Source organism: Populus euphratica, unplaced genomic scaffold (assembly GCF_000495115.2).
Source record: "Populus euphratica unplaced genomic scaffold, PopEup_1.0 scaffold163.1, whole genome shotgun sequence".
NCBI lineage: Eukaryota > Viridiplantae > Streptophyta > Magnoliopsida > Malpighiales > Salicaceae > Populus > Populus euphratica.
Window position 1 is genome coordinate 759,011 of NW_011499948.1, and position 58,411 is coordinate 817,421.

Here is a 58,411-nt window from a genome sequence, read left to right on the forward strand (position 1 = left end):
TATTATTATTATAGTTATTGTTGTTATTGCTATTATTGTTGTTTATAATTTGTACAATTAACCTCCTTGTGGTTCGACCCCGGTCTTGCCGGGTTATTTATTACTTCGACACTCCTGCACTTGGGAGAAGACATCAATCGTTTAGTCGTGTCAAGTTTTTGGCGCCGTTGCCGGGGATTACCAACAGGCATGGTTCAATGCCTTCCTCCTACAAAATCAAAACCATAGTCATTCCATTTCTTTTCTACTTCTAAAGTACCATGAATACTATAAATCTCCCCTTCTAGTTCCTCCAATGATGGGACTACTATAGTTGTCATGTTAACTACCTTAAAGAACATCCATTGGTTGAAAATTCCATTTCAAAAATAATTTTCAACCAGCCTCATCTGAATGGAAGTTTTCTTCCCTTCTCATTTTTATACCAAATTTTTTGTTTCATAAATATGTTCATGGTTCTATGATTATATCTACAAAATGAACATCTAGTACTTGTTCGCAAATTCAAAATCAAATGGTGGGATTCCCTTGCAACTGATTCTAAAAGTTCCAAATTAGCTTTTATAGAATGGTTACAAAAACATCAAACAGCTCCCATTATTGATCATCATCCTCAATCAAAGTTTCTAGCCCGAAAGGCTTAAACGGTAGCTCTCCTTGCCTCTGCTAAAACTGAAGAGGAATACCTACAAATAGGACAAGGCATTATACAAAGCCAAGATCCAAAAGTCGTCTTATTCCCCTCTAGCTCATCTGTCTCAATATCTCTTGCCATTTCCCTTGGAGATGATAATGAAGATGACTGCTTTGGCATCTTGGCCCCTATCAAGCGACATTAAAAAAAAAAGGATTATTTCAGACTTTCTTAAGCCCATTCTCAGGCTCATTTGTTTAGAGCCCATATCTTTTCAACTCAACTATTTTGAGTCCCTTTGTTAAAAGCTCATTTGTTTTAGGCTTTTCTATAAATATTACCTGCTACTACAAATATCCAAATCAGGTGTCGGTCACAAAAAAACAACAACTAGAAGTCCCACAAAATACATGGGCATCTTTTATTTTTTCATCACCCAATAATGGAAGGCAATGCCACATGGGTTCTGAAGGAATCTTCAATAATGGCAGACAAAGTCACATGGGTTCACATGGGTTCTGAAGGAATCTTTAGACTTTTCAACAAGATGTTTTGGCCTCTTCCATGACAACTCGTCTAGAAAAGAAGAATCATAAAACTTCAAAAGGCAAACTAATTTTTTCCTCAGAAAATTGGACTCTCCCCTGTAACCCATATATATAGCCCATCTTCATTCTTCTCTGTAACCAATATCTCTTGTATTGATTTATGTTACAAATTTAAGTAAGATTCTATTTTCATTATTTAAATTCTTGTTATATTTTCCGTCATTAAATATGCTTTGTGTTTGATCAAGTATCCTGACATTGTTGGTTTTACCTTATTCATTCGCATCAGAAATCTATGTCTATTTGTTTTTATTTCTTTTTTTTATAATCAGTATATAGGCTGGAAACTAGTGACCTGATCTTTTAGATCATTCTCAGCTATAACAACGTCACATATTGAACTTCGTTTTCTATCTACACACACACACACACGTCATAAATATAATATCGTTAAGTACTTGCTTTGAAATGGAATTATTATTTGTATTGACTATGTAAAGTTAAAAAAAATATTATGGATTTGTTAATCAAAGATTTATCGATAGAGCTTGTATATACATAAAAAGAAATGAGTTTAAAACTTTTAAGAAATCGTGTAATGATTGTAACCTGATCTAGTTGACTGAAGATCTCAAGATTTAACTTGAAAGGAAAAACTAAGTCATAAAATATTTTTAATAGCACTTGAAAATTATTATTTATAAAAAAAGGTGTTAGCTATAACATAATAAAGGGTGAGCAATGTTCTTAATGATTTTCATATATTGGTGTACCAAATGGAGGATAACATAATATTTTTAATGAAAAATCACTTAAATGAGCGAAAAATATGGTTGATTTTTGAGAATTTTTAAAAGACTAAATTTTCTAAAGCACTCATGAATACAAGAATAGTTCAGAGCCAAAATGATCATAACTATGAAAATCAGAGGAAATATCTTGGTATAAAACCATGTAAATATTATTATCCTAGTTTACATAAAAGAATAAATAATTCAAGACATCACGTTTACTATTTAACCAAGTAAATCTAATAGTATTTCATTAATAAAGGTTCAAAGATAAAAGTTACCTATATTGATATTGTGATTTATCAAGTCATTATCCCTTTACAAATCTTTAAGTTTTTATACTAGTGAAACATTTTTCCCTCACGTGATAATTTGTTGGAATTGTTTTAATAAAATATAGTTAATAGATATATTTGAGGTCAAATTTAAAGTAGAATCCACTTATTTTAAACTTTGTTGAAAATTATTCTTTAACAAACATCTTTTAACATAGAATATTTACATTATTAAAATAAATTTGGTTTAATGAAAAATTAATATCAAAAAACCTTAAATTGGTGTGTTTTTGTGAAATCCAAAACTCTTCATTCTGAATAGAGAAAAAAAAAAATTAACTCTTCATTCTGAATAGAGAAAAAAAAAGATTTTCTCATAGTTTATACAAATTTATTTAGCAAGAACAACCACATCATTATATTACTCTAATTCACAGTGACCCATGTCCTCGTAATTAATAAAAGGATAAATAGTAAAACATTGATCTTCATTAGTACATTGTATAATATAACTAGTATGAGTTTAACTCACTTACAAGAGCTTGGCCTAAGCTACATGTATTTTTACTAACTTATTTGGTGATTAAATTTGGATTTATTATAAAAACAATTTTTTTACCTATAAAAAAATTATTTTTTATCAATCTATTTATTTATTGAGACCATAATAAAAAGTTTGGATAATTTGCCTTTTTCATCCTTTTTTTTTTCCAAAGGAAAAACACAGGTTTTAAGACAAAATTGTTGGGTTTTTTTTTTTCACAATGAGTAATTAAAGTAAAACAGCAGCTTGATCAATTTTGGTTCCAAAAATTAATATAAATAACCGTTGAAGGGGAAATATTTTATACCCTTTATAGATCAGCTCTTTTGCCTTCTCTATAGTTTTCTTAGTTTGTTTTGCCTCTGTCTTCTTACCTTTTTGCTCTCCTTTTGTCCTCTATTCCAGAACTCAGGTTCTATTTCAGGGACAGAGATACATGTTTTGTTTTGTAAGCTTGCATTCCATGATATGTTTAGTTATCACATGCTTTGTCTGAACAACTGTTAGCCTGCAAGAATGCAGATTCTATATCTGCCCTTGGATAAAATCGTATTGCAGAATGTGTGGGTTCTATGTTTTTTAACTTGGATCTGTTTGATTATTGTTCGAGATTTTGGATTGAGGTTGAATAAGTGTTTTCTGTATCTAACAAGCCTTTTGGGTATAAGAGCTTAGTTGGGAGTAGCCATGGAAACTTCGATTCTTCAGTTGGCAACAGCTCTAGCTGGTTCTCCAGTTGGTAGTCCCTCCACTCTCGCTCGCAAGAATGTTGTACAGTGCTGGAAGAGGAGCTGAGGGAGATGGTGAGAGGAAAGAACGATGCTCTTAAGCATGATCTTAATCATTTAAGCATCAGCAGATTCACCTAACAGATGCATGCTTGTTAATAATGCATGCTTTTACCAATCAGAAATCATAATAGACAAGACAAGGATATTATTATCATCACAGTATACCAAACATAAAGCATGACAGTTATTTGTCATGTCCCAAAACACTACCTTATGCTTGTCATGAAGTTCTACTATAAGACCTTTGTGTTAACATTTGAATTTATTTATTAGCTATCAAATCTGCTCTTGAATCTGATAGTGTCCGTTGTTGTCATGGCTAATAGTTTTGGTAATTAAAATTAGCTTCATTCACTAACCTAACATGTTTACTTCATGATTTGGAGGCTTGTTTGGTAATTAAAATTAGCTTCATTCACTGACCTAACATGTTGTTTACTTCATGATTTGGAGGCTGGGCCATGAAGCTAATATGGAATATAGTCATCTAATAATAAGAAAAAACAAAACAGTTACTTGCTACAAAATCATTGCGCGAGCAAACGAACGAACAACTTTTCAGAACAGACAACCTTATAACCCTTGCAATTATTTAACTAGCTTGTGAATTGTTAGACTGAAGACGAGCATCTGCTGCATGTAGTCTTCTGGGCACTTGTAGTTCCGGGTGCCTTGTTATTATTATTATTATTATTATTTGCACCAAAAATACATTGTTTTTCATTTAGGTGGGGAATGAATTTTCTTACAGATTTCAATGAACTACTTTTCAGACAAACAGCCCCACACACTCGAGTCCTTCCCATGGAAATGATCCATCAAGAAGAACCCGATGGGTTCCCGCCTGGGTGCTTCAGTTTATGAGCACCCCATGATTCCCATCCAGTCACCTGATCTCCAATAATCTTGTTTTTCTAGTTCAATAACAACGGGGTAAGCATTAAACTGCCAAACAAAATAAAGTATCAAATAAACAAAAACATGAAATACCTTACATACTCCGACAGCATTTTTATGCAGTTCATTAGGAAGCGAAGTCATTTTTATACCCAATGTGGTGTAACATTGAACGATAACAGAAATAATGAGTCCAAAACTGGAGCCTTGAGATTTTTCTAACGTCAAAAACTGACCTGCCTGTCTACCTAATGGAACCACAACTAATGGATGCAACCTTGCACACACCAGCAGATGTGGTTAACGGAATGTCTTTGTAGCAGGCTACCAGCTCACTGTTAGTTTGCAGATCCACCTGTAGTGTCTCCCAGACCTTCTTTTTAGGGTTTAGGACATCATCAGGTTCACCTTCAAACCCTTGAAATGTAACTCTCTCTCCAACAACAGCAGATGGGGGTGGATCAACCAATTCGACCTACCATACCACCAGCAAAGGTAAAGTTAGACCAGCAATTAAAAAAACATTTCTGCAATTAGATGCAAGGGCTGCTTTTTTGTCATAGGCGTCATAGCTCATATTACATATCCATTAGTAAGGTTAGATGACTTCACACTTGGAAATATGACCTCAGTCAAATGTATAAAAGATGCAAAGATAAATGAAAAGGTAGAGATCAGTTTACTTACCTTTGTGTGGTCACTGTTGGAAGCAGCAAGAACCATAGCCTGCGACTTAATGCCCCTCATGGATGCTGGCTTTAGGTTGCAAAGGACACAGACCTTACGATTCTGCCAAATGATCAAATTTTATGAGCAGCCTAGCAGACTGGGTGGCATTAACTAAAAACATAAAAGGTGCATCAAATTATTAGGATCTTTTGTAGCAGAGACATACCTGCATCTCCTCAAGAGGTATATATTTGACAAGCCCACTAACAACCGTTCTACAATCTCCTTCACCCAAATCGATTTCTTCCACATACAACGAATCAGCATCAGGATGCTTCTGAGCTTTCTTAATTAGGCCAACACGAATATCAAGTCTTGTGATGGAGATTTCTGGTTCAACACTGCCCTTAGATTTGGCTTCAGAAGCAGGTTTTTTGGCCTGTTGCTTCTTCCCACCACCAACTGTTACATCAATTTTGGTAAATAATAAGGAAACAAACTTTCCAACAATTATTCTTAATGGACGCCACTTGTGAAAGATTGCAGGCAGGTGCAAACAATCAAGTTATTAAGATTTTTTTTTTTTTTTACCACCGTATATGACTTGGTTCAAATTACCAACCATCAGAACTAATCAGGTGAGCACAAAGGCTGCAAGAAAAATACAACCTGAAGCTTTTTTCTTCAGTTGCTCTGCAAGCTTGGCTGCCTTTTCAGCTTCATCCCGCTCAAGTCTATCAGCCTGACTTCCAGCAAATCTCCTCCTGTAGTCCTCCACTTCTTCATCTTTCTGTATGAAAATGAAATTACTTAAATTAGTAGTAAGCACAAAGGAAAGTTAGCATCATGCTTCATCTTTCACCCCTATTCCCATCAACATCAAAGCACAAGCAGCCACATGCAAACCCCTGCAAAATCAAAACCACACTCATGACATGAACACAGGAAACTATATGTGGCATAACATATTATACCAGTTCCTTGAACAAGGGCTCTGGAGTCCCAATCTTGTGCCCAGCAGGTAGGATCTCCCAAGGTCTTTTTGCCCTATCCATATCGCCTTTCTCGTCACAAAGTGAAGCTTGTTCAAGAGGCAAATTAAGCTGCTTGAAGACCTTATATCCAATTTAAAAAATAAAGGAAAAAAACATCTCAGCACATGAAAACAATGAAAGAAATTCACATGAGTGCTGCTAATAAATAAATAAGGTAGCCAAGTCACCTCAACAGAGAAAGATGGTATGAAAGGTTCCAATAAACATGCAAGAAGATATACTAGACCCAATGAAGTCTTAATAACTATGGAACAAGAAAGTTGGTCTTCCTTGTAAAGCTTCCAAAATTGGCTTTCCTACAAGGACAGAATAGAAATCAATTCATGGCCATCTCCAAACAGCAGAGATATAATAATACACACACCTAAAGCTTTTGAATCCAAAAGATCATAAGCATTCCAGGCTTACTTGCAGATAGGCGTTCCCCTCACTAGAAATGCTCATTGCAGTTTTCAATCCTTGCTTTAACTTAACCTATAAATTTCAAACATGGCTGTCAGAATGGTGCTAGTCACATGTAACTATCCTGCGAATCAATCATTGGCTGATACCTTCTCCATGGCTTCCAGGTACTGCTCAACATATTTACCAACTTCTCCAGCCAATTTCTTTGTCAAGGGATGGGAGTCTGCACCTGGAGCATCTGGAATGATAGAACCATATCCCGAACCTGTAGATCAAAATAGCCAGTCACTATGGTCTCAGGATATGCCAGTGCCTTGTTACACCAGAAAAATGCATCAAACGTGAATGGTGGGTGGTAAGATACAAAAACCGCTACAAGAATTTATGATCCCTCAAGAGCCTAGAGGATCTGTTTAGGACTAACTTGTGTTCCTAATCCTGTCTTGGCTAGCATGCTTCTAGAAAAACTGAGTCCAGAAGGGTATTGAGCATCTTAGATGGAGAGATGGCCCTCACACAAATTCCATAAACTATCCTGCTTTTTATTCAAAGACTTTCAAAAGAAAATGAAGGAAAAACACAACTTCTAGATAGTGATCCAAGTATAGCTATTATCATGAGGAGATGGTTCTTTGAGAGAGAGAAAGGCCAATTCTTAAAGGTATGACAAAGAGAGGGAAAAACTTTCAAAACTCAAATGATAAGAAGTACCAATATTGATAATTAAAATCAAACAAATAAATAATCCTCCTCTTGGCAATAGAATTCAACAATTCATCTCTTCCAACAACATAAAATTGTCACTCTGATGCATTCATCAAGACTTAAATTTAGCTGAACAACAAAATAGTAAGAAACCTAAATATGGAATTTCACAAAGCTGATCTACCTGGTGGTTTAGCAAGAAAACTCAGAACTCGATTAATAAAGTTGCCCAAATTATTCAGCAGCTCGCTGTTAAGTTTTGCTTGCAAATCAGACCATGTAAATAGTGTGTCAGACACCTAATTAAGACAAACACATCAAAATTAGCATTTTATTATCACATGATGAAATATTCAACTGAAGAATCAAAGCATTGTGGGCAACAAGAGGATTACCTCAGGCCTATTGGTTAGCAGATAATATCTCCAAACTTCTACAGGAATATTTGTATCCTTTGCATCATTTCCAAACACTCCTACACCCTTACTCTTGGAAAACTTCCCTGCATTACCCAACTAAATTAACTTAGAAAACTCAAGATGGTCAAAAACAAAAGGCAGCATCTTAGTAAAGGATGATTATCCTATGAGTTTTCATTTGAATGCATGAAAAATCACCAAGTATTGCATATTGGCTAAATTATGTCAATAAAACATGGTTGACAAACCTGCTTCATAATTTAAGTATTCAGTTACACTTATAGTCTTCATCATGGTCCAATTTTCGCCTGTTCCAATAAGTGTCGATGGAAACATCACCTGAAATAAGAAATGCATACACATTTGAAGAAGTGAAACTTTACAGCATTACCGTAAGGAAACCATGCATAATGAGAGCAATTTTCTTGCTCAACATAAAAGTACAGTTACGAACCAAAAAGAAACATTGAAGTAAACAAATAAATGGAAAGTTCTGAGATTGCAGATGTGCCCATCAGATATCAAGTAAAACCAAACAAAAAGGAAAGAAAATATAACAATCACATCAAATGAACCCAACATCACTGAGACATAGGAAGTTTCTAAGAAAAAAGAAAATCTCATTATACAAATTTTACAAATGAAAAATTACATGAGATTAAAACACACATTTAAAAATAATAATAACTTCCATCTGCAGGTCAATAATTCTGAAGGATAGTACACTTACAGTGTGGAATGGTACATTGTCTTTCCCCATAAACTGATACAGCTCCACATTATCAGGATTCTTCCACCACTTCTCCCAATCAGGAGTGTAGCAAGAAGTAATGGATACATATCCAATAGGAGCATCAAACCAAACATAAAACACCTACCAATAACACAATATGAAGATACATCATAAAAATCTAACACCATGTTTATGTGCATATTAGTCATGACAAAAGGAAGAAAGAAGTGCCAGCAGCAGAAATTTCAGCATGGTTTGAAAAAACAAAAAAACCACATCTTTAACAGAATTTGAATGGGATAAAATGGAAAGTGATACTAAGCAAGATTTCTAACCTTGTCCTTAAATTCATCAAGTGGAACTGGAACACCCCACTTCAGATCCCTAGTAATGCATCGTGGTTTGAGTCCTTCTTTAAGCCATGCGTTTGTTGTTTGAATGGCATTTTGGCTCCAAGATCCAGCTACTGACATACTCTCAATATAGCTTACTAATTTATCCTTCAGCTGAGGAAGCTCAAGAAACAAGTGGTTCGTATCGCGGATTCTTGGTGTATTCTTACATTGCTGTTCACATATCAGATCAAAATATATACATAAATACAACATGAAATCACCAGAGTCTAGCAACATTATTGCTACATGTGTAGAAGAGGCACAAACTTTTGTGATCCCTTTTTCGCTAGGATGGTGGTAACTAGTGAGGGGTGAAAGAGGTACTGGAATATTAACCAACTCCATATTTCAGCATAGAAAATTCCTTCATTAAATACCAGAGTCAACTCAGATGTAAGATTACTGAGCAGCAGTTAAGTTATCCCAATATCAGAAGGTCCTTGTCCTTTTTCCAATACCAAAAGTATACAGTGTGATATGGCCTTTTAGATATTTTCCCTAGCACTACGTTATGCAATGCATTTCAACCCAGGATATCCAAAAACTAACAGAAAGCAAGATATAGATAGAATTCTATACAGTGGTTTTGCTAAAAAGACAGGAAAGAAAGAAAAGCAAGAGAAAGAACCAATCTCTCACCTTGCACCTGGGATTTATTAACTCAGTTGGATTCAAAAGCTTTCCACAATTTTCACACTGATCTCCTCGTGCAGAGTCATAATTACATCCTTCTGTAGGACAAGTACCTTCAACAAGCCGATCAGCCAAGAATCTTTCACATGTATCACAGTACAGCTGTATAAAGATAATAGTTACAAACATTAATCAATTAAGCACCCAAATAACAAAACATAGCTCAAATTTAGACATGGTACCATCGCACACAATAACACAAACGAACATACCAGTGAAATAAGCCTTCACTCATAAGACCATACCTGTTTCATTGTATTCTCCGAAAGCCAGTTATTATCTAACAATTTCTTAAAAATTGCTTGACAAACTTCAGTTTGCTGCGGACTCGACGTCCGCCCAAATTCATCAAAACTTATATTAAACCATTTATAAACCTCCCTATGAATCGCGTGATACCTAGAAATCCACGACCAAATTGAAACTCACTATAATAATAATAATTAAAAAAGAAAAAAACTCAGCCATACATAAAAAAGAAAAAAGAAAAAAATTACTTGTCACAAATTTGTTTAGGGGTAGAATTTTCCTCCATGGCTTTAGTCTCAGTCGCAGTCCCGTACTCATCAGTTCCACAAATATAAATCGCATTATATCCTCGGAGACGACAGTATCTAGCAAACACGTCAGCACTCAGCACGCCTAACAACCAAAACGGCACCGGAATCAGAAAAACCAAATAAGCTCCTTAATCAAACAGCACAAAATCCAAAATTACTTACAGCCGATGATGTTGCCGAGATGAGGGACGTTATTGACATAAGGCAAAGCACTAGTTATCAGTATGTTTCGCTTTCCCGGGATCGGTAGCTTCGGGACCGGCCGATCAAGATCTCCCATGATTGTGATAGCTTAGGTGCTGGCTAGGGTTTTAGTTCAGTGTTAGCGATTTGGGGTTTCTAAAAGAAGCGAGGAGACGAGTGGCAGGCGAGCGCTACAAAAGGAAGCCAGCATGGGTAGGGTAAAGCAGAAATGAGTGGGTTTCCTGTAATTTAGCTTTTTACCTTCGATTTTTTTAAGAACGTTTCTGCCTAGCAAAAACATTTTTAAAACTTTTTATTTTTATGTATTTTAAATTAATATATTTTAAGTGTTTTTAAATTATTTTAATGTGATAATATTAAAAATAATTTTAAAAAATAAAAATATTATTTAAAAAATAACCATAATTATACTACGAAATAAACTCTAAAAAACAATTATATAGTTTGACTTAAATTGAAAATGTTAAAATAAATTATCATAAGACATTAAATTAAATAAATGAAAAAAAGCTTTATTTTTATATTAAATAATTTTTAAAATAAGACATTAAATTAAATAAATGAAAAAAAGATTTATTTTTATATTAAATAATTTTTAAAACAATCAAAAAAAATAAAGCATTAGAAAACACATGTTTTAAGAAAAAATTTAGTAACACTTTTTCTTTAGTTTTCTTTTTATAAAAAAATATTTTATAAAAATTTAAATAATATTTCATAACCACACCCAAGCAAAAGGTTTGTTTTGCTATATATTATTTCTTTTGATTATAAGATTAGAGATTATTCCATGTTATCTTCAAGAACTTCAGGAGGATTTTAGAAAGTATTTATATACCAAAACAAATGTGTAACCTCAATAAAAAAAAAAGAAGAAAATATATATATATATATATATATATTTGTCCTTTAAGTTTTTTTCTTATTATCCAAAAATAATTTAATTTCACTTTTTCAAATTGTACTAATTAGATATCAAGCTTGATAACTATGTTTAAATTTATATTCTATAAAGTTAGTATGGTTCAAAAACATGTCATGATATTAGGTTGATTCTCAATCTTGCAAAAAAAACAATTTGATTTTACTTTTTGCAAAATAAAAATAAAAGGATTAAAATTGACAATAAAAAAAAATTAAATATTTTTTCATAATTACACCAAGTAAAAGATTTTGATATATATTATTTCTTTTAAGATTAGAAATTAGTCGAGGATATCTCTTCAAACTGAAATTAACGAGGCTTTTAAACAGTAGTTCAATATGAATACACCAAAATAAATGTGTAACCTCAATAAAAGGGAATAATTTTTGTTTAAATAAAAATATTATTCATTCACTTATAAAAACACATTGTTTTTTTTCCTTTAAGTTTTTTATACAATCATAAGAAAAAAATAATCTAATTTCACCCTTTTACATTTCACTAATTAGGTATTAAGCTTGATAATTATGTTTAAATTTGTTTTTTATAAAATTATTATGATGTCAAAAACATGTTATGGTATTAGGTTGATTCTTGATCTTGTAAAAAATAATTTTATTTTATTGCTTGTCAAAAACATAAGAGAATTAAAATCGATAGTGAGGAGAAAATATAGGTTTTTCCCTCCATTGTTCGTAATGTGTCTTTTTAAAACAATTTATCCACTTAATATTTTTAGTTATTTGCTTGTCAAAAACATAAGAGAATTAAAATTGATAATGAGGAGAAAATATAGGTTTTTTCCCTCCATTGTTCGTGATGTGTCTTTTAAAAACAATTTATCCACGTAATTTTTTTAGTTATTTTAGTTTTAAACTTTAACATTTTAATCCAAAATTTTATTTTATTTATATTTTAATTCATGAGTTTGAGAAAAAAAAAAGTTATTGAAAAACTTCACAAAAGATAGAAAGTGGTTTATTGGCTAGATTCTATTAATAAGATAGCTAAATTTAATGTTAATGTGTTCCTATTAATAAGCATCATTGAGGTGTTTTTTAGCTTTCAAATTGCTAAAAAAAAGTAGTTGGGGTTGATAAAGACTTTTTTTATTTAATTTTATGGCTTTAACTATTTTAGTGGTGTTTTAAGTTAAGAAATTTATCATTTATGATTCTAAAGGTGTTTATTACGTATTTTTAGGTTAAATTTGTTTTGAAAAAAAAAAAACTTAACCTGATTTTTTGTTCATTCTTCTAATGCTCAAAATTTTGGAAAGTAAATAATGCATCATTTGTTTTTTAAAAGAAAAATAAAAGGACAAACATTGTCATCTATCCTTGCACAAAAAACAAAGGGCTAGGCACATGAATTGTTTTTCTACTAAGCCAGGCATGCAAGCCTATTTTTTTAGCCCTGGCCCTTTGTAAACTCCCAACTAATATTTTCTTGAAATATTAAAATTTTAACTTAAAGATAAAATAAGTTAAATAAAAATTTAGAAAATTAAAATTTAATGTTAAGGGCAAAATTTGATAAAGAAAAAGAAGAAGAAGTGTTGTGACACTTAATAAAAGGAAGAAAATAAATTAAAAACTTTGAAACAAATTAGGATTATATATAAAAGATGAGTTACAATGTAAATAAGAAAGAAAAATACATATAAAAGCCATATCTCTCTCTCATCATAGCCGACAACAACTAGAAAAAAGGAGGGGGGAAAATTTGAGTTTTTCTTTAAAAACATTCTTAGAAAAAGAACAAAATAATTTAAGAAATTAAAGGAGGATTGAGAGAAATACCCATCACCTTATTTTTAAGTACCTAAATAAGATAGAAAAATGAAGGAAATCAATAGGAGATCAATGCACGGTCAAGGCAATTAGGGGTTTTTAAGGGGATTCAGAAATTTTGATTGGTTAAGATTTGAAGACTAGATTAACTTCTAGTAAGAGTTATAAACCCAATCTAATAACTTTATATGAAATGAATAACAATTAGGCTAGAAAATGATATAATTGATATTAAGATTCATAATGAAATTTTGAATAAAATGTAAATTGGTCATGAATTGATCAACTTAGGTTGTGTTAGGTGTTAAATATGATATAAATGATGATGAAAGTCATAGTATTTCTAAAGATTTAGCGGTCGAGTAATAAGAGATTAAATTGCAGTATTAGAATTATGTTAATTGTTGTGTAAGTTTTTTTATTATGATTAAAGTACATTTGCTTGTTTTATTCATGAGTTTATTGTTGACATGTTTAGGAATAATAGGAAAATATGAGATTATGTATGTTTAAAATTTAATGGTGCAAATTATGGAACTGATTAAGTTTTTGAGAAATTTGTATTAGAAATGGTATTATTAGTAGTCCAGTTGATGAATTTAAGACCAACCATGTATTTTTAAACCATGGAAAGTTTTGGGGATGTTTTAAATCATGAATTTAAGGCCATGTTGATGTAATTAGGGAAGTTTTGGAATTTGGATATGTTTTGATGTTTTATAGTGTGTTTGATTTTAATTATGTATAATATGATTATGATTAGTATAATTAGGTTTGGATTATGACCATTTAAGTTTAGTATTAATATATAAATTCTTGTTAGGGTGTTTGGGAGGATTACGTGAAATTCCTATGAAATTGATGAATTGAATTAGTGCTCACAAAGTGTTTGATAAAAGGCACAAAGTGTTTGATAAAAGGCTAAATATAAAATATTATTGATAAAATATTATATATTAGAAATTGTTGATGAAAAATTAAAAATTAAAAATATTGACAAAAAGGTCAGGGCCTTAAAATAAATGTGTGGGAAGCCAAAGTGGCATGATGTTTATTAATATCATATGAAAGTTTGGGTTGAAAGTAAATGAGTGCTTGTTAAGGTAAACATAACCAAATAGATGTAAATTAATCAAAATAACTAAAAAATGATTTGGATTTAATACATACCATGTATTTGAGAAATATTTGTTAAAAGCAAGATGGTAGTAAGAAAATGTGAAATTAAATGTTAAATACAAGTTGAAAATGTAAGTAAAACGATAATTTAAACTAAAATGAGAGTTAAATTGATGAAGGTAAACTTAAAATAATATTATGTAAAATGAGCATACAATGGAAGAACAATGTAATATACATGTTGATATAGGAGAGACAACGAGAGCTCTACAAAAACAAGAAGATACTACTTGAGCTCTAACAGCATGTAAGTATCATACACCGTGTCATTTATTTTCTTAGTTTATCATTATATTATGTTGGAAATGTTTTGATACATCGTACTTAAATTGTGGTTTGTAATGAAGGAATTAGTTTTTCAATGACGGGACTAATGCTCCGTAATCAACAAAAACATTTTTTCCATATGATGGGATTAATACTTGGAATGAGTGAAGAAATTAGTTTCCTAGTAACGAAATTAATGCTCGATAATAGGAGAAGAAATTAGTTTCTCGGTAATGAGACAAATGTTTGTGAAAGGTATAAGGGGTTAGTTTTTCCCAGTATTGGAACTAACACCTGATGCTAAGAGATAGGACTAGATTCCTAGATATGAAATTAATACCTGATAATGGGGGAAAGAGTTCATATTTCTGAAAGCAGGAATAATACCTGGAAATAGGTGAAGAAAAAGAATTAGCTAGTGCTGGATATTGTTTGAAAAGATTGAGCTTTAGAAAATAAATTGCTACAAAAAATATGATTTATTAAACTAATAACAAAAAGAAATTTAAATGTGGTGAGTGAACAATATAAATAAATAAAGGGATTATATTGATAAATAAATTGAAATAATTAATAATGATGTATTATAGTCCAAGGATAATATTTTTTTGTTCTATTTGTTTAAGTAATTTGCATGCCATAGAATGATAGTTATAAATTAACTACAGGTACTTCACCATCCCAAAAATAATGTTAGATTAATATAAGACAACCTTTGATAATTTTGTTTAAAGCTTATATCAAGTACCTCTTTTATATTGTAATGGGTTCTCTACATAAATATTAATTATCATAAGGTTTATATATTTTGAATTCAATTAAATCACATATATTTATGATATTGTATTAATTCTTTTATTGCGTTCAGATAATTAGTATGTATTTTTACTTCTTTAATTATTTTGAAGATTTGAACATTTTATATTTATAATTATATAAATATTAATAATCATAATAAAATGCGATGGATGTAATGTGTCAAGTTGTGATGAGATGAGTTTAGAATGATTGGATAATAAATAAAATAAGAAGTAGTTAAATATTGAAATGTTATGACTGTCATAGTCAATAACATGTAATCTCTTGAGGAGACTAGTTGAAATTTTAGTAGATTTCTATTTAAAAAAAATCATTTTAAAAGTTATAACATCAAAAAGAAACTAAGTAATGATTATATGTATTTATAGAGGATATTATATTTTTTTAAGAAGTTATTTTTTAATATTTATTGAAATGCACCATAAAAAAAATGTTGTCATTATATTTCAATTATTATTCAATTTTGTAGGTTCTTCAATAGTATTATAGGTTTTTACGGGAAAGCTAACAATTTGTTTTCAATTATTATGTACTTAATATGCAAAAAAAAAAACAAATATATATTCAATGAAAATAAGACTTATGTTCTTTAAATTTTATGATGGATTTTTTACATGATTTTAGCATATTTATTAATTCTTTTTTTCCTTCAATCACATATCAATTATTTAAACATTGTTTTAATAGTTTTCTTAAAATTTGATTTTGAGATCATGATAGATTTTTATTTAAAAAACAAAGCTTATAATAAAAAAATATTTGTGTTAAAATAATAAAGAGATTCATTGATAAGAAAATAACATTTAGATTAAAAATAAAATTTTTATTTCTAATTTTATTTATTTTTTTCTTGTAATTGTCTACTTTGTTTAATTAAATAAAAATAAATTTTAAAAAGCAAGATTATTAAACCTGATTAGAATCTTGACCTAAATCATGAGTTAAATAAATTAATCTAATTTGATATGAATTTGTACAAAATATTATTGTTCTAGTATTCTTTTATAATAAAAAAAGTTACATCAACATTAATTTTTAATCTTTCTTTTTAGAAGGCAAATTAGGTTTTGGTCAAAATAAATAAAATAAATAAGTTGTATGTATACTTATAGGTCATCAAACCTACACTAGGTCTTGTCCTACTTAATTTACCTTGAAATCTAGCCTTGTCTAAAGATTATATCAACACATTATATATTAACTTGATAAGCTAAATTGAGTTTAATAATATTGTCTAAGAATTCTTTATAATATTGCACAAATAACTAAATACTTATTTTTGAAAACTTTATGAGACTTTGAGATAGTAGTTTAACTTGAATATGTCAATACAAAAGTGTAAACTTAAAAAAAAAAAGAAGAATTTTTGTCAAAATACATGGAAATTGTTCTAATAATAGTTTGGCTTTCAATAAAAAAAGGAAAAAGAATATCCGAACAATTTTTACATGGCATGACATGATATAAATTTAGTGGAATTATTCTTTTATTTGCAAATTACAATTACATGGCAATAACAATAATAATAGCAATAACAATAATATATAAACCCAAACACTCTTTGGATATTGAGGTTGTGGTAGCCCTACCTTGAGCAGAATGTGGGGGTCTTATCCTTTCCCCTGTCAAATTAAATTTCACATTTCCTTTATCACTAGAAACTTGAAGGTGTTCTTGGAGATTTAAATCTTCGGTCTCCTCGTGATATTTCATCAAATTCAGATTTCCAAGTCAATAAATTTTCTATACGAAAAACTCCATGAGGTGAAATGGCAGAATTCAGAGAAACTACACGCATTATGTGGCCAAATTCAGCAACTCAAACCAAGGTTTTTTTTGAAGTTATTAGAGTGTGTTTGACTCACTTTTTATGTTAAAATATATATTGATAATAATTTTTTTATTTTTTAAAAGTTATTTTTAATATTAACATATTTCAAAACATATAAATCATATTAAATTTTAATAAAAATAAAAAATAAATCTTTTTTAAATTTTTTAGAAACACGTGTTTCCAAATAGCCCCTGAGTTGATGAATCTACCAGCATTTTTCTCTCCTTCTAGCTCCTCCAAATTCAATAGCAACAACAGTGTCAGATCCTTCCATTGTTTCCTCGTATCAACGACTCGTGCTATGGTTCAATCTTTGTTTCTATCTAAAAAATATAAAAGTATGTAATATTTAGGTAATTAACTCGAGTAAATATTTATTTCGATATAAAAAATGTAAAAGTATATAATATTTAGATAATTAACTTAAGTAAGTTTACTAAATTTTATTAATTTCATAAATTTTTAGAAAACAAAATTTTGACAACAAACAAAGTAAAAAAAAAAATTAATGTAAAAGATAAAAGTTTATCAATATTATAAAAATATATCTTTATAATTTTTCATAAACATCTCAATAATTTTACTTATTAACAAAATACAAATTAAATGAAGATATGGTAATTTCATAGGAAAAGAATATAAATATATAAAAATATAAGACAAAAAATTCAATTACTATTAATTACTTTTAACTTTTTAAACCATGACATATGTTATAAGAACAAAAGCATTATATATAAAACAAATTATGAGGATTAAAATCACAAAAAAACAACACAAAAAAACCCAAAAGAAAAAAAATTACAATAAAAAATGATGAGAATTAAAATTTTAATAAAAAATAAATCAAAAGGTTATAACAAATTTTAAATTTGAGAGTTAAATTAAAAAGAATAAAAGCATTAATAAGAAAATAAAAACCCAAAGAACAAAGATTAAAAAAAAAATAATACACTATAAACTTGGATTGAAAAATGAAACTAAAGATAATGAAATTTTCATAAAAGATTCGAGGAGAAAAAATAAAAATAATAAGAATAAACTTCAAATCTTAAACATCAAAACATAATAATAATAAAAATGAACATATAAAGTTTTTCAATGTGTTTTTTTATACTAAAATTTTTTTTTAAATGTAAATTGAAAAACTCATGCACACATCTAATTAAACAACTTAATAACTATTGTGTAAAGTAATAAAAAAATCATCAACAATAAATAAAAATAAAATAAAAAAATCAAGCAAAAAATAAAGATTAAAATATCTAATATTGCAATACGAGTAATTTATTTGGTTATATATAATGAATTTCTTTATCAAAATAAATTTATAATAGAAAAACACATAAAATTTATAAATTTATTGAAAAATAATTAAAAAAAATGCAAGGCTACACATACAAAAAATCTTATAAAAAATCAATATTTAAAAACAAAACAAATTTAATCTATATAAAATTTTAAAAAATCACAGATAAATCATATCTAACTCTCTAAAAATTAAATACACCTAGTATTATTTAAAAATAATCACAATCTAATTAAATTATAAACCTAAAATTTATTTAAAAAAATACACAAATAATATATTATTTTTTTAAAATGAAAAATAAAAAAATAGAATCAAATCATGCGCTGATGGGTTTGGTAAGACAAGCCCTCTGTTTGACCCAATAAAGTAATGACACATGCGCAAGCTTTTATTTTTCTTAAAAAAATTTTGTTCACCCCAAATATTTTTTTTTAAAAAAGGATGCGTCGCTTACGAAACCTAGAATCTAGCCACTATGATGGTTGAAAAAATAGGGTCTTTTGTTTTTTCACCTAAAATTTCATTTTCAACTTATTTTGATCCAAAACACCTAGAAAATACTCTAAAGATCTTGTTAAACTAATTCATAGCCATCAAAAAGCCAATAAACCTTCCCGAAACCTGAAATCCACCCAATATAAAAATTCTTCTTGAGCTCAAATTTGTTGTTGTATGTATTTTCAAGGTAAACAAACATCTAACCTTAATCCTCCTCATCGTATAAAATATTTTGACATAAAAATCAATTGTTTTAGAAGCTAAAATCTTTCCTAACAACCATTTTCTCTTTTTAAGTTAAAATTTGACAACTCCTTCTCTTTCTAACAAAAAAAAGATTAAAAAAGAAAAATAAAATTAGGTATTATAATATATTGTCTTTAAATTGAATTAATCATTTGATATCTAAAAAATATAAGAGGGAATCAGTCATTTAATATCTAAAAAATATAAAAGATTAAGATGAATATTTTAATGAAACTTGCAATCCGTCTCCATATTAACTAAGCGACTCAAACTAATGACTTTTAGTTATAGTTAATATATATTGTCGTCTGAACAACTCAATTTGAAATGTTCAAAATCCATCCAATTTAGGTTGTCGGGTGGCTTCGGTTTTGTGAGGAGATTGAGCCATATGTTTTTGGTGGCCACATATTGGAGGAAGAAGATGACAGCGTGGATCTTACAATAGTGTAGAAGACAGAAGAAAGGGATAGATGCAGTGCAAATGGTCGTTCAAGATGAGAAATGATCGGAGAGTAAGACTCTTTGGTGGCATTTTTGTTATTTTTAAGTCTAAGAGCTCTTAAGTAATTATTTCAAAAATAATGTAATGGCAGTCTTGTAATTAAATATTTTTTTTTTAGCATCAACTACTAAGGATATAAAATATTTCAGGTTACAAAGTATAATCTTAAAAAAATCTGGTTAAAAATGAAAAAATAATTAAATCATTGAATACTCTAAAAAGAGTAGACAACGCATCCTTCACTCCCAGGACAATTTTTTCCTAGAAAAAAACCAAGTTTGCATAGGCTTTTTAATTAATGTTTTTAAATCTCTTTTCATTAATTGATTTTATTGATTTTTTCTTTATATTTGTTGTAAACAATGTTTGCAATTTAAATCTTGGTTTCATGGTGTTTTTGGATCAAAATTCCCATAATAGCTCAAAAGACCTGAACTGCTGCATGGAGTGACCAGGAATATTTAGGAGAAGAAGATGACGACGACGGCCTGAAAAATTTAATTTAAGAACAAGGAACATTTGCTTATTTAATATCAACCAGCTGCTCTTTACTCCATCCAGAGCATTTATTTATCTACATAACAGCAAAAATATAAAAAGTAAAATTTTCTCCGGCATTGCCGGTAGATTGTCTGGAAAATGAAGAGAATTCAGCAGTAATATCATGCATCTGGAATCCTGTCAAGAATATAACATCCTGTTGGGCAGCTCTGTAGACCAAATTATCTACTTAGCAAGAGAGCATTTTGCAACAGCAGGAGTCGTTATCTACCTACGTTCTTGTGTTGAGAACCAAAGCTAGAAAAATGCTCCAGGAGATGGGAGTTTCAATCTTAAGGAAAAAAGGGTAAAAGGAATAAAACGATAATTTTTTCTCCAATATACAAACAGTACCATCTCACATTCCACCAGAAGATTTTGACACTTGCCTCAGAACATCAGCAATATCGCTAGCTGTTGCGTTTCCACTCAGATAAGCAATCAGGGGGCTGTCCTTAGGAACAATGTCATCTCGTAGGTCTGTGGTTCTTAGCAAGTCATCAGAACCCTTTGTCACCACGTCTTTCAATATTACTGTCTTATGAGCGCCAGATATCATTTCCTCGTAATCGGTATCTCCATTTTCACCAAGAATCACAAACATATCTGCAACATTCAATCTCCAACGAACGAAAAGGTACCTAATAATCACACAGAGTTGCAGAAATTAATGTTCTTTATGAAAAAAAAACATGTCCAGGTGCTGCAAGGTCGATTCAAGGTTCAATTAGTTAATGCATATATTGAGACATTTCTGCCATTGGAGCTGGAGAGGTATCAATTGTGCACCAAAATGGTATCACACTGGAAGTACTCAGAAGGACTATTAATGCGTTCCTGAGGTTTTACTACATGATAGTACCTGAGTGCTTGTGCACGAGATGCAAGGAGAGGAATAATTTGCAATCTCGTCGAGTTCCTGCAATACATTAGATGGCATCGGAGACCCCGCATCCTAAGCTTCTGCCTCAAATCATCCACTCTCTTGACCTGCAAAAGCAAACCAGTGTGAAAATACACCTACATATTGAAAAAATAATATATAAGAAACTGCTTCTTAAACCTTCAACAGTTGCGTGAAATATCTTAATCACCTTACTTCGATCCTTTACAAGGTATGCAATGCAATGAGCATTGCTCGATTTTTTATCTTCCTCGATGGGGCTGGAAGACTCATCAGTTTGTTTCCCACCTTCAGTTGTATTCATCAGCTTCCAAATGGTTTTTGTTAGGCCATCACAGCCCCAACGATAGTCTATATGGGCTGCATAATCTGGATCTCGAGCAAGCTTCCCGTCTTCTTCAGTATAAGTACCAGGGTAATACAATTCACCCCCGCTGCTACAAATCAATGCATCGAAGTCATTTACTTGAATCTTTGATGATGTCAAGAACTCTGTTGTTTCTGTTAATGACATAGCTGTCGATAGAGCAAGCCCTGCCACTTTTGCAAATAGTGAGTCTGACCTAACAGCTTTAATTATATCTTGCACAATCTTAATCATTTTCTTTTCAGGAACCCCATTGCTATCATAGCAGTCTAGAGCTATAACAATCAATCTGCGTCGCCGCCTCAGCATTGGGTGCTTGCTTACAACAGCCTCAGGCTTTCCACTTTCAGAAACTACTGGCCTGGGCTCTGGTTTCTTTATCTTGTTTAGGACTCGTTGTACTTGATCTGACACTGTAGGGTCCCCAGCAGCTGCAGCTGAATAGTCAAGAGATCCATTCAGTGAAGGTTTGTCACCATCAATGGACAGTCTAAGGGACATATCCTGCACATCCATGAGCGAATCATTGAGAGACGACTCTTCTGCAGCTACCTCATCCTCTGGTGTATCAGTTTGCCATTGTGGGTGCCTCATCCGGCAGGCTGCTACCCTGGTCAAGTAAGTCCGGCAGTGTTCAGGCCATGAGAATAGATGTATATTCTTCCATCCATTATTTCTGCAGTCAAACCACATGTTCTTTTCTGACACCAACTTAAGCAATGCATCAGCAATAGCTTGCTGATCATGAGGGTCAACGAGCAGACCATTGTTCAGTGCCTACCAACCAAAACATGAAGTAAGAAACAAAAACACATTGTCTATAATCACGTTACTATAGCATGATTTGCATCTGCTTAACAGCTGAGGAAACTGGTGAAGAGGAAAAGAAATTTAAATATCCATACAGAATTCCCAACTAATTGCTGCTTGTCAATTTTATATTTTTTGGTCCATTAACCCTAGCTCCTACGATATGGAATAGAATAGAAGTTTTTATTATATGACAATGAAATGGAGTCCATATTTTACCCTATGGATGTCAACTGGTCCACCATTTTTAGTAGCCACCATTGGAAGCCCATGAGCTGCTGCCTGCATCATTTCAAACAAGAGTCAATCAATTACATTTCTTTGATGAAAGAAAGGTAAGTGATGAAAGAAACTAGAAATTAGAACCAACCTCGATCAAGGTAAGCCCAAAAGGCTCTACCAATGCTGGATTTATGAAAACCCCCTGCCATGTATGCAATTGCTTAGCCAATAATCATGTAAGAACCACACAAATGTACTCTTTGAAATATTGCCAACAAACCTTTGTTTTTGCAGCTAGCCGATATATTTCTGGAACATCAGCTTGCTTGTGATGCTTTGGATAGGCCACCAGCCCATAAAGATCATACTTGTCAATCATCTTCAACACTGTCGTCAGGACACTTGCATTTCCACCAGTCATCTCATCTATATCATCTCTGTTTCCCATAATCAGCGTCTGCAAGAGGACATAATAGTTCTCAAGTGTTATTGGGTCATGGAACAGACAAATTTAGTATCTAAAAGTAATTTAACATATAAAGCTCTGACAAGATTGGCAAGCTCTCTTAATGGACGGCACTCTCCAAAGGCTTTCAAAAGAGTTGTAATATTCTTCTTTGGATCAGGCCTTGATAAGGCCAGAATCATTGGCTTATGGGGGTTTGTAAGGAACCGCATGACCTGCCAAAGGATGCTAGCCATGAGGCAATGATAGCTGTATCCATAATCGTATGAAACAATGTAAACACTAAGGTGTCACTCACTTCAGACCATATTGCTGGAATTGCTTTTGGGGAAGAGCCATCAACACTGCTAATGAGTGTTGCAAGTTCCCCATCGACCTCGGGAGCTTCTTCTTGAACCACAACACTGCTGAAGTCCATGCCAGGAGGAATAACCTGAAACGAGATTTTGCATCAGTATTTTCTTGGGATGCACTAAAGAATCATTCCTTGTGAGTTCAGGCTATATTTGTTTACTTTTGGGAATAGCATAATTGAAAGCTGAGCTAAATACAGTAGGGAACTAAATAATATTGACATTGCTTAAGCTGTAAGAGCGGTGCCTTCAAATTATGCTTGTTATCATGAATTGAAATGAAGGGTGTTTTAAACAGAGAAGCAGGAAAAGATATCGGAGTACAATTTTGAACAATTTCAATCTTGCTTCCTCTGTTTTGATTTTCTCTTGACTCATAGACAAGTGATAAGGCATGAGCTTAGCATTTAGCTATAAAATGTCAAAAAGAAAACTGAAAAAAAAAAAAACTAGAAACACTTCCTCACCACCATCCTTGGCATGTAACGGCCATGGCAATTGACCCCACGTCTAGCACGAGCACGCAAAACTTTCTCAAGCTTGACATCAAACCCATCATAAAGTCCCCATTGCTCATCAATCTCTTGTCTGGTACTCGTGATTACAAGTTCTGCAGCATCAAGTGAAAGCTCTTCTCCTTCTATCCTCCTCATTATTTTATATGTTGAATTGATATCCTCCTTTGATTGCCGTCCCTGCTTAAGAAGCTGTTCCAACTTGTTTCGCCCGAGTGAGTGTCCTGTTAGAACCATAGGAACATTCAATGCTCCTGATAAAAGAGCAGCGCTATCACCCGCATCAGCATAATGGCCATGGATAACATATGGCCACACAGGTTGGCCCCCTCCAATTTGTTCACCCAAAGCTTTTGACATATTAAGAATGTGACTAAGAGCTCCATCTACAAATTCTTGAATATAAGGCCAAAGTAGTTCCTTTCGGATATACTTATCACGTGGACCAAAGGGAATTCTGACAATATATGCTCCACTGCTCTCTCCCACCTCATTGCCACCATCATCTTCAGGACCTGCTGTTAGCATCTCTGTTGGCTCCCCGTAGCTCCAATCAACTTCAGCGGAGGAGATCTGGCGAGTAAAAAGATCTACCCTGTACACCCCAGGCATCCTTGCAAGTGCACGAGCAAGTTCCACAACATATTTGACCTGAGATATTGTTTATGAAAGTGTAAGTTACAATGGTATGGAGAGAAACTCTAAGATTATATTTCATTTGTATCAAAATGCAGCACTTACCTGCCCGCCAGTGTCAGAATCCCGACCAAGCTCCATGTTGTCTCCTCGGACCAACCCATGCAAACTGTTCATAAAGATGAAACGACAATGAACTACATTGGCCAGTCAAAGAAATGCAGAAATAGAGTCTATTTGGTCTTTCAGCATGAATGGATGTAGACTTAAGAAATCATGAACAGAGAAAATCCTAGAATTATCTTTCAATGCACTGTAACAGAAAAGTTTCTACTCTTTCGAGAGTTGACTGAAAAAATAGAAATAGAATTCGTGTGCTGTATTTATCTTAAATTCATAGACTCCGACATGACTAATGAGCCAGAAAGCACCATACCTGACAAGGACAATATAGAGTTTCTTTTCCTTTTTATCATCCGACCACACTTCGAGGTTGGAAAGGTTTCTCTGAAACCTTTTCCTTGGCGTCTCGCTTTGTAACAGCTCCCCCAAACCATCTCCTTTCTCTCCTTCTGACAAGTCCTCAGACATGTCTTCAGTTGCATCCCGGCGTCCTAGTTCCCGTTCCCATCTTCGATTTGCCAACCGCTGAAGTTCCTCCCACTCCAACTATTCACATCATAAGCATGACATTTTTGTCATATTAAAACACAAATGACATCAATCTCAGGCTCAATTCAATAGCATGGCACCCGAGCTCAAGGCCCAGAACAGGACCACAGGATCACATGCAGATAGTAGGAAAAACAAAATTCGCCCCACAGGGAATTAGGTCGATTACATGGTAGGATATGGTCATGTTAGGTTGATTTAAAAAGGGAACCATATAACATGAAGCTGAGGAACCAAAACACGACTGTGCGTTTAACAAAAATAGAGTCATAACATGGTCCAGTATTCAAGAACACACACTAGGACATGCATGGACACACATTATTGATCCAATTCTCCCATCATTGAGTACGTTAACTATGTACATAGTTCTAAGGTACAACTTCATCTCTTATAAATTCTGCCTCACGTATGAAAACAGAACAAAATCAGGCTTCAAATGATGGTTAAACAAATTTCCACTAACAGTAATACATATAGTTTATACAACAACAAATTAAAGAAGAAGAAGAAGAAGAGAATCATGATGAAACAATCAATAAAAAACAAAAACAAAAACAAAAAATCATTTAAAATCACAAGACTCTTGCATTCTGTTCTGTCTTCCTCTTATCTTTTCTCTTATTAGCAAGAAGTTAACCAATTCACAAGACAGAATGATGTCATTACAAGATCGAGAAAAAGTACTATGCACACACAGTCATGTATAAACAGAAACACATGCAAAACTGAGCCAATAGGGTCTCTTCAAGAACCAGGACTTCGTGACAGTGACCCAATTCCACACTACACAAACACATGTACACGTATATAAGAGAGTAGTGACCTGCTTCTTCTTGCGAGTGAGGTGCCAAATACGCCAACACATGTTTTCGAGCCTGGAACTGCGTTCCCTGGTGTTGCGAGTGGCAACAACTTTTATCCATGTTCTATGTAAATCAGTCTCATCAACTCCTGTAACAACCTCCTCAACAAAATACTTTGTTGGATTAAAATGCCCTGTTTCTCTTAAATTCACAGTTGGTGCTGGCTTGTGTTCTTCAATTGCACCTGCCCCACCTCCACTATTCAATATCGCCTCTAAGTATCCATTTATCCACTCATTTCCTGCCATTATTTCACAGAAAGAGCACCGCTCCTCTTCTTTCCTTTGCTTCTGTTTATAATTTTAGCAAGTGCAGATTCACAAAATATGCTTTCTTGGCAATGATAACTGAAAGGTTTTGTTTTTTCACCTTGGTTTGGTGATATTGCTAGTATTCATTAGACAACTAGAAAGCAAAGGGTTTCAATATCAAATTCACGTACAGAAAGCTGAACACACACCCAGAAACAAAAAGCGTTTCTTTCTTGGTTCAAGAAAAGAAGGATCATACAGTTTTTTTATCCTGGCTTGTTTAAATTTTGTGGTATTCGAGAGGAGGGAGACTTATAGCGAAGGGAGGAATGTATGTATGCGTGACCGTGCGATCGAAAAATGGAAGAGAGAAAGGAGGAGGGAGAGGGAGGATTGAGTGGAGTGGGGCCCAAAGACAAGGGAGGAGGACATGTGTACAAAGATTGGTAGAAGTGATGTTAACACCTGTGTGAGAGGATGATGGATGGTGGGGAAGTCACCTTTTCCAAGGTTGTCCGCTTCCCAATGCGAGCTTACCGCCTTTGCTCCCTCCTTCAGCAGGTTTCCTTCATATCTGTGGCTTTCCGCTCGCTCCTGTAAATGGTGTTTCAATTTCTTCGATCATTTCTAAGGGCACTTAACGTCTCAAGGTTTGAACCTCCATGAACACTGAAGGGGTATTTTTATTTTCTAATACATACGAATATAAATGCTAAATTGTCGTTTCCATCTCGCAATAACACGCTCCTTGGCTGCTACTTTATGGACATTTCTTAGCATTACCCTTGCTTTGGCCTTCTTAATGATTTATTTTTTACCATTTATTGCAGCAGCAAATTAACCAGTTCTAGTTCATATGACTTTGTGCAATTTTTTTTTTTGGGTTTTATCACAACCACATTCCAACAAATCAATCCAGATCTTAACTATCCTTTTCATTAAATCTTAGTTAAGATTACGGATCAAAGTGTATCAGTGTTTGTTACAACTGAATTTCTTAATTTTGATATTGATAATTATATATTAAACAATGAAAATTCACTTTTTTTTATATAATTTTTACTTGTTTATTGTAATTGAAAATAACATCGACAACCTTATTTCTTGAGTTGAAAATATATAAAAATAATATTTTATTATTTTTTTAATATTATCATATTAAAATTATTTTAAAAAATTATTAATTTAATATTTTTTTAATAAAAATAACTTAAAAACATTTTAAAAACTAGATGACCATAAAAATACAAATACTGCCTAGTTCCCAATGATAAAATGGAAAAATGGCTTCCTTGTCATTACTTGACCTTTATGACACCAAACGAATAATCTCTGAAAGTCTGTCTGACCAGATTTTGTACTTGCGATTGCTTTCTAGTCATTTTGACAAAAATTCACAGCGTCGAGAACATAGAGAAAGACAGAACGAACCCAGACTGCGGGCCCCAAACTAAATTAGGAGTTTTCATCGAGCGTTTTTTATTATTAAATTGATATTTTTTAAATATTTTTTAAAGTTTTAATTTATTGATATTAAAAATTAAAAAAATATATTTTAATATATTTTTTAACAAAAAAAACTAATTTATAAAATACTATCCCTATAGTCTCAAACATCACATCGACATGGACATCATTTACGTATCTTTTTCTTCTTTAAATATCGTCCCGCAAATTAGAGTACGGATAAAAAGTTTAACCAGGAACATTTAATGTGTGTATAGGGTTGTAATAGTAGTTTTTTTAAAAAATATTTTTAATTTAAAAAAATCTAAATATTTTTTTTAAAAATTAATTTTTAATAATAACACATAAAAAAACTTAAAAATATAAAAAAATAATTTTAAATAAAAAATTAATTTTTTTTTAAAATGCAGCCAAACACTTTCCAAATGCATTTTTACTTGATAAAAAAAACAAAAAAAATTTTAATGCATTTTTACTTGATAAAAAAAACAAAGATTTTTTCATATTATATTTACCAAAAGATGTTGGAAGACATCCTATTCACGAGCCTATTCACGAGCCTATTCATAGGGTCTTGATATGGTAGAAAACAATATAAAATGATAGTCTCTTGAAATAAAAGTTATATAACCATATTTATTTTAGGAAAAATATTTTAATAAAACTAGAAAAATAATAAGAGTTTTAAATTAAATAAAAAAATTATAAATCAATTAAAAAAATATTAGAAATCTTAAATAATAACTCCCGGGTCTTATTTGAAGGCCCTCCTTATATCATATGGCTACAAAATTATAATTTTATAAAAAATAAAGCATGTATAATCTTTGAGAAAACTTTCAACCCAATTCAACAATCATATCAAAATTTATGTTACCAATATAAAATTAAGTTTTAGAAAAAAATCTCCTACATCAATTTTACTAAGTTGGAAAGAAATTTTTAACAAGTTCAAATTGCTCTTATCTCAATTCCATGAATGTTTTAAGACTCTCTATCCCTTTTTCTTTAAATATCAACTTTAATCATTTCATCTTAAAATTTGTTTAAGAAACAACAATTGATAAATTATTTATTTACTATTTGCTTTTAGAGTAATAAATTTGAAATCTCAAATTTGCTTTATGAATATGTGTTGTATCCATATAACCTTAATTAACACTTTTTTTTTTTTATTGTTGAGTATCTTACATGTTTTATTTGCACTTAACATCTAATTTATAAAAAAAAGACACTATTAATGATATTATCACTATAATTACTATCATTGTTTATGATATCATCATTAAAATAATTATTATCAAAATAAATATCATAAGTTATGGAGAACACTGATCCACATAGATTATCATAAATAAGATCACCAAAATCTCTATAATACTTAACTTGATTAAGAAGATGCCTAATTTATTTATGCCCTTGAAACGAGTTCTAAAAACTTCAACTTCGCTAATCGATAAGATAATATTTCAATTTGCCTCTACATGTCTATTATCTTCAATCAATAGGGTAATTTTTAAATTTTTCCTACATGTCTTTTATCACAATTTTCCAAATGTTTCTTTTTTTAAAGGTGAAACTTTCCATCCCTTCCTACACCAACACATTCTATTTTGTAACCACCTCTTCCGTACATGATTATTCAACAATACATAATAACTAACCACTAAGAATCATTGAATTTTGTTACCAATTATTGTAGATGAAAATAATATAAGAAAGACAATAAGCACAATAACATAAAATTTTCAAAAGAAGAGATCAAACATAAAATCTAATTCATAATTTTATTATTGAATATTTATTTTGAAGTAGTCTATTGAAACATAAGCTAACCATTACCAGAAGTTTTTGATTTCCTAATAAAATATTTTGTCAGTGGTTACACACTCAATCCGCCGACACAACTTTTATTGATGAGCTTATAGATAAAAATAATTTATAGAAAAACCTATCATTGATGATTTATGATTTATCAATAAGTTTTTCAATAACAAAATTATCGATGGATTTACATATGGATAAAGTGTATCAAATAAAAAAATCTAATGGCTTTAATTTGTCGATATTTCCATTGATGATTTTACATATCACCAACATAAAAACCTTCAATAATGCCAACAATGATTTTTTTAAATATTACTGATGGAATAAAATTATCAGTGATTAAATAATTCTTTTCCGACTCTCTGACCAACGAACTTAATCTATCAATATGACCATTAGTAATATTTTAAAAAATATGTATCCTTTTAAAATCTATTAAATAGAATTAGAAAATAATTAAAATAAATTAAAATAATATTTATTACAAATTTAAAAATTTGTTAGTTCAAATACAATAAATCTAGAACAAAGAGGATAAAGAAGGAGGAGAAGAAGAGTCTTCGTAGGGACCACGAGGCCAATAAGGAGGAGCACATGTACCACTTATTTGTGATTTCATCTTCATTACCAATCAGCGGAGATTGACCATCTCAACAATGAGTCATTTTGTCTTATTAGTAATATAGGTCATTCGAGGTTGAACTCTTGGTCTAAAATCACCTCGAACTTTGGAGTTTGAGTGCCCAGAACTAATTGTAAGCATCTAAGATTGAAACACCTTGGGCCATCCTCAGGTCCTTGGCTGTAATGCTTGAGATACTATACACTTAATTTTTATCGGGTCCATTGCACAATCCTGCCTCCAACTACAAATCTAGATCAAGTTCTAGATAGGTTGAAATATCATTCTTGTATCTCTCTTTCAACTAGGTGTTATATGTATCATAATAAAAAGTTATCAAATTAAAAAAAAAACTTCTAAAAGAAATTGTTGAAATCCAACACTCCACAAAGTGTTGAGCTTAGCTATCTACGAGATATTGCACTTCTTTTCTACGATAATCAATTTGCAAGTGCATTTCTATTAAAAGTTCCATCAAACTTAGTCCGTGTCCAAGAACTATAGCCTATAGGAGAAAACTATTATTAGTTAAACATATTCAAAGTTCCATCAAACTTAGTCCATGTCCAAGAACTATAGCCTATAGGAGAAAACTATTATTAGTTAAACATATTCACATAAAACAATAAATTAAAAAAATGGATGAAGTAAAAAAAATCTTATCATCCGCTTCGTATGCAAAACAAATGAAATGGATATGCTAGTGTGTGTAATAATGAAATCGTGAATCTTTTAATTCTGGTTCTCTATACCAGATTGTGACTGTCACATGAAATGATTAGGCATCACATGCTGAATTATTAAGTCAATCATCCTTTCTACCATGATCTTGTGAGGAACATATGGTTATCTGTGTGCAAACCAATACAAGTATCTCTCCGAGAATCTTTTTATAAAAGATGTATTATTACAACATCTGAATCGAGAAATATTTTATTCTTATATAGTTTACATAGATATCCAATACCAAATTCATTAATATTTCTCGGATTAGATGGTTCATAATTAATAAAACCCTCAATTCTATTACAATAATTCATCATATGCAACTCTTCGAGTGAATCTCAATGCATCTATGAACGATCATTCATTACTTATATCAAATATATATAGAATATGAATAACAACATTTATTAATTAATTATGTAAACTAAATAAATTAGATAACATTTAGTCAACTTAAACATATTCAATCTATTTTAATAGTACTCTTAATTCATTATCAATTATCTACATAAATTCAAATTCCTATATATTTACTAAAATTTTCAACTTAATAGTAAAATTGATAAAATATAAAACGAAACCGTTAAATAAGCCACTATTTATTTCAATACAAAACACTTAAGTCACAAATTCAAAATAAATTTCATCAATTTACAAAGAAATACAATATTTTAAAATTCAAACAAACCCTAACACGTACAAATCATATATTTATACAACAAATATTTTTGGGGAAAAATCTATAAAACAAGCAAAAACCCAACCAAAATATGTATATTATAAAAATATGCAATAGAAGTTAACATTTGAAAACTAAGTTCAAATAAAAAAAAAGGTAATTTAATGTGAGGAATTCTTAAATTTAAATTAGAACAAGGATGCTAATAGATTAAGTGTTGGGGTAACCAAATTTGTAAGGGGAGGTTGATTTGTGATAAAATTGAACGGGATGTGCTATTTGTTGTAGAGTGATTAGTACTTAAAAATACATTTTTATCAAAGTTTTATATCATCATTTTGCACTTGAAGTATTAATAACTCCTTAACTAAAACATGTTTTATAATAACATATCTAATAATATAAGATACCTTTAATTCATGGTAAATGTTCATTTTAAATGTAGGTCTATCACATAAATGAAAGGATTGACTGATGAGTTTAAGAACTAAAATTGAAAGGACAAAGAGATGACCAAACTTAGAAAAAAAAATGCCAGTGTAGTTCCTACCGGAATACTGTTTGGTAATTGGGTCATATCTGGAACTATAAATCTCAGATTTAGGTCTACTTTATATGGATGGAAAGGTAAGATATAGGCCTACAACTTTCATATGGAGCCCAAGATTTAATAAGGTCATTTTCAAGTCCAAATTATAGTAATAATGAAGAAGTCTGAATCTATCTTGTAGTCTGAATCTATCTTGTAGTCTGAATACAGAGCTGAGAGCAAGAAGAAGAAGAATTAAAGGAAAGGGAGAGGGAATCGCTGGTCAGGTCATAAATTAAATATTTTTGATGTCATTACAGATGGAATTTATCGATAAGTTAATATTTTTTTTTCTTATTTTATCACTATAATTCTATTGGTATATACCTAGATAATATTTTTGTCGATATTTAATCAATGGATACAATGAGGGATTGTTGTGTCAATAAATCATGTTCATTGCAATCCATAGACATAAAATTCTATCAGTATTTTCACTTGTATTTGCTAATTGTTTTAGTGGTGTAACATTATTTATACTAGAAAAAACATCTTAAAAAATTGAAAAAATAGTAAAAATTCTAAACCAAATAAAAAAAAATAATAATCCCAACTCTAACTAAGAAAATATTACAATTTTGAACAATAACTTTTATGTTTTATTTGAAAGCCTTTCCAATCTTGAATAACTATAAAATTTTAACCTTATAAAAAATAAGACTTTTAAAATATTTAATAAAATTTTCAATCCAATTTAATAATTAAATTAAAATTTATACCTAATAACATAAAATTATATTTTAAAAAATAAATCCTGCATTATGTTTTTTATTTATTCATCAAGCAGTTTTAACTCGAATTATTTTTCCTTCAAGTTATAAATCTAGCATGGTAATATAGAGGAAAAGTGACTTAATATATATTTTAATATGTCATTTGATATTTTTAATGGTGCACTTTTATTCGTCAAATAATTTTTTTTTTAATACATCATTCTATTTTTTTTTTTTGAAAAAGCCCCTTATTCTAGATAGGTTACTAATTAATCCTTATATTTTATATGTTGTCTTCAATAAATCTCTACATATACAATTAGACCTCTTATGTCCCTAGGTTTTAGCTTGTCTCCCTTCCTACCTCTATTCAACTCAACAAAATGATAGACATCTCCGAAATTAGCTTTAGGACAGATTGAGACCTTCATGCTTACGAAAAATTCTTTTCCAAAGGATTGCCCTAAAGTTAAAAAGATTTGCTACTTTCATCAACTTATTGCACTCAAATCTTAAGTTCAATATTAAAAAAGATTTGAATATATTAGATTGATATATCCCTTCAAAATCATTTGAAAAGAAAATTCGAACTGATTATTGATTATTATGTAAACTAGTCTTATAATATCTTTCATCATAGAGAGAGAGAGAGAGAGAGAGAGAGGGGATATTATCTTTTTTTTTTTTTTTTTATGATTTATTGCCAATTCTGGAACTGCATGAATGGGCCTGGATATCTATCTCCATTCTCATCATTTACTTCTGGTTTGATTTTCTCCATATTTCCATATCCTAAGCCTATAATGTAATAGCATCTCTTCGTCTATCTCTCGACTTGATGCAGAAGTATGTGGCAGCAGAACCATCATCCCACCATGTAGTAACCACAGTCAACCAAACATTATCTCGTCATCTTTGTCTTAAATATCGATCAAACCTTTTTCACACAAGTACCTTTCCAAGTTAGATTCTTGTTATATACAGGTTCTCCTTGCATTTATTTATAATTTTGTGATTCCATATGGCCTCAGCATCCATAAACACGAGAGTGCCACATCTGGACAGATCAACATCTGTATCACCTAAATTATTGGAAAGGGACCTTTTTTTTTGCAGGGTTCTCCTTCCACATGGAGATGTCCTTGTGAGATGATTCCACTTGGATTTTTCTCTTCTGAGTTGGTATTTCGATGCAATGGAAGAGGACCCGTTTTGCTTTTTTTTCTGCGGCCTCGACCTCTTCAATCTATTCTTGGCAAACTACTCTTGCTTTACACACGTATTATATATAGGTGTTATTACATGACCTATAACAATTCCAGTTTATACATGGTTTAGTGATGAAAATATTCTATATTGATACATATTGAGGGAATTATAATAATAAAAAAGTGAAAATAAGTAAAAGAAAATGATAATATCTCATTTTTATAAATAGAATTACTGATGGATTTAAATTCATCTTTAATATTTAATTTATGACTTGACGAGAGACCACCTTCTTTCCTCTTCAATTTTTTTTCTTCTTACTTTTCTCTGCAATAGCTAACACAACTCCTAATTTTATCACAAATTAACATTCAACTACAAATTCAGCCAACCTAGCACTACGTTTGTCATCATCCTTGTTCCAATTCAAATTTTATTGAAGATTTTTCATTTCAAGTAAGCAAACTATCCCCCTTTTTTTTTAACTCAATTTTAAAATATTAATTTTTATTGTATATTTTTTTAGTATATGTATTTAATTTATTTGTGTGTTACTTATTTTTTGGCCTTTTCCCATATAAATTTGTTATATGAATATATGATTTGTACATGTTAAGGTTTGTTTGAGATTTTATAAAATTATATTTGTTTGTAAATTGATGGAATTTAATTTGAATTTATAACTTAGGTGTTTTGTGATGAAATAAATAATGACTTATTTAACATGTTTGTTTTATATTTTATCGTTTTTATTGTTGAGTTGAAAATTTTGATAAATGTATACAAATTTGAATTTATATAAATAATTTATAATGAATTAGTTGTACTATCAAAATAGTTTGAATAAGTTCGAGTTAAACCAATGTTATGTTATTTATTTAGTTTACGTAATTAATTAATACATGTTGTTATCAATATTCTATATAGTTTTGACATAAGTAATGGATCATTCATTAATGCATCGAGATTCACTCGAAGGGTTATGTAGGATAGATTTTTGAAATGAGGTTCAGGATTTTATTAATTGAGTACTATTTAATTTAATAAATATTAGTGGTGACAATATTAGATGTCTATATAAGAGGTATATCTATTTGGTATTGTTGTTGCTTTTGTGGTTGTGGTTTTAAAAAATAGTTTAATAAAAAGTGCTTTTTGTGAGATTCGTTTTAAAGTTTGATGTGTTTGGTTAAAACTGTGGTTGAAATTGTGGTTGAAAAAAAACAGTTTCTTGTGTTTGGTTAATATGCTTTTTGTATGAGATGTGATTATAAATTGCCTAAAAGGATATATATCTCTACATATAATGACAAAAAATTGTTGTTTATATAATTATGATTACATAACAAGTTGAATAATCCTTTTATATTAATAAAAAAATTTCAGTGTCCCATCAAACTAGGAAAAAAAACATAATAAAAAATAATATTAACTAAAATAGAAACCAAAATTAAAATAAAAAAATAAGTCCATAGTCCAGGTAACACAAGTAAATATAAAAATATAAAAAAAACAAACAAGTTTGAGGGACAAAATAAAAAATTCGGTCCTAAAGGAACTCAAGCATTTTTAATGTTGATGTAAAAAGAAAAATACAACATAGCCATTGCATAATTTTTTTAAGAGGTTATTTTAGTAATACCATTATAAAAAAAAAGAGTAAAACAAAAGGATGATACTTCAATCACTTTTGACCAATAGTCTTCATTTCAGATGACTCGTATTTTTGCTCTATGAAAAAACAATGCTTCTCTCACATATAGGAAATCCTGGCATGAAATTGCTCACCCTTATATTTATGGCCATGCCATCAATTGTGTGGCCATCATTCAAGGAATGGGAACCATCATTTTGTTGGTGTAACTAATGAGAAAGTTAAGAAAGTTGATAGTCTTTGAAGCTCTTTTATCTTTTTTGAAGACATTAAATTTTGCCACTAATCAAAAGTCTAGTTTTCCTAGAACCCTATAATTTAGAAGAGCGGGGGGGGGGGGGAATGAGCGTCGAGAAAGTTTTGCTATGTTAATTAAATTTATACAATGTTGGTCAGAGAGAGGAGAACACAACAAGCTTTTCACAAACTGAGGTTGATCCTCAATTTTAGAGTGGGGCTGTGTTGATCCTCAAATTTAGAGTGGGGCTGCGTGAAAAATAAGTGTGGTTAATACTAACCAAAAGCTTGAAAATAACTTTTGATTCTAACCACAGTCGCAGCATTAGGCCCAAACACCCACGAAAAATAAAAACATTTTATATTCAAATATTATAATGATGCATCTTCAATAAAAATGATTCATGGAGAGATTTTTTTATTGGTGTATACATAGAGAACCATACGTTCCTCATGAGACAATGGTAGAAAAGATGATTATGTCAACTTCTAGTTTTAACAATATGCATAAAGTTTTAGATGAGAATTTGTAAATAATAATAGTAATCTTTATAGAAATATGGTTATGGATGCGATGAGAATTAATCAGGGTTATGTTGATCAATGTCCAATAGCAAATAAAGAACCTAATGTAGACATAGCCAATTATAATGATATTTTGAAAGACTCTGATGAGCCATTATAGGTTGGGTGCACAAATCATAGTAAATTATCAGTAATTACATAAATGTTAACTATCAATTCAGATAATTGGTTGAGTAAGGCCAGTTACGACATAATTGTTGAAAGAGTGAAAATTATTTTATGTGAAGGGAATAAGTTGAAAAAGAACTTTTATACTGTTAAATCCATGATGAAACCTTTCGGTTTAGAATACTAGGAAATTGACATGTGTTCAAACTTCTGTATATTATACTACCTTGAAAATGCAGATTTGATTGAGTGTAAAACATGTAGGCATGCTTGTTATAAACCCGGAACTAGCAGGAGAATGACTCTTATTGCATATAAAAATCTTAAATACTTCTTAATCATACCTAAACTACAAAGGTTATTTATGTCATCAAATATTACTAAGCATATAAAATGACAAGATTCACATAATACGGTGGATAGAGTGATGATGCATACTTTCAATGGTGAAGCCTCAAATCATTTTAATAGGGTGTATAATTGGTTTTCAAATGAATCAACAAATGTGCTTCTTAAGTTATGTACAAGATGAATTCAATCTATTTGGATCATTTGCTATTCATTCTTGTTGGTTGGTTCTCATGACCCAAATCCCGGATCCATAACCGGCACATAGGTAAGGTTCCCCTCCAAGGTTTCATATCTATGCAAACCCAAATTTACATACAAACTTAGGTTATGTACAAGATGAATTCAATCTATTTGGATCATTTACTAATTCTTGTTGGTTGGTTGTCACGACCCGAATCCCGGAGTCATGATCGACATATAGGTAAGGTTTCCCTTAAAGGTTCCATATCTATGCGAACCAAACTTACATACGAACTTCTCCTAACTCAATCAGAGTTCAATGCAAAATTAATTATAAAATTAACTTCATAATATAATTCGATTGTTTTAATACAAGAGTTCATATAAATTCATAGTTTTGTAGCACTAACTAAACATAAAAGAAAGGTACAAATTACAATAAAAAAAGGTTTGGAAAGTCCAACAAAATAACCTGCTAACAAGCTAAAAGCCTGAAAAGATAAATAATGAGAAAGTGAGTTCAATAATTTAGTAAGTAGATAACGTTCAATATACACACACGAGATAATATAATAATGACGAATATATATACAATTATGACTTTAGGTTTTTATAGTAAGGTTTCTCAAATAAGCCATTACAAGAATATCATAAGGTAAAGCTCATCAGAAAATAAAAATGCAATGAGTATGAGGCTCTGTAATATGGAATGATCAGTCCACACAGGTTGGTGACTCTCTCAACCAACCAGGATTCATATACAATGCGCATAAAGACTAACACTACCCTGTTAGCATGGGTATTTTGATTAGCATACTATAGGTTCATAATCATAATCAAATACAGATATACATATCTCAAGGCTCAATTTATGACATCAATCAAATGAGGAGCTATCAATTCAGAAGTTAATTCAAAATATATACTAGTTCATATCAAGAATTCAGATTCAACAATTGATAATGATTTATCATAACAAGAATAATAATCAACATAGATATTATCAAGAATCATAATCTAATTCATATTAATAAATCAAATATTTATAATATTTCTCATACATATGAAAAATTACCCACTCACCCGACTTAAAAGCAATAGCATTCAAAGCTGATACTGAAAGAAATCCTACTAACGTCCTACCGGTAGAATATCAGGATTATCTGAATACAAAAGAGACATATTCAAGAATAACTCAAAAGAACATATAACCTCTTTAATACACTTAACTAAGGGTCTATTCTACAATCCTATATGTTTTTAAACTAACTAGTTATTTTTTCTGAAGACCCAACATTAAACGGTTTTCCCGAAATCCAATCCATAATAAAACAAATAATAAAATTGATAATAATTCACTAAATAACCCTTAATTATTCATCAAAATAATATGTAAAATCTAATATTAAAGCTAGGGACTAATATGAAATTTATCATATTTTTAAGGGTCAAATTGTAACTTTTGTCAAATTAAAGGACCAAACTAAAAATATTATAAATTCATGGATATACTGAAATTCTGACAATATTTAATCATAAATTCTGTCCAGAATATCTCATTATGCTCCAGGGACCATTCTGGAATTTTTCCAAATTATTAGGGTCATATTGTAATTTTAGTCAAATTAGAGGACCAAATTGAAAGTGTTAAAATTTCATAACTATATAGGAATTCTACCCATAATTCATATTTTATTTTGTTTAGAATCCAGGAATATGCTCTAGGGACCAATCTATAAATTTCCAAATTTAGGGACTAAACTATAATTTTCATAAATTAAAGGACCAAACCAAAAATTTATCATCTTCAACCTCCAACCTAGAATTTCAATAGAAAAACTACTGTTCTTTCCATATTTCTAACTCAAAATTCATCATTTACATAAATCATAACTTAAAATTATCATTAGTACCTATAATCTCTCAAAATCAACTACTAAACCATTACCCACAACAATCAACTCTATAACATTCAAATTAATTCATCAATAAACCCAAAATATAATATTCAAAACCCTAATATTCAACCAAAATAGAAATTTAAAGCTTAAATATCATATATTTATACATAATTTTACCTTTAAACTTATTTTTTCTCTAATTCTCTTATATTTCCTTTATCTTTCCCTTTTTTCTCTTCTTTTTCTTCCCCTTTTCTTCTCTTCTCCTATTAGTTTTTCATCTTAATTTCTGATCTCTTTTTTTTATTATTTATACTTATTATGTTTATTAAATTATAGCAATACTCCTCATTCATTTATACCCACTCTTTAAGTTTTCAAGGGTTTTGTTGTCTTTTCTTATCTCTTTAATTCAAAACATTACATTAGTAATACTCAAGATTTACAACTTACCACTAGGAATATGTATGAGGCTAGAGTTCATGCTTTTTTTTTTTTTTATCTACGATCATACTCAATTCTAAGAGTCCAGGTTGAAATATAGATGTTTGTTTTCATTTGTTAATTGATGAGTTGAAGTAGTTATGGTCATCCAAGGCTTTCACATATGATATATCAAGAAAATAAAATTTTCAAATAAAAGTAGTTTTGCAGTGAACCATTAATGATTTTTCCATGTATGAAATAGTTTATGGTTAGAGCATGCAAGGAAAACTAGCATATCCATATTGTATGAAAAATAATAAGACCTTCATGTTAATAATTGATGATAAAATGTTTTTTTTTTTATTGTCATGGGCAGTTCTTGCCAACAGATTACAATTAAAAAAATAATATAAAAGACTTCTTTGTTGGTAGATTTGAAAGAGATGTTGCATTACCATTCCCATCGGGTGAAAAATTGTATGGTATAGTGTTGAAGGACGATGATATTCTTTTGATTTTTAATTTGGTAAGCAAAATTTTTCTAGTTTTGGTTTGACTAACAATTGGGTAAAACAAAGTATTTTGTGAAAGTTTATTGAAAAACCAATCCCTCCATCATAACCTTTTTTTAATGAATTAGAATGGTCCATTGATAAATTTAATTGTGGTAGACTGTGAAAAATAAAACCAAATAAAGGTTTTTTCTTTTCTATTTTTTTATAAAAAATTGATTTGAAACTTATTACAAATTACAAGATAAACATAAAGAGGACAAAGCAGGTTTTGGCCTTTTCGTCCAGGGTCTATGGTCTATTACTCTTGAACATGTCCCAAGCATGCTAACCTTTGTTGGCCAAGAAAAAGAATTTGAAACAAAAATTAAAAAACTATTCCTCTTAAAGGAATGCTTGTTGGGACACATTAGTAAAGGTAACAAAAATAACCTGGAGTTAAATAAGATACAAAACTAGGAACAAAACTAATTAAAGATTGCCCACTTTTGCTATAAATTACAATTTGAATTGATATTTGGGCCACATGAATGCCTGGCAATGGCATGAAGCCAGATCTTCAATGTTTTGAGCATAATTGTGATATTTTTTTAATACTATAACATTTAATTCTTTAGTATATTTCTATTCAATATACTAGGTAATGGCATGAAACATCATTAAAACTTATTCTGTGTGAAAACTGTAAAGTTTGTGAGAGAAATGTGTGCTTGATTGAAATAATGATAATCTTATAGGAATACTTTAGTACTTAATGGTCGGTCAAATTGGCAAGAATGTTGCTTAGTTGGAATGGCAATTTATATGGGAATACATCAGGAAATTCTCTCACTATTGAAACATCTGACAGTTAAACTTCTTCCCTTTTTATCTCTATGATATATACAAGGTAAGCTTCACACCCTTTCTTTACCATCTTTCTTATAGTCATAGCCGAGATGATATAATTTGTGATGACCTTTTTTTTTTCAAACACAATTTTCCTACCATCAGGTCTATAAAGAGTTATGATTTTTGCAAAATAGTCTATTTAAACCTTATTCATACTTAATCAGTCTATAACCAAGATAAAGTCAAATTCATGTAACTTTAATGGCAATAGATCTAATCCATAACCCAGATAACATCAAAGTCATGTAACTCTAGTGGTAATAGATCTACTTTTAATTCACACCTATTTATAACAAGTTGAACCCTTTTATACATGTTATCAATATTGACGATCTCACATAATTGAGTACTTATAATAAACTCATTATCCTTTTTACAAGGATTTTTCTCCAATTTTCCCATAAGCTTAATAACAATAAATAAGTGTATGGTTTATGGTGAAACAATACATGAACATATAAAAAAATTAACTATAATGTACTTAACACTATGTTAAAAGCAGCTTTAGTATCTTTTTGTGTCATGTAATATACTTTTCCCTAAGTTTGGGTCTCCTGTGTCTTATCACTTTGAACATGGATTCTGCCTCTACTATCACTAGCCTCAAATAACATCTGTCAAACTAGTTTGTCTATAGTGGCAGATTGTTGCTGACTCTAAGCTTGTTGTTGATAATTTTGAGTAATCTCAGTCTTGTGGGAATAATTCCTCCAAAAACATCCTTAATCACAGCAATAATAACATCCATGACCTAAACATGGACAATCCCGCCATCTATGCTCTCTTTGTAGGTATAACACCATTTAGGCATTACAAAATAGTCTCCTGAGTGTTTTTGTCCATAATAGGTACACAAAGAACAAGCAATCATTCTCTAATTGATGCTCCTTCAAAAAAACCACCTTTAGGGTTTGATTGCCTTCTTATTGACCCTGCTTCTGAAGTCTAAGTAGATGCAGTTGAGAAATGCCTTTTTTTTAAAAAAAAAACTTAAATGTCCCTTACCTCTTTTAGAATAAAAAAAAGGGGTTTACTAGAGGTATACTCTACATCCTTCTGCATACCCAAACTATATTGTACTTGGTAGCTCTCTTATAAACATTCCTCAAGGGCCTTTACTACCTCAATAAGCTCTCTAGTATTCTTGAACTTGAAGGCAATTAGTCATTGCCTTTAACTTTACCATAGTCCATCTCGCAGCCTTTTAACCCTGTGTTGTTCGCAAGGAGTATAATGTGAGGCAAACATAGAGATGTTATAGAACCTCCTCTTATAATTGAGCACTAATATGACTCTTTATCTTAAAGCTAAAAACTCTTGTTTAATTTTTTGATGATAGGAGGAGTAAAAATAATGCTTAAACTTTACTCTAAACTTTGTCCATGACCAGGACCTTGTAGGTCTCCTTAACCTTACTGTATCCCACCAAGATTACATGTTGTCTGAAAGCAAATGGATAACACAATTTACTCATAAGCCCTCTCCTACCTATATCTGATTTAGGATATCCTTAATTGTTCGAAGCCATTTGCTTGCTATCTTGACGTTTGGTTCACCCCAAAAAGGTTTACACCCTAATTCTCTCATACTCTTTACAATTTGTATTAATGTAACCACACTATCAATTGGGACTGTAACCACAAGTATCGTCTGTATTGTTAATGCTATTGGAGTTGTTGAGGTTAAGACATTAAACATCCCCTCAATCGTTGCCATTACTGTTTGAGTTATGAGTTTTGCATTGGCATGTAATGTAGGTGTTGCTGCATGCATTGGTGTTACAACTGGGGGTGCATCTCTTTATCTTTGTTGGTTTGTTCCCTAGGTTGTGATCCCATAGCCTGCCTCAAATTGATATCATCATAGAGTCCCACTTACTCCTCTAATTTTGACTTATGAGATATCAAAGACATTCTCCTATTGTTGTATTATTTCTCATGTATATCCTAATTGTAATTAGCAATTTATTAAACTTTTATTCAATTTCCTTAACCCAAAACTAGGCTATAATACCAATTGACATATACATACATACATACATACATACATACATATATATATATATATATATATATATTTCACTCGGTGCAAATATCTTTTTAATACCAAGTTATCGATTAAAAAATCACAAACTATAAATAATAACCACAAATCTCATCTCATTATATTTGACTTCATAACTCAACTAGAACATCAATTTCCACAACTTTTTTTTAAACTAATAAATATTTTTTAGAAAAATTTAAAAGTAATTAATTCATAATAAACATTAATTTCTTAGGATATAAACATATTTAATTAGACATACAATAAAACTACAATATAAACATATTTAATTGGACATACCATAAACTATATTATTGATTTAATAAGAATGATATTCTTAAGAGATAATTTAAACATTTAAATTTCTTAATACATAAGTGATATAGTAATAAAATATTAACACTTCTAAAAACAAAATTTAATTTAAATAATTTTTTTATTTATATATCCACTTTCCAGCTCGAACGTCCAAGTTACCTAGCAATATATTTATATAACATGTAAATACCGTTAAAAATTAAAAATGTACACTTTACAATAAACTAATAAAATAAAGATCATTTAAAATATACATAATAATATATTTATTTGCTTATTAGATGAAGTATTTATCATTAATATATTAATTTGATTTATGTATTATTTAGCCAATTTTTATATAACTGAAATTCATTAATTAGTATGTTATTTTTATATAAAAAATCCTTCTAATCACCTTTTTAATATTATATTATTTTTTATTAACTAGAAACTAATTTTTTAACGTGTCCAAAGTATTATTTTTATTAACTGGAAAATAATCTTTCATCTAGGATATTCCATCAACGTTGAAGTCGATGTTCAGAAGGGAATGTGCCAGCAGTCAATGATCGAAGTTTGCATGGATTGTCACTGAAAAGAAGAAACGAAAGGAAACAACGCAGCCTCCACAGTGGGCAGCCTGAAACAGTTTGGTGGGGACGAAAACATAGAGGATAAAAAAAAAGAAAAAAACAGCTTCGAGCAGTGTATAAAAAGTGAAACGACTGGAGAAACAATCAAATAGTAAACAACGCATATGCATCACACAAAGAAGATTGGCAGGTTAGGATAGGGAGAAATCAGACGTAAAAGGCAGGCATCCAAGTAAGGCAACTTTGAAGTTATCCCTGTAGCAATGCAGGTTTGTTCTTATTAAGAAAATAAAGTAATTCACGCCATCCATGTCATCTTGTTCGAGTAGCGGACGAAAAATGTTATCAGAATAAAAAACATAAAGACAAAACACGTGAAGAATGCAATGGAAGCGCATCTCAGCTAATGACCAAACAGTTAGCACTGGTAGTTTAAGCAAAGGAAAGAAAACAAATAATCAAGCAAGCAGGAATGTTGCGCAGTTGCGGCGTGAAAATAGACATCAAAGAAAGTCGCCTATCATGGGGATTGCACGCATCTTCTATACAGCAGAGGGTGGGGGGCAATATGGCTCGATGACTTAGGCTTGTCATTTAAGTGTGCTGCAGTAGGTGCGATGTCTTCCAGCTCTGACTACACCCTGTCACATGGAAGGAGTAAAAGGTCAGGATAAAAAATGATGTTGGGTTTTCTCCATTTTTTCTCTCTTAATTGATGTAATTGAATGACCCTTGGGTTTAAGGAAAAAGGGAAGATAAGCATAAGAAATTTAAGGGGAAGAAATACAATGGGCTGTAACGGAGACGCATATTTTTTTCATTCATTAGAGCATGCATGGTCAGGTAAGGAGAATGTTAAAAAGCAAGCAAATGCCCAAAAATCTGGAAAAGAATTTCAACGGCAGTTATGGGAAGAATGTCCTAAACCTGTGTTGCGTTGGCTCAGCCTGGAAATGAAGCCTTCTTCTTGTTCCAGTGAGGCTGGGTCCCTCGAGATCCTACTGAAAATCTGAGCTTGTTGTCTGGAAAGATGCTGAAGAGCTGATAGCAGGAGGAGGGATGCCTATCGGAGTTATTGGAGTGGCTGGTGAAAGCTTACTGGAGTGGTGTCAGAATGTGATGAAGGCTGAAGGGTTTTTATCTGCAGGGCTGGTCATTATATATGACTAAAAAAGATGCAGCAAGTGGAGCTGCTATGACGAGAGAAAAACGTGGCAGCCTCTCCCAAATTGAAATTGACAGGAACATGTAGGAAATAGACAGGATTGAAAGTGAATTAAAACCATAACCAAAAGAAAAAGAAAACCGCCACCTAAGCCAGTCAAAAACAAACCAACCTATAACAACGCACAGAGAGAAGAAGAAAAAGACCAAGCAAAAATCTAGTGAAAAATGAACTAACCATCTAACAAACAGGGAACAATCCATCCCAAAATAGAGGACAGACTGAGTCTTTGTTAACATGGTAGCTTCCAGATTCAGATGGCTTTTATATTGTTGATATGTTTGGTTAGCTACGAACCACACATTTTAATTATTAATACCTATAAAAACTTATATTTTATTAAAAAATCATTTTAAACTTAATAATTTAAATTGTTAAGTGAGGTTTGAAGATATGATTTGTATTATTTTCTAATACATCCTGAAAGTTTTTTGAACTTCAAACCTGCAAATACTCACACAACCTTGTACTTAATTTTTTTTTATCATTAAAATTTTGATACCATGTCAAAAAATTAATTCAATTTAATAGCTTAAGCTATTGAGTTGAGATAATTTTATGACATGATATTAGAGCCTTGATGACCAAATCTCACCATCCCTATTTATTTGATAAAAAATAAGCATAAGGTAATGTGCATTTGTGCAAGTTTCAAGTCCAAAGGACTTTCACTTAAAGGGGTGTGTTAGAGAATAATATAAATTGTATCTTGGAATCTCATCTGACAACTTAAACTATTGGATTGAAATAATTTTTTGACATGGTATTAGAGACTTGATGACCAAGAGGTTACAAGTTTGAATCTCACCACCCTCATTTATTTGATAAAAATCAAGCACAATGTGATGTGGGCATATATAAGTTTCAAGCTTAAAGAGTTTTCACTTGAGGAGGTGTATACTATTGAGTCAAAATAGTTCCTTAACCGTAGGTTATGCAAAAGTCACTCACGCTTTCTTTTGAGTGTCGTCACTGTTCAGAAAACATGGCTTTATTTTTTTTTCTCACCAAAATAGCCCTATTTGGTCTTCTCCTCTCATCTATCTTTCCCTACTCTCTCCACTATGCTTCCCTCTTTCAATCTCACACAAACTGCACATTGTCCCTTTTGTTTTATTACTGATAGGAGATCTTGACTATCTTTGGAAATATTTAAGTCTATTAACAAATTTATTGCCTTCTCCTCTCATCGATCTTTCCATGCTCTCTCTACTATACTTCCCTTTCTCATTCCAAGCTCACCCAAATCTCACACACTCACCTTGTTTTGTAGTTGATTCCCTATTCGCGCTACTATTCTTCCCTCTCTCATTCCAACCTCACATAGACTGCACCCGGTCACAGTTTTTTTTTGTAGTCGATTAAAGATCCCAACCATTTGCCAATAGATCTACTACTATAACCATACATTTCTTCTTCCTTTTGTATAATTTATCTCGTTCTGTTTTGATTAAGGAACTTATTGACATGACCAAAAGATTGATGTCTTCTTCTAAGTGCAGGATTGTCGAAGTAATAAATAACCCGACAAGACTAGGATCGAACCACAAAGAGGTTAATTGTATAAATTATAAATAACAAGAATACAACAACAACAATAATAGTAATAATAATAGTAATAGTAATAAAAAAAAATAAAAAAAAAATTTGATGAGAACTTTGAGATGAAAGATTAATGTGAGGATTAAACAATGATAATAACAAATGTCAAGGTTAGAGGATCCACTAATGGTATTTTAAACAAGTATAGTATAAACTCTTATTATTCAATTAGAAATCATACACAAAGGAGGTTTCGATTATATTATAAATTATTAACATGATTACATTAGTTATCTTATTCGAATAATGCTAATACTTGTAAATATTGTCAGATATTCATGATTATAACTTATGTTAACAACAAATCAAATTCCTTTCATAGCACAATTATCAGTTATACCTACGTAAAGGAAATGAGACATAAACAAGATACTAATGAAAGCCAAACTTAAGCACTACAAAAATACAAAGAGAGAAAGCAAGAGCATAATCTTGATCAGGAAACCAATATGTCTAAATGTATGACAAATGCCTCTTTTATAGGCCAAAATTTAGAACTATTGATTTGATGACTAATTGTTGAATGGGTGGCCACATCTTGACTTGGTGACAATCCTTATCTTTTTGTCTGAATAAAACGTCATTAATAACGTCAAAATTTGAATCGGACTTCCACATGAAAGTTTTAGAAAAAAAACATTGAGGTCATTTGGACTTCTAAAACTCAAGATATGGGCTGAACACTGAACAATGTCTAAGCTGCAAGACAGATTCATACTTCTACGTTGTTGCTAAGATTTAGACTTCCAAATAGTAGAATTGAATCTTGATTTCCCATGAAAGTTTTAGGCCTGTGTCTTAACTTTCCATCCATATAAAGTAGACTTAAATATGAGATCTACAGCTTCATATATGACCCGATTACTTAACAATGTTCCAGTTTGGACTGCACCAGCATTTCTTTTCTATATTTGGCCCTCTTTTTGTCCTTTTAATTTTAATACTTTAACTCATTAATCAATCCTTTCATTTATGATAGGCCTGCATTTAGGATGAACATTTACCATAAATTAAAAGTACCTTATGGTATCAAAATTGTTATTATAAAACATGCTTTAGTTAATGAGTTATTGATACTTCAAGTGCAACATAATGATATAAAACCTTGATAAAAATATACTTTTAAGTACTAATCACCCCCCAACCAGCTTATTATTAGTTCCTAGTAATCAAAGCATTAAAATAGAAAAATAATTTGTAAATTCCATAAAGTAAGACATTTATTATTCAACTTTTATTAATCTATCTAGATAAACAAACTCTCATTAAATTAATATATATGCTCAATACCTCTTAAACAAGATACTAATAAACCTTTTTTTCATGCTTAATATGTCAACACATAATTATGGGGCTTTACTTGAAAGAAAATAATTTTTTTGTTCTATTGTTTAAAGTTAACTTCCTTGGGTTGAGATTATCTTTTTCTTTTTTTTTTCTTTTTTTATTAATATACATATAAATTAAAAATACAATGCATCTTTAACCCATATAATGAGCTTTCGGCTAATGAATCCTATACTAGTTGGTCTTATGTCATTAGGTGTTGAGACACCCCTATGAGCTTAGTAACTCGGGTTATAGATACTAATATGTAGATAGTGCAATGTTTGATTTCTTTAAGCTTTTCTCCTTAACCTATGTAACAAGCGTTGGACCAATAGCTTTCAAGTCAGTTGATTTTAGGGTATTAGGTGTTAAAATACCCCTTTAGATTTAATTGCTTAGGTTAGGGAGGTTATGAAACCAAACTTATCTACATTTTTATTATCTATATTTTTTTTTATATTTATATTATCTATTTCCCTTAGTTGTTACCTTTAATAAAATAACATAAATAATGTAATAATACAATGTCCAACCTATAATCATATGTTAAAGTGTGTGTAAAAATGAAGGTTTAAGAATATATATTAAATGAGTATATGAGTAGAATTAAGTGATAACAACGTGAGAGTTTGTAAACTTGAATATTTCAAGAAGTATTATGATAGACCTTGTTAAGAATGTTTACTAAGAAGCGTTTCAAGAGTCACTTTAACAAAAGAACTCATTTACTCTGTCATCCTAATAATAACAGTTTTACAAATAGTTTATAAAATAGAAAAAATAGTTAGTTAATTTTTTTTAATAATATGAATTACTACCCTTTCCCCCAACCAAAATGAGATATTGTCCTCAATTTTCTAAAGGTATAAAGATAGAGTATAAAAGATATCACCTGAAACACCAAACACTAACAAACCTGAAACACACTTAAACAAATATAAGAAATAACAAAACACAATGATTTATTATTAAGAAAACCAAAAGACATAAGGATTCATAAACAAATGCTCAAATTGAATTTAAGCTTTTTACAACTTTTCTTAGTTGATCAATCTATACGACTCATGAAAGGATCAATTATAGGAGTGAAAGATTGTAGTTGATTAATCAATTGTTCAGTAGTAACAGCAGAGATTATGATATATCATGCCGAAGATGTTAGAAATTCCTGTTCTATAGTATGATCAAGAAAAGACAATAATTTATCATAAAAACCATTAACATTTAACAAACCTATGGGTTTATGGAGAATATGCAGTTGGATCTAAGAGAAAATATGAAAGATCTTTTCTAATGTGCCTAAACTACTTGGTAAGGCAATGAAGGCATCAACGTGTTTAAATATAACATTCATTCGATCAAATATTATGAAGACCTATAGTTCCTCTTAAATTTTTTTTCTAATGATCTCCCCTTGTGCTAAAGCTTTGGAGATAACCCTCAAAACTTAATTATCTCCTAAAAATGTAGCTATTAACATTCCCCCCATTAACCAAAGGCTGCCTCCCTCATACACTAAATGAATTTTTCTCTCAACTAGTATCTGACGAAGATGATTTGCTGATTCTAAAAGCTTTATTTCCTTCCTAGGACTAGATCCACCGAAAACACAAACGTTTCTTATATGATGACTTGAGGAATCTGCCATTTCTCCACACTTCTATATCTGTTGAATGTATGAGTTGAGTAGAAATGAAGAAAAAAAAGAGAGGATTTTATAGATGAGAACTTGAAATTGCAATCATACAACTTATATGTAGGCGAGCTGGAGTCTCACTCTTTCTTTTTATTTTATTTAATTTATTTATTTAGTAATATTATTAATTTTTTTTTAAAATATATATGTACAAGTAGTTGTGATTGTGGCTCATACCTTCCCTTAGTTTTATGTCCAAGAACGGCTTAAACGCTCTCTATAGGTTGGGGATAGGCTTCCCATCTAGTTTTCTTAAAAACTAGTAACTAGGGTTTTATATAGTCAGATTCTCAAGACTATGTCAAGCTTGTTTTTTTTATGAAAATGAGGTCATAAGTCATGAAATGCACAATACACATCTCCTCCAGGATATGTCTCTAAAGTCAATAAAAGATTATCTAAAGATTCCTTATGTTTTGAAATAAATCCTAACTTTTGATATTTTTCACAAGCCTTACATAATGTATGTGAGTTATTGAACATGGTGGGCTGAGAAAATCCACTTTGTAAGATTTTTATAATTGTCTTTCTTGATGAGAAATGACCCCCATATACCGTAGAATGAAAAAAATTAATGACACTACTTACCTCCTTCTCGAGAATGTATCTTTGAAATATTTGATCAGGATAATATTTGAAAAAATAGGGGTCATCCTAATAAAAATTTTGCACATCACTCAAAAACTTTCTTTTATCTTCGATACTCTAGTGAGCTGGCAAAAATCCTAAAGCAAGAAAATTGATATTTTTAGCAAATTAAGACATTGAACTAAGAGAAAGTAAGGATTCATTAGGAAAGTAATCGTTGATTGGTGTGATGTCGGATGTTGAATCTGTTGTCACTCTTAACAAAAGATCCACATCAATATTTTTTGTGCCTTTTTCATCCGCGACTTCTTCCCGGGAATAAATCATTTGCAAATCTTTAGATTCATCCAACTCAATTTTACTTAAGGTAGACTCAAGTTGTTCATAAACTAATTTTTCAATATGATCTACTTCTTGTAAATCATTAAATCTAAGTTGCTTGCAAATTGACATGACTAAAAGATTGATGTCTTCTCCCAAGTGCTGGAGTGTCGAAGTAATAAATAACCCGGCAAGACCGGGGTCGAACCACAAGGAGGTTATTTATACAAATTATAAATAACAATAATACAACAACAACAACAACAACAACAACAACAACAACAACAATAATAATAATAATAATAATAATAGTGGTAGTAGTAGTAGTAGTAGTAGTTGTAGTAGTTGTAGTAGTAATAATAATAGTAGTAGTAATAATAATAATAATAAAGAAAGAGAAGAAGAAGAAGATGATGAGAACTTGGAGATGGAAAATTAATGTAAGGATTAAACAATAATAATAATAAATGTCAAGGTTAGAGGTTCCACTAATGGTATATCAAACAAGTATAGTATAAACTCTTATTATTGAATTGGAAACCACACACAAAGGAGGTTCCAATCAGATTATATATTGTTAACATGATTACATTAGTCATCTTATTCAATTAATGCTAATACTTGTAAATCTCATCAAGCATTCATGATTATAACTTATGTTAACAACAAATCAAGTTCCTTTCATAGCTCAGGTGTCGGTTATACCATACATTATGGGCTATGAAAGTGCCAAGCATTTGTTGTACCAAGTGTTATACAATATAAATCAAGATTAGTCATTTAACAAGCAAAATATTAAAGAGTGAACAAGATAACAAATATAAAACATGTTAGTATCAAACATTAAAGTCCATATTAAGTTTACATTATACTTATTCTTACACCATTAATGTAACCTTTTCACCTTGACATAACTAACTTAGCTAGACATAATGAAAGAAAGCAAAATAGATAAACAAAATAAGAACATAAAAGTTAACTAAGTAAAGGACAGGAAATGAAAAGCATAAACTTAATATTAATGAAAGCAAAGCATAAACATTACAAAAAATACAAAGAGAGAAAGGAAGAGCATGATCTTGATCTGGAAACCAAGATGCCTAAATGCATGGCAAATGCCTCCTTTTATAGGCCAAAATTGAGAACTATTGATTTGATGACTAATTGATAAGTGGGTGGCCAACTTTTGACTTGGTGACAATCCTTATCTTCTCTTGTCTGCCCAACAATTCATTGATAACGTCAAAAGTGGAGCCAGTTACAAACATAAAAGTTGTAGGCAATTGTCTCAGCTTTCTTGTGTAAAAACTTCAGCTCATTTGGACTTCTAGAACTCCAGATATGGCCAAAATACTGAACAGTGCTCGGGCTGGAAGACAGATTCGGGCTTCTTTGTTGTTGCTACAATTTGGACTTGACAATGGCCTTTTTAGATCTTAGGCTCCATATGAAAGTTATAGGCCTATGTCTTACCTTTCCAGCCATATAAATTGGAACTAAATCTGAGATATATAGCTCCAGATATGACCCAATTACCGAACAGTGTTCTGGTTTGGATTGCACCGACATCTCTTTTCTAAGTTTGGCCATCTCTTTATCCTTGCAATTTAAGTTCTTAAAGTCATCAATCAATCCATTCATTTATGTGATAGGCCTGAATTTAAAATAAACATTTACCACAAATTAAAGGTATCTTATATTATTAGATATATTATTATAAAACATGCTTTGGTTAAGGAGTTATTGATACTTCAAGTGCAAAATGATGATATAAAACCATGATAAAAATGCACTTTTAAGTACTAATCACACCCCTCAACTAGCTTATTACTAGTCCCTAGTAATCAAATCATTAAAATAGAAAAACAATTTGCAAATTCCACAAAGCAAGGTATTCATCATTTAACTTCCATTAATCTATCCAGATAAACAAACTCTCATTAAATTTATATATCTGCTCAATACCTCTTAACAAGATATTATTAAACCTTTCTTTTGTGCTCAATGTATCAACACATAATTATGGGGCTTGTCTTGGAAGAAAACAAAATTTTTGTTCTAATGTTTAAAGTTAACTTCCTTGGGCTGGGATTATTATTTTTGTCTTTTTTTTTCTTCTTTTTTCTTTTTAAATATATATACATATAATTTAAAAATATCATGCATCTTTAACCCATGTAACGAGCTTTCAGCTAAAGACTCCCAGACCAGTTGGTCTTAGGGCATTAAGTGTTAAGACACCCCTACGAGCTTAGTAACTCGGGTCGCAGATACTGATATGTATATAGTGCAATGTTTGATTTCCTTAAGCTTTTCTCCTCAACCCATGTAACAAGCGTTGGGCCAATAGCTTCCAAGTCAGTTGACTTTAGGGTATTAGGTGTTAAAACACCCCTTTGGGCTTAATTGCTTAGGTTATGGAGGCTACGAAACCAAACTTATCTACATTTTTATTATCATCATTTTTTCTTTTTCTTTTTTCTTTTTTTTCATGTTTTTTTTCTTAATTATATACAATCCTTTTCCCTTAGTTGTTACCTTTAACAAAAGAACATAAATAATGTAATAATCCAATATGCAACCCACAATCATATGTTAAAGTGTGTGTGTGTAAATTAAGGTTTAAGAATACATGTTAAATAAGTATGTGAGCAGAATTAAGTGATAACAATGCGAGAGTTTGTAAATCTAAATATTTCAGGAAGTATTATAATAGACCTTGTTAAGAATGGTTACTAAGATGCGTCTCAAGAGTCACTTTAACAAAAGAGCTCCTTTACTCTGCCATCCTAGTAACAACAATTATGCACATGCTTTATGAAATGAAAAACAAATTTTTTTTTTTTATGAACTACTACCCTCTCCCCCCAACCAAAACGAGACATTGTCCTCAATGTTTTAAGGTAGAAAGATAGAGTATAGAAGATATCACCTGAAATAACGAACACCGAAAAACCTGAAACACACTAAAACAAAAATAACAAATGACAAAACACAATAATAAAACCAAAAGACACAAAAATTCACAAATGAAGGCTCAAATCCAATCTAAGCTTTTTATGGCTTTCCTTAGATGACCAATTTATACGACTCATGAAAGGATCAATCATAGGAATGAAAGATTGTAGTTGGTCAATCAATTGTTTAGCAGTAGCAGCAGAGATTATGATTTGTCGTGCAGAAGATGTTAGAAATTCTTGTTCCACGGCATGATCAAGAAAAGACAACAATTTATCATAATAACCATTAACATTTAACAAACCTATGGGTTTATGGTGAATGTGCAGTTGAGCCCAAGAGGAAATATGAAAGATCTCTTCTAATGTGCCTAGACCACCTGGTAAAGCAATGAAGGCATCAACATGGTTAAACATTGCATTCATTCGAGCTGACATTGTGGAGACCTAAAGTTCATCTCCAATTGTTTTTCCAATGATGTCCCCTTGTGCCAAAGCTTCAGGGACGACCCCCAAAACTTGACTACCTCCTAAAAATGCAGCTATTGACCCACCTCCCATTAACCCAAGACTGCCTCCCCCATACACTAAATGAATCTTTCTCTCAGCTAGCACCTGACCAAGATGATTTGCTGATTCTAAAAACTCTTTTTCTTTCCCAGGACTAGATCCACCAAAAACACAAATATTTCTTATATGATGACTAGAGGAACTTGCCATTTCTACACACTTTTGTATTTGTTGAATGTATGGGTTGAGTAGAAATGAAAGGAAGGAAGAGAGGGTTTTATAGATGAGAAATTAGAAAGGCAATCATAACACCTATATGTAGGCCAGCTGGAGTCTCACACACTCTCTCTCTCTCTTTATTTATTTATTTATTTACTTTTGAAAAAGCATGTGTATGTACAGGTAGTTATGATTGTGGCTCACATCTTCCCATGGTTTTATGTCCAAGAACGGCTTAACGCCCTCTATAGGTCGGGGATAGGCTTTCAATCCAGTTTTCTTAAAAACTGGCAAATAGGGTCTTTTTTAGTCAGATTCCCAAGACTAAGTCGATCATGTTCTTTATGAAATAGTGGCCATAAATCATGAATTACACGATGCACATCTCCACTAGGATGCGTCTCAAGAGTCAATAGAAGATTATCTAAAGACTCCTTACTCAGGCCATCCTTAATGAATTGTATTTTATCTTCACGGTTTATAGATACCATTCCTAAAGAACGACATTGTGTATTACAAGTCCATCTAGCACATCGATGACAGACTTCTAGTCGTTTTGCACGACATTTCTTTGCAAAAGTGCTTTTACCTGTTCCAGGCATGTGTGAAATAAAGAAGTTAGAGGACTCACCTGATAATCGGACCTTTGCTTCAATCAACCAGTGAATATCTTCAGGAATTCCATGATTCATTAACAATCTCAATCTTGCACATCTAGCATGGTAAATTTTTGTAATCGCATTCTGAGGCAGAGCGGGAAAATAGTTTTTCAATTTTTCAAGATTAGTGTCCATTTTCAAATGAGAATTAGAAGAGAGATTCAAAGAATTGCACAAATATATACACAGATATCAGTTATTGTGGGAAACTGAAAGAACCGACTTAAGTCACGGAGTACCGTTGTCCGCCATTTGACCGGGGTGAGAGAAACTACCAAAAATCACTCAAAAAGAAACACAAAAACAATGTGAGAAAAACAAAATAATCAACCCTTTATCTACAAGATCATTCAAACCAGTTGATTCATTTTCACTAGGAAAATTATCAAAGTAAGCTTTCAAACGATGTCCATTTTCCTTAAAATCATTGTCATTCATTGAATTCTCAATATCACAGGCCTCATAAGGATTGCTCCATCTTATCTTAGCTCTTTAGGGAATGCATAGAGTTGAGAGTTATAAAACAAAACTTTTTGACCAGAATCAACTTTTTGACAATTTTCACAAATTTTGCAGAATGCATGCATGTCCTTGAACATGCTGGGCGAATAAAATCCACTTTGTAAGATTTTTGCAGTTGTCTTTCTTGACGAGAAATGGCCCCCACATGCTTCAGAATGACAAAGTTTAATGACACTACTTACCTCATTGTCGGGAATGAATCTTTGAAATATTTGATCAGGACAATATTTGAATAAGTTAGGGTCATCACAATAAAAGCTCTTCACTTCGCTCAAAAACTTTTCTTTGTCTTGGGTACTCCAATCAGCTGGCAAATCTCCTAAAGCAAGAAAATTGATATTTTTATCATACCAAGGCATTGGACTAAGAGAAAGTAAGGATTCATTAGGAAAGTAATCATCGATTGGTGTGATGTCAGATGTCGAATCTGTTGTCCCTGTTGATAAAAGATTCGCATCAACATTTTCGGTGCTTGTTTCATCCGTGATTTCTTTCTTAGAATAAATCATTTGCAAATCTTCAGATTCATCCAATTCATTTTTACTTAAAGTAGATTCAAGTTGATCATAAACTAATTCATCAATATGATCTACTTCTTGTAAATCATTATCATCTCCAGGTTGCTTGTAAATGTTAAAAATATTCATCTTCAATGTCATGTTTCCAAATGATAGTTTTATCAGTCCATTTCTACAGTTAATCAATACGTTAGAGGTTGCAAGAAACAGACGTCCTAAAATAACAGGAAATGAATTACATGCTTCAACAGGTTCTGTGTCCAAGACAATAAAATCCACAGGATAAATGAATTTATCGACTTGTACTAACACATCTTCAATTATTCCTCTAGGCACTTTTACAGATCTATCGGCAAGTAAAAGAGATATAGAAGTTGGTTTTAACTCACCTAGATTGAGACTTTAAAAAACTAAATATGGAAGTAAATTCACACTAGCTCCAAGATCAAGTAAAGCTCTTTCAATTTTATGCTCTCCAATAAAGCAAGAAATTGTAGGACAACCAGGGTCTTTATATTTCAAAACATTATTGTTTTGAAGAATAGCACTTACTTGTTCGGCTAGAAAGGCTTTCTTTTTCACATTCAGTTTCCTCTTCACAGTGCATAGATCTTTCAAAAATTTAGCATAGGAAGGAACCTGTTTAATAGAATCCAGTAAAGATATATTGATCCTTACTTGTTTGAAAATTTCAAAAATTTCAGAGTTGTGATTGACTTTCCTTTGTTTGGTCATGGCTTGAGGAAATGGAAGTGCCGGCGGAGAATCAGTCTTTTCTTTGCAATTTTCAGAATCAACCCCTTCCTTACCCTCAGAGATTGACTCATCATCTTTCTCATAAGGTTCAAAAGAGGGTTTTTCAATAACCTTACCACTACGCAGAGTAGTGACTGATTTGACTTGATCCATGTGTTGGCTTCCGGAATTACTTGCATTTGCATTGTATTGCCCCTTGGGATTTTGTTGTGGTTGAGATGGAAACTTACCTTTCTCTTGAAAACTGAGAGCAGATGTCAATTTTGCAAGAGTATTTTTAAAATCTATCATGTTTTGAGTAAGTTGAGTATTAATTGTCTCTTGCTTTTCAATGAATGCATGCATGCAATGTTTCCTCAAGATTTCTTCTAGAAGATGGAGCATAAGGAGGTGCATATCCATGATAATTTTGGAAATTATGGTGTGCTTGAAAGGGTGGTTGTGAAGTTTGTGCATTGTTATTCTCACTCTTCCAACTAAAATTTGGGTGATTTCTCCAACCAGGGTTGTATGTTTGTGAGTATGGGTTGTGGTTGGCCCTTTGAAAACTGTTTAAAACATGGGCTTGTTCATGGAAACATTCCTTAAAAGAAGGCAAGGTTGGACAATCGTTGGTTGAGTTTTCATTTGTTTTACATATTTGACACACAATGTTTTTAACAGATTTTAATTGACCACTCTTTTTCAATTCTAGTGCCTCGACTTTTTTAGCTAAAGATGCAAACTTGGCTTGGAGGTCATGATCTTCCCTAAGGTTGTATATACTTTCACTAGATGTATGAGGTTGAGTTTTACTCGGTACCTCATAAGTACCCGCGGTGTCCCAATTTTGAGCATTTTCAGCTAACAAGTCTAAGTACTCCATTGCTTCATTAGGGTCTTTATCTTCAAAAGTTCCATTGCACATCAATTCAACCATTTTCCTATCTTTAGGTGTTAACCCTTCATAGAAATGTGAAACCAATCTCCATGTTTCAAAACCATGATGAGGGCAAGTACTAAGCAAGTCTCGATACCTATCCCAACATTGGTAAAATGTTTCTCCTGGTTTTTGAGTGAAAGTAGTGATTTGTCTTTTGAAAGAGTTTGTTCTGTGAGATGGAAACACTTCTTCAAAAACTGTTGTTGCATTTCATCCCACGCTCGAATGGATCCTGGTCTCAAATTTTGTAGCCATGTTTTAGCTTTATCTTTTAATGAAAAAGGAAAAAGCTTTAATCTGATGGTGTTCATGCTACAATTTAAATTATTATATGTGTTGCAGACCTCCTCAAATTCCCTTAAATGCAAGTATGGATTTTCCAATTCTAAGCCATGAAAAGAAGGTAAAAGTTGAATAATACCTGGTTTAAAATTAAAATGAGATACATCAGGAGGAAAAACTATGCATGATGGTGCACTTGTTCTTGTGGGATTCATGTGGTCTCTAAGTGTTCTAGCACGGTTATTCTCATTATTCTCATTATGAAGTGATTGATTATCTTCTTCGGCCATATTTTCTGAAAATGATGAGGATACCCTACAAAGTCTACCACTTGATGTACGTGACCACACTCTCATGCACGTGTAGGAATAAAATAAAAAAAAAAGAAAAA

The 58,411-nt window shown here is 31.2% G+C and overlaps 2 protein-coding genes and 1 long non-coding RNA gene across 5 annotated transcripts; all 3 read right to left on the reverse strand.

Annotated features, from left to right (window-relative positions):
* Positions 1 to 4,279: 4,279 nt before the first annotated feature.
* LOC105137769 (probable methionine--tRNA ligase) lies at positions 4,280 to 10,511 on the reverse strand. Of its 2 annotated transcripts, XM_011043642.1 has the most exons (18): positions 10,277 to 10,511; positions 10,052 to 10,196; positions 9,800 to 9,953; positions 9,501 to 9,656; positions 8,802 to 9,032; positions 8,464 to 8,607; positions 7,982 to 8,072; positions 7,710 to 7,816; positions 7,499 to 7,613; positions 6,756 to 6,874; positions 6,613 to 6,678; positions 6,372 to 6,500; positions 6,124 to 6,264; positions 5,819 to 5,939; positions 5,376 to 5,611; positions 5,168 to 5,269; positions 4,717 to 4,955; positions 4,280 to 4,528 (listed from the first exon to the last, which is right to left on the reverse strand). In XM_011043642.1, the coding sequence occupies exons 1-17, from the start codon at positions 10,392 to 10,394 to the stop codon at positions 4,725 to 4,727; spliced, it is 2,406 nt and encodes an 801-aa protein (XP_011041944.1). In that variant the 5' UTR covers positions 10,395 to 10,511; the 3' UTR covers positions 4,280 to 4,528; positions 4,717 to 4,724. The 2 variants fall into 2 exon arrangements, with proteins under 2 accessions (XP_011041944.1, XP_011041943.1); XM_011043641.1 differs by lacking the exon at positions 4,280 to 4,528 and having other exon boundaries at positions 4,530 to 4,955.
* A 9,667-nt stretch (positions 10,512 to 20,178) lies between these two features.
* LOC105137770 (probable sucrose-phosphate synthase 3) lies at positions 20,179 to 27,082 on the reverse strand. 2 transcript variants are annotated; one of them, XM_011043644.1, is made up of 13 exons: positions 26,008 to 27,082; positions 24,946 to 25,178; positions 24,615 to 24,678; positions 23,826 to 24,524; positions 23,304 to 23,438; positions 23,089 to 23,220; positions 22,820 to 22,996; positions 22,688 to 22,741; positions 22,537 to 22,599; positions 21,331 to 22,284; positions 21,099 to 21,226; positions 20,566 to 20,877; positions 20,179 to 20,441 (listed from the first exon to the last, which is right to left on the reverse strand). In XM_011043644.1, the coding sequence occupies exons 1-12, from the start codon at positions 26,293 to 26,295 to the stop codon at positions 20,595 to 20,597; spliced, it is 3,210 nt and encodes a 1,069-aa protein (XP_011041946.1). In that variant the 5' UTR covers positions 26,296 to 27,082; the 3' UTR covers positions 20,179 to 20,441; positions 20,566 to 20,594. The 2 variants fall into 2 exon arrangements, with proteins under 2 accessions (XP_011041946.1, XP_011041945.1); XM_011043643.1 differs by having other exon boundaries at positions 20,193 to 20,877.
* A 17,192-nt stretch (positions 27,083 to 44,274) lies between these two features.
* LOC105137771 (uncharacterized) lies at positions 44,275 to 45,017 on the reverse strand. Its single transcript, XR_844646.1, has 2 exons — positions 44,842 to 45,017; positions 44,275 to 44,555 (listed from the first exon to the last, which is right to left on the reverse strand). It is a non-coding gene; the product is annotated as an uncharacterized LOC105137771 (long non-coding RNA).
* Positions 45,018 to 58,411: the final 13,394 nt, after the last annotated feature.

Coding starts and splice junctions, on each gene's coding strand:
- LOC105137769 (XM_011043642.1), bottom strand. CDS start 10,394: ATGGGAGATCTTGATCGGCCGGTCCCGAAGCTACCGATCCCGGGAAAG. Junction 8,608..8,801: donor TTGATGAATTTAAGGACAAG/GTTAGAAATCTT, acceptor TGTTATTGGTAG/GTGTTTTATGTTTGGTTTGA. Junction 6,265..6,371: donor TACCATCTTTCTCTGTTGAG/GTGACTTGGCTA, acceptor ATTGGATATAAG/GTCTTCAAGCAGCTTAATTT.
- LOC105137770 (XM_011043644.1), bottom strand. CDS start 26,295: ATGGCAGGAAATGAGTGGATAAATGGATACTTAGAGGCGATATTGAAT. Junction 24,525..24,614: donor ATTCTGACACTGGCGGGCAG/GTAAGTGCTGCA, acceptor ACAATATCTCAG/GTCAAATATGTTGTGGAACT. Junction 23,439..23,825: donor GTTACATGCCAAGGATGGTG/GTGAGGAAGTGT, acceptor ATCTCGTTTCAG/GTTATTCCTCCTGGCATGGA.